The 55,131-nt window shown below is 35.4% G+C and overlaps 3 protein-coding genes and 1 long non-coding RNA gene across 15 annotated transcripts; 2 read left to right on the top strand and 2 right to left on the bottom strand.

The window, feature by feature from the left end:
- The first annotated feature begins 1,122 nt into the window (after positions 1-1,122).
- Positions 1,123-3,005, top strand: LOC113707461 (uncharacterized). Its single transcript, XR_003452216.2, has 2 exons — positions 1,123-1,379; positions 2,710-3,005. It is a non-coding gene; the product is annotated as an uncharacterized lncRNA (long non-coding RNA).
- An 11,556-nt stretch (positions 3,006-14,561) lies between these two features.
- LOC113707462 (uncharacterized) lies at positions 14,562-18,803 on the top strand. Its single transcript, XM_027229796.2, has 3 exons — positions 14,562-15,091; positions 15,446-18,097; positions 18,231-18,803. The coding sequence occupies exons 2-3, from the start codon at positions 15,550-15,552 to the stop codon at positions 18,497-18,499; spliced, it is 2,817 nt and encodes a 938-aa protein (XP_027085597.1). The 5' UTR covers positions 14,562-15,091; positions 15,446-15,549; the 3' UTR covers positions 18,500-18,803.
- A 1,559-nt stretch (positions 18,804-20,362) lies between these two features.
- LOC113707463 (protein SPA1-RELATED 2) lies at positions 20,363-30,842 on the bottom strand. 10 transcript variants are annotated; one of them, XM_072063680.1, is made up of 9 exons: positions 30,515-30,836; positions 27,243-28,753; positions 26,446-26,603; positions 25,184-26,006; positions 23,787-23,933; positions 22,789-23,106; positions 22,573-22,664; positions 21,099-21,315; positions 20,363-20,991 (listed from the first exon to the last, which is right to left on the bottom strand). In XM_072063680.1, the coding sequence occupies exons 2-8, from the start codon at positions 28,716-28,718 to the stop codon at positions 21,144-21,146; spliced, it is 3,186 nt and encodes a 1,061-aa protein (XP_071919781.1). In that variant the 5' UTR covers positions 28,719-28,753; positions 30,515-30,836; the 3' UTR covers positions 20,363-20,991; positions 21,099-21,143. The 10 variants fall into 10 exon arrangements, 9 of the variants coding, with proteins under 9 accessions (XP_071919781.1, XP_027085601.2, XP_027085605.2 ...); XM_027229800.2 differs by having other exon boundaries at positions 20,363-20,995; XM_027229804.2 differs by having other exon boundaries at positions 20,363-21,315; positions 27,243-28,558; positions 28,670-28,753; positions 30,515-30,835.
- A 2,051-nt stretch (positions 30,843-32,893) lies between these two features.
- Positions 32,894-45,006, bottom strand: LOC113707464 (uncharacterized). 3 transcript variants are annotated; one of them, XM_072063747.1, is made up of 6 exons: positions 44,713-45,006; positions 43,680-44,474; positions 43,318-43,473; positions 36,436-36,594; positions 34,187-35,024; positions 32,894-33,508 (listed from the first exon to the last, which is right to left on the bottom strand). In XM_072063747.1, the coding sequence occupies exons 2-6, from the start codon at positions 44,449-44,451 to the stop codon at positions 33,319-33,321; spliced, it is 2,115 nt and encodes a 704-aa protein (XP_071919848.1). In that variant the 5' UTR covers positions 44,452-44,474; positions 44,713-45,006; the 3' UTR covers positions 32,894-33,318. The 3 variants fall into 3 exon arrangements, with proteins under 3 accessions (XP_071919848.1, XP_071919847.1, XP_071919849.1); XM_072063746.1 differs by having other exon boundaries at positions 43,680-45,006; XM_072063748.1 differs by having other exon boundaries at positions 43,318-43,443; positions 43,680-45,005.
- Positions 45,007-55,131: the final 10,125 nt, after the last annotated feature.

Consider the following 55,131-nt stretch of genomic DNA (forward strand, 5'->3'; position numbering starts at 1 on the left):
AAAAAAAATCAAACTTGAATAAAATTTCAAACTTATTAAAATAATCAAACAAGCTTAAATATTAGAATATTCAACTTGATTAGACTAGTTTATATCCCTATCCACAAAACTAAACCTAGCTACATGGAAATTGAATTGTTTTAAAATTAGATGGGTGGTATTATGTGCAAAGACCATTGACAAAAAATTTGCTATTGTTTAGTCACTTAAGAAATAAAAAGGAGCATCTTTTTGTATGTCTTTTGATGTCCTTTCTCCTCCAAAAGATGATCTATCCTTTCTCCTACAAAAGGATATTCTATATATGCGCAACGGATTAGTCAAGGCAAAACTCTGGATATCATGACAGGCAACCAAATATATATATGCGCAAAATCACACGTGCCAATATATGTACATTCGGACGGTATGCAGTCTAACCCACCACTTTTAAGAAGGAAATGCAACCCCACCAGTTGAGTTTTGTCCAATTCCGTGCACTTGTTATCATTCTTAAAATAATATTTGATATAAATTTACACAATTTTAGTGTAATTGTAAAGTTTACATTATTTAATTATACTAGTTTTTGGGCCCTGCGCCAGCCTGTGTTGGGGGTGATGGATTTTGTTGTGTGATTGGGTGGATTTTGTTGATGGAAAGACCAAGACACCCCTCGAAATCAGCAGAATTACCATCGAAACCCGCTCATGGTGTTTGTGTGATTGGGAGGATTTTGTTGATGGAAAAACCAAGACACCCCACGAAATCAGCAGAACTACCATCGAAACCGACCCATGATTGTACTGTAGCAAATGGGCGTTCCCCCTTTTATATATTTAAGATAAGTAAACAATTTTCATGAATACATCATAGTTGTACAAATTTACACTAAAATATTATAAGAATTACATCAATCGAACTGAACAAGAGAGGCATCGGATTTGAGTAAGAAATAAAATAACGCGATGATTAGACTTTTTTTTTCCCCTTGTTTTCAAATTTAATAATTACTTCCAAACAGATTTTTATTATTATTTTTTTTTTGGTGGTGGTGGCCGTCTGAACAATTCTTGCATAACATTCTTGAGGAGGAAGAAATTTATATGTCGGGTAAAACTTAAAACAGTGTGCGCGGGGGCCGCTGTCTGGACTCTGGTTCTCTTTCAATTTCCCAGAGCCAGGAAAACGACCAAACAGCCCCTTCTCTAAAACCCTCCTGCTTTCTCTAGAACCCCCAAAATCAGAAGAAACAGGGGAAGATGGATTCAGCTCGGAAAGGCCAAGCAATATGCGGGCAGGAGGCACTGAATTTGCTCAACTGCGTCACCGAAACCCCTTACGATCAAGAGAAGTGCCTCCGTCTCCTTCAGTCGTTGCGCCAATGCGTCGTCGACAAGGTGCTCATTATCTGTTTGTCTGTTTATGTTTTACTATGATGTATGATTTGATACTCCTACTTGTTTTGCGGAGTACTGGATTTGGTTGTACATATTGTGCTTGTTAAATTGACAAATTAAGTTGCTGAAGCGGATTGGGAAATCAACTGGTTTGCGTTAATGATTACGATTATGATTAATTAAAATTGAAATAGATGAGGAAAGGTAATGATAAGGGTTGGAGATTAAAGGCTTGAAAGTTGCTTGTGTTTGATCATTTTCCTTTTTACCAATTATTGCTGCATCGAAATAATAAATGAAGGACCTTTGACGGTATCTTCATGTTGAAGTACCTTATCCGACCCAATTGCGTGAGACTATGGACGATTTCAATATCCATCAAAGTCCATTTATAGAATCATGCAACCATGATTCCCTTTGTTCAGGCAATGTTGGTTCAGTCATTGCGATGCCAAGGGAAATGTGTTCATGAGCTGATCAGAGCTGTAAAAATCTAAAAAGAGTGTTGATAACCCAATTTGGAATGGAAATAGAGTAGAACAATCATTAGAACTTCTAGTGAGGAATACAACGACTCGCTGACTTGTTGCCTCACTTTCTTTTCTTTCCTAATTTACAGTGAATGGTCCTTATTTAGCATTATGCTGTAGGAGTACATCGATTGTTTTGCTAGTAGAGGAGGAAATATCTTGATGACCAATTGTAAGGTGATGAGGAGAGACGCGTCTTGTTTGTTGTAGTGGATATAATTGACTACAGTCAGTAAAACAGTCCTTTGTGATTGTGTAAAAACTTCGAAGTTCTTGCATCAAATTGTCCTCAAGTTGTTGGTTATGTGTTAAAGCTCGTTCCAACTATTTCTTCTTCATGTAATAATAGCTGACAGTTTTGCCTCCTTGCTTTGCATGTAGCATAACAGATACTTGATACTTGAATTTGTAGCTTCTCCCATGTTAAGTAAAGCGGTTTTGTATTGAATTCAACGAATTTTAGCATTATCTTTCCTCCTGTCTTGCTTGCTTCTCTTAGTTATTGGCATGATACCTCTGAAGTAATCAATAACTCAGTTGGAATAGAGAATGTTGAGGAGATAGTATCTTTTTGGTATTTCTCTGATTCATTATGTCTTGCTAGGTTAGTGTGGTTTTCCCAAAATCTTTTCCGCTGTTGTATCTGAAAAAAAAAAAAAAAAAAAAGGTTTCCACTGATTTTGGGATGCTAATAAACACTACTGTTATCTAAGACTGAGAGTTTGCTCTATTTCATACATAATGTGCAGTATTGCTTGGATTTGTTATGGGCCATACTCATACCCTATTTTTCTTGCCAGAGAGTGAAGAAATTCTCATTGGCTGAAGAAAACCAAGGAAGTGTTGATGCGAGTAGCGAGAAGAAACATTAATCACTTGTGATTGCTAGACTTGTATTAAACTTGACCAGGTTGTTGCACCATTTTTTCAGCTAACAGTGATTGAGGCTAGACAATGAAAGATGATTGCACATTGCATAATCAAGAGGGCCAAGGTTTTCTGCTTAATGATGATCTTATCCTGTATTTCATACTGAAACATCAGAAACTCTTCCTTTCATGTCATTTTCAATTTAAAGAGCTCCTTTTGAAGGCCAGGTAGGACTTGTTCTTCTGCACCTTCGATTTACAAGTTGATGTTGTCTCTATGATCATTCAAAGCATTTGATAAGAACCTTTGGAACGCTCCAGAAAGTTGAAATTGCACAATCACAATTCTTCGTTTAAAAATAATTGTTATCCTTGAACACAGTAGGATACGTAGTATAGTTGACAATAGGGTTGGTGCTTCAAATTTACTGGAAATGAAGGTCTATTCTAGCCATCAAACTAATGGTGGTGTACTTGCCAGAAAGTCAAGTTACCAAACTGGCGATACCCAACAGATTCTTTGAACACTTAGGCCTTGCTTGGATTGAAGGTTTTCGTCGGAAAATATTATCGTTTTCCGTGATCACATTTCCCTATCACCTTTTTCCCTCACATATATCAAATCGCTACAGTAATTTTTTCATGAAAAATGACGGAAAATGCAATCCAAACACAACCTTACTCTGCAACAAATTTATGAATTCTGTGCAACGTTGCTCTGTTTGGATTATAAATTATTTGAGATATTTTTACTGCAGCACTTTTTGTGATGTGATGTATGTTAGATAAAAAGGTAATTGGAAAGATAAAAAGGTGTGTTGGAAATTGTAATAATGATGTAAGCAAATAAATTTTAACAAATAATTCCTCTATCCAAACAAACTTGTGTAGCTGGTGTAAAGAGGATCAGGTTACCTCAGAATATTGCTTATGCAGCTTAGTTTTGTTTCATCGGAATTCTCCGAGGCTAGCCTCCGAAGTAATGTCCCTGCCTCCTCTTTCATGATGGCAAGCATATAGCACAGAATTGCTCAGAGCGCGGTAGATCAGGTGACAATGGGGGAGCAAAGCTGCGGCCCCTGTTTAAGCTCATTGCATATGACACTAATCTAATCCATTTTGAGCCTCCACTGAGCTCTTGCAATCTCAGACTGCGATGACAAAGGATACACTACCCATACTTGCATAGGATTGCAGCAGAAAGCCTCAGTATACAACCTCTTCTCTTAGGTTGATTAAAAGATCTTGATAATTCACCTTTGACGAAGAAATACAGAAATATAGTTTGGAGATGAGCACATAGAATTGGATCCAGTCAAATAGGAAGCAAGTTGGGAAAGATGAACCAAAACCTGTTCTAGTAAATAGCAGTTTAATGCAACAATTACTCGAAAGAATCCCATAGTAAGATGCTTAATGTATGTCCCAGGACGACATTACATAAGCATTCGTGAAAGTCTTTCTAACAATTTACTTGTGCATTTCAATTCACTCTTAGCCTATAACTCTCTCCTGGGCAATAGTCGTATGGATTTATAATCAAATAACCTGGAAGTTGAGGGGAACTTCCAGGGTGTGGATGAGATATGTAAGCACCAGAGCCAACAACATCAAGACGTAAGCAATCCCCTGGTCAATAGTTGTCCCTGAAATATGAATACAAAATCAAAACTTTTAGGAAGCTTTCAGTGATATGCTTTACTAGCAGGCAAGCCTGAAAAAGTAACGATTTAGGTAGGAATAACTGTATCATGCTAGGAATTGTGTCTTAAACCACGGATTTACATCTTCTACGTAGCAAATATCCATGAAGTAAATAGGAACCAGAAAAAATAAAAATGCGAAAAGATCCTGTGTCGTCATTGTCATTAAAAGTCAGGGCAAGTAAATTGTATAGTTGATTTTGTTTCAGAGGATGACTTCTGCAATGTATCATATGCTCCTTTTTTTTTTTTTTTTTTTTTTTTGGAAATCAATTAACTAATTATTGTCTTGAAACTCGGTCGGTGCATAACTTGATTACTCAATAATCAAGTAAACTGCCCGGCGATTGCTTTTCATTGTATCACTTCAGTCAACCAAAACTCATAGTGATTTAAGTATTTTACAGTAAAAATTAGTCAAAAGGTCAGTTGAAAATATCAATTACAGTTTGTCAATCTCAAAACTCCAAAAGATGACATTATTGTCATGTTTAGCAAATAGCTGCTGCAACAAAACTATAGGCACTCTACGCACAAGAAGAAGAGAAGATCTCCCAGATCCCTCCTCCAAAGGAAACAAGGTAATGCCATTTTCACCATAAACCCATGGCCATCAAAGAATTTCCCGGCCAACCATGAACAGCAATCCCACATTTTTCTAAGATCCAGAACAAGAAAAAGAAAACAAAATAAAATCCGCACTATTGAACAAGCCAAACAAAATGGTACACAAATGACAGTAAAAGAAAATTTTACCGTCACTGGTGGGAGCAGGAGCCGGGGCTGGAGGGAAGCTATGATGAACATGACCCTCAGCAGCAGCAGGCATAAAGACGGTGAAAATAACAGCAATTAGGACGACAACGACGAGGCCATTGCACATTCTTTTATTGATCTCCATCTCTCTCTCTCTCTCTCTCTCTGGTTGATCTCTTACTCTTTGTACTAATCAATAAATAATTTTGCTCTCTGGCTCTCACTCTCTATTTCTGCTACAGCGGTCCGAAAGGAATGAAGCTGCTATAGTCTTCAATAATATGTTCCTACAAGGAAATTTGTACTGGTACTAGACTACGAGTCTTCGAATGGAAATGGTGACCACTTTTGCAGCTTTAATTCCCCTACTTGTACCCCCTTTTTTTTTGTGTCCCACTCTTCTTTTGGAACAGATCTAACAAGATTCTAAACAAGTACGTGAAAGGCTGCAATGATTTCTTTCTTCCTCATGCCAACTTGCCCATTTTTACTTTTGCCGTAAGACTAATCTTTTCAATTTTTTTAAAAATTTTTTACTTAAGGTTGCTGGTACTACTTAATTGAGGCTTAAGAGTTTTTCCTTAATCAAAATTAGATCAGAAAAGTGACTAAACGTACGAATAAACAAAAAAAAAAAAAAGTATGTAAAGTTGTATATATAAAATAGTAAGTTGTGTATATTAGATCAGAGGTTTCTCACAATTGCAGAGATCTCCCCTCAAGTTTATTAAATTATATCTACCTCCCTTACTTTTACTGTTATATAACAATATCCTAAACTACCCTTTTTGTACAAAAATAAAACAAAATTTATTTTGCCAATTGCTTTCTTCCATATTTTAACCAAACTCACTATATTAACAAACTAACCTAATAAATAGTCTAATTTGAAATTCTAAACCCAAGCAACCAAAGCATGCATTCAATCTTGAAGATTCGTTCCGAAGCATGCATTCAATCTATTATCATAGCATGCATTCGTTCTATTATCATAGTCATAAAATTGTTTCTCCCAAAGCATGCATTCAATCTTGAAGATTCGTTCCATTCTTCAAAAATATTCTCACTATATGGTTCCATGGAATAGTCAAATTCACAATCAACTGTCCTTATGGTTGCATAATCTCCAACACAGAACGCCATGATTTGATTCCATATAAGTGGTTTAACTCCTATTAAATGAGCCACATTATGGCCTTGAAGAAAATCCTCAGGCGAGATTTAGGCATGGATGAGATTAATCAAATTTAAGAGAAGGAAAGACATCATCATTATGACTATAGAGATCTTCAAGAAATTCATTTTGCCAAAAATCAAAATTCTATTTACAACTAATCACACCCCAAACTTCAAACCCAATGCCTACACCTTTTCAAAACAAAATAATCTAACCTACCATTAAATCTCCAAATATGTTATCATGTTAAATATAGAGAAGCAACTCTATCTCCATAGCAAAACCATAACCAACAATTGTCAAGCATAAAAAGAAATATAAATGTACTTATTAACATCTTAAAAAATTTTTTGGATAAATGATAAACAAATTATCAAATTTACTAATTTTAGCCCCTCTTCGTCTTTTGGCCAATGATTGCATTATTTGTTCCATTATTATTGTGTGACTCTTCATTTCCTTTTTAGATTGACTATGTAATTAAATTTTACTTCAACCATCAAATCTAATCGCTCAACTAAACTTATGATTTGACAATTCCAAAGAGAAAAAAGGAGAAATAGGAATATATAGTAGAGTTTAACGGATCACTTGTGGTGTGATTGACTGCAATTATAAGCAATAGTTAGTGATAATTTGAGAGTGAATTGTAGGAGAAAGGGGTTGATGGATGAGAACGAAGTGACGGTAAGTGAGAGCAAATGGACGTTGGTCGCAATTTGTAAACAAGATAAACGAAAAAGTTAGGTTTCTTTTCTTTTTTTAATCTCATTTCATTGTACTGTGAATTATTTATTAATTGAATGTCATTATAGTCATTTTATTGTGACAAGGGAGGTCAGTGTAATTTATAAAACCTGAGGGGAGCCGAGTGAAATTGTCAAAAACCTCAAGGAAGGTTTGTGAAATTATTCCTATTAAGTATCAGCAGGTACTCTAGATTCTCTGTTAAAAAAATCCATACTTAATAAGTCACCAATACCCTCGATTATCCATTACATGAATTTGTATATATAAAATAGTAAGTAGAATCATGAAACCCGATCTAGATTGTAAGATGTTTTACTTAAAATCGAAAGGTCAAAGTTTGAATCATCAAGGGAAAAAGTGAGGAACATATTGATCATTTTAAAAAATTAAAATATAAAATATTGCCCGTTAAAAAAAAATCCATACTTTATTAGTAGGTTTATATAAGTATTACATATCTTTTTGCAAAAATCTACTCCTGTAGTTGAGTTGTGCTACACAAATGGCCTTCATGTTGTCCTATTGCACATGATTGTAGATTAATTTTCAAATATTTCATTTTCTAAACCGCATAAAATAATGTTATTTGTCATCCAAGAAGATAATGTGAGGTTATAACGAAAATAAGAGAAAGGAAAAAAATTGGATGCTCCTTGATTTACTTTTTGTCAAAAATGGTTGATGTCGTCAAAGTTATAAGTACTAAGTTTATCTTAGCACGTGGTAATAAAAAGATAGGTGTGAAGTAAAAGAATGCCTAAGAATCTCTAATATCGCCTGCCAAATCAACAAAATTACTTGCTATTTTGGATTTCTTGTAGAGAAAGAAGTGGCTAGTATGGTCCTCCGGTTCAAGTCATGTTGTTAGACCCGGACCGAATCTACCAGTTCGAGCAGTTTAACCGTGAACTAGCCTTCATCTCGAGCTGATTTGTAACACAAAATCATTTTGATAAAAAATCAGTCAGAACCATTCAAAATTGGCTAAACCAGTGACCCGATTTCGACTGATTGACCCGATTCTCAAACTTTTCTTTCTTCTTTTCCCCAAACATAATTTGAGTTACCTAAAATGTAACACATTCATATATTAATAGGAATAAGAAAACACCACCAACTTAGTGTAAATACGTACCAAAATCAGTCACTTTTCTGAATGATCTCTAAATCAAGATGTTTTCATCCTTATGACCTTATCAATTTAGTATCAGTGATTTCAACTTGTATTAATTTATTTTAATTTAGTTTTTCAAGTAGTAGTCATAAATTTACATTTTTATATATAATTATTAGGTGTATATATGATTGCAAGTCTAATATTTTTGGAACATTTTCTATGATTAGCAGAATATAACCAAAAACTTAATTTCAATATTTCTGAAACTTATAAAAATATAAAGTAATTATGATATCATATTGATGTCAGTGAATTTTTAAGAATGATCCGACCAATCTGTCAAATTAACCTTTGATCCAATAGGTTAGCCGAGTCGTTATCCGGTCCGAATTTAATAACATTGGTTCAAGTCCCTCAGTTTTCGTAATAAAACAAATTTTAATTTTATTGGGTAAATGAAGTACTATTTAATTTTCGGTCGTGCAATGCAACCACTCCATTAACAGTATGTCCAAAATTTAGATACCTATTAGTATTTGGTTTCTCGAGAAATAATCCCCGTTATGATTTAAGAAATAAATGCATAATAGTCGTATCGGATTCGGATCTAATGACATGAATATATGCTTAGGCATTGTTTGTTGTAACGTGAATATGACCAGAACTCAAAATTCTCTGGCGTAAAAAGATACCAGACGAGACACCATATCCATATGTAGTAGTCATGGCGAAGAAGAACAGATGAATTGCTGGATAAACTCACCATGTGTATGGAAGGTCAGCTGCTGAACCTGGAACTATATAGGAGCTACATATATAGGATCGAGTTAACTAAACCTAGATGCAATCGACCTTAATCTATCTTTGTCATTGCATATCCTAAATTTCTCGCATAAATGACAAAGCCCTTCTCTTTAGATCTTTTAAACCTTATTTTCTCCTCCTCCTCTTTAGAACTCCTTCAGTCAAAAGCTCCTCTCTTCTAACTCTCTCTCTCTCTCTCTCTCATGGGAGAGAGACTAGACAAATATGATTTTTACTTATAGGAGTAAATTCTTTCATAGGATTTTCTAATGAGAGACTCTTCCTTTCTAGAATCTCCCTATGAGAGTTTCTTCTCTCTCTAGAGTGTTCTAGTGAGAGTTCTGAGCGTTTTTCTTCATGAAAGTTTTGTTTAGTTTTTATATCTTTGTATGAAATTTGAAATTTTATACATCTAGTTTTTCAAATCTACAATTTCTCTGTTCATTAGTATTAGATCTAAATTTCTCTTTTGGCTTGGCCCTGCTTTTAATTATGTCTGATTGTTGGAAGACATGCACAGGTCTATGGAATTGCAATGATTCATTTGATTGAAAAATGTGTTAAGAGTTTAGCTTTATTTTTGTCTTGTATTCAGTATTGATTTCAGGTCTGTATATATCTGTATCGCGTTTGATTTGATATATTTTTACCATTAGTGCAAATTTATTGAATAAAATGGTCTTTTATCAAAAAAAAAAAAAGTTCTAAACCATTATCATTATCTCAAAAGAACTGTAGCAAAAATGTCAAAGCATTAGCTCAAGCCATTATCACACACTAAAATGTTTAATGACTTCATCTTGCTATGATAAGTCCCTTTTACGTCACAAATCGGGTGTACGTGCGTGGATCAATATAACATACGAGACCGGGCACTTTTGTTCTAGTGATACAAGTAGTATTTTGATTCGAGCAACTTGATTACAATCTAACCGTGACGTCGCGTCATACGTGGGGAGAATGCAATAAAACCGAGGCGTTTTCCCACTTGTACAGTTCGTTTCAGAAGCAGGTTTTGAGTAGTCTCGATCCTGATTTTGATCAATGCAAGCGTGCTATTTTAATTATTGCTTCTCAGCAAGATTACCTGGATAAGAGGGCAGGCAGATGCATTTGTTGCAATAAATGAGAGAGCTACTAGACTGAGAGTTTTTTGAACACGAAACTACATGCAACAATAATTGCCGGAACTCATTAGCCTTTCCAATTGAGCAGAGAAAAGAAAATTCATTGGACCAGTGATGGTATATATGGCTACATGCCTGCTACCTTACTGTTTTCTTTTAAGAAAATTTATGTACTAGTTGCGTTCCAGGTTGATGCAATCACTGAATCTCTTTCCACGTGGAAGCAATCAAACCCAAGTGAAATCCTAACAATAAGAGTTGCAAAATTCTCAAACCCCTTGTGCTTTTCAGTTTCATATGTATTCACCTGGTTTTATTGTCTATCGAGCCTTGGGGTGTGTGACTTTATATATGGATGACAAGAGCAAATGAGTCGGTGATCGACGCACATAGAACATGCACCCAGAACTAACCACAAATTTAGATGAGCTTAATCTGCATGCCCTGTACTTAGATGTGGGCATATAACTCAGACGTTAATTTCTCTTTATCAGTAGGTAGATTACAGTAGTATTATTCTGGCAATTGGCGAGGCGAGATTCAGGGTTTGGAGTAGGTATGGCTGTACTTCTATACAATATCATGCAGTTTTTTGACTTATGATATATTTCGATGTACAAATATTGTGTATGTAAACAAAAAATTTCTTACATCTGGTACAAAAATACAACATGATTTTACATCAAAAAATTTGTAACAAATACAACACCTGGACTGAACAGATCGCGTTCCATCACAAGCGCAAGGATTCGAGCTAATTAGGAAGCAACAACGTTGTGAACAAATTTGTTTTGGTTGTAGTGGATCAAAGCAGATGCAATCACGCAACTTTAACTTGGCATTAGCATTAATCCGGAATTTCTTGTTCTATCAGGACATGGTAAATAATTAAGTTAGTATCAAGAATCTGGAAAGCTGCTTAATTTCAAAGCTACGCACCGTCAGACTACACATATTCGATTAACTTCCGAAATTCCAAACTTATTGCATTGAACAAGAGCTTATAGTTTAATTACAGAGGGGGACTCATGCATGGGAAGCTGATCATCAAACTCGTTTTAACAAGTACCATGATTAACACTGCTACATACCCCAATCTATTAGTAGTATATATTACCTAGTATAGGAACAAGTACTGCAAGAAACGTAGCAGACACATCGAACGTGCATGACGCAGAGGGATTGGAATTGTATATTAGCAGTGCGTCGTATTTAATTAATACTGATCAGGCCAGAGGAAAGCTCCCATAGCAAACTTCCTCTTCTGATTGAGGTCACCAGCGGCGGGAAGTCCGTAGGCTTTGAGCAGACAATCGAGTTGGGGTTCGGGCATCTTCTCGTAGTCAGTCTTCTTGAACCTGGGGTAGTGCAAAGGCATCTGAAATGCGCAACAGGAGTTGCTGCTGCTGCTTCTGGTCCCTAAAGATTGGTTTTTCTGGTGGTAGCCGTTTGGCATATTTAGACCAGAATTGTAATTGTTGCGTGTAGCAGAGGTAGGAAGGGAAGCTGCTCCATTCATGATTGCTGCTGCAACTATTTTTGGTTTTTGGTTTTTCGTCTCGGGAAACTATCCTTTGGTGAATGAAACGAGAGTTGGCCCATGCGTACACCTTTATATAGGAGTTTGGACGTGGGATAATGAACATTCGATAACTTTCCACTTTTTTTTTTTTTATTTATTTGGAATGCACTCTTTTTTTCCCCTTCTACCCTTCTCCCCAATGATTAGATCAGGAATACACTTATTAATTCACTTCATCTTTTAGCTAACAATTAGGACGTCCGATTTGCTGGTGCACTCTTTCGTTTTTCTTTTCTTTTATATTCTATAGCTAGTTTTTCCCCCACTTTTTCCGCTCTCCAATTTCTATATTACAAGTAGTAGGAACCTCAAACAAAATCCCAAACATAAGTAAACCAAAAAGCACACTGAACCAATTATAAGTAAAATTTTGCTTTAATAAGTAGCATGAAACTTGAACAAAGGGAGCCTAGGGCTCCATTTGGATTCCTCAATCTTGAAAAACTAACAAGTTTTTCATATATAATGTTACAGTAATATGCACACAAAAAAAAAACGCGAAAACAGCACATCTATACAATATATCAAAATCAATTCCAAATACACAAAAAAAATATATACCACCACCACCACTAACCACAAAAAATACACCACTACCCCCTGCCCCTTCTTTCTTCTCCTCCCTCTTTCCCTCCCCTTTAGCTAGGAGAGGGAAGATAATATGATTTCATCATTGCCCCTCTTTTATTAAATTATTTAATTAATCTAATATCAACCTAAATATTAAAGAAAACATTAGAATTTATTGTTTATCATGAGGGATTAAATCACATATGGCATCAAAAATAGTATACCATTCTACATATTTTACTTAATGTAAGATCCAAATTATTTTTTAATTACAAACTCATTATCAAACATTATCAATAATAAATAATAAAAATAATCTATAAACAAAATATTACAAAGAACAAACTTTAATGCCATAAAAATCTCGGCAACTAACCTTAATATATTGACAAGAATATTTGTAATGTTAAATTTTGTTTTGTGTAATATTTTGGCTGCAAATTTTTTTAATTATTTGTTGTTAATCAAGTTTGACAATGGGTTCATAATTGAAAAGAGTAACTTTGATCTTGTATTAACGCAAAATATAAACTAGTATACTATTTTTTGATGTTATATGTGATTTGATTCCTAATGATAAACAGCAAATTTTAGTATTTTTCTTTAATGCGTGGGTTGGTATTAAATCAATTAAATAATGTAGTATATGAAGGGCAATGATAGAATCATATTATTTTCTCTCTCCTGATATCACTTTTTAATTATTGATTGGGCCTAAATGCTCCGAGATAATTAACCTCAAGAGAGGTTAGTATAATTTTCGAAACTTGGAGGAAGGCAAGTGAAATAATGAGAAACCTTAGGGGAAGTTTCATAAATTATCCCACTAAAACAAGTCGTATTCGCGAAGTTACAAAGCGTATTAATTTCTCCACTAAGAAAAATACACTCCCCTGAACACGACAAAACCTGCAAACTAATGCTAATGTCGGGCTCACACATCAAAACTCAAAACTACCCGTTTATTACAGCAGCCTGTGAATTATATACTCTGAGAAAATGGTGGCCGTGCAGATGCAACCCAAGGGGTCGGGCATGCATTAACGTTCAAGAAAGGGAAGGTTGTGGAAGGCAGCGACTTCCTCATCCACTAAGATTCATGGAAGCCATAGCCGCACATTCCATTCCATGAATCTTACGACTTGAGACAACCATACTTTAATTCCCAATATTAAATGCACCTGTATTCATTAGACTACTTGATATGATAGCCCAAATGCTGTTGAATTTACGTAGCCTATTGCAGTTTCTTTTAGGTTGCTATTTACATGGTATTGCAGCGTTCTGTAATAGCGTGACACATAGGTTGCTCGGTCAGTTTGACATGCATTGTTAATTTGGGGTTATTAGATTCCACTTCCAATTATTTTTCTGAATTACTATTCATCCTAGCCCCGATTCATTTACGTGTCTTGTCATTTTGTCCTTGGATTTTTTTGTCTCAAAAGAGAAATTCTAACAAGGAAAGAGCGAGGAGGGATGGGATTTAAGAAGTGGAGAGGGAGATTGAATATTTGAATTCAGAAACTATAATTTCTTCTGGTGTTTCGACTTTAATCATTAGATCGATACTTATTCGGTTTATTATTGAAATTTGTTATAACATTGACATATACATTTGTACTTATTATTGATTTTTTTTCTATTGTGTTTTTAGGTATTTTTTTATTTAATTGAGAGAGAATGAAGCTTGTAATGTCTGAGTTAAAAAAGAAAAAAGAAAAGACTTCTCTCTTTTATGTTTGCACAATGCCGGTCAACCGTGGTTAATCAGTAGAAAACGGTTATCAAGTTGTGGGGCCCCCACAACTTGGTCCAATACTTTTAAATTTGGAAGAGTTATGTTATTATTTGCAAAAAATTTAAAAAAAATTGCATCATTTTATAAGCACCTTTTTATTTATCTATCAAACTACCTTTTTATCCCATATAAAAATGCTACAATATTATTTTAAAAAGTTCTTCCAAATTTTTTATTCAAATATGCTCATTGGGAGATTATTTCGACAACTAATCCGAAATAATACTGATCACCTAATTTATATAACATAAAAAAAAAGATAGTTATAAATATAAAAAAGTGATTAAATTATTGAAAGATATATTTACGAGACGAGTAAAATGATATTTCCTTTTAAGAGTGGAAATGGAGGAGGAGTGGAATAAAACTTTTCCCTGGAAATATTAAAATCTAAAGCTAAAGTGGCGCGAAATTCACGGAATTGGTCTTGAGCGGGAGTCCACAAGAAACGGAAATTTCAACGGCCATGGTGGAGCAGTCATGTTGCACTGGTCAATCAACGGAAAAATGAACGAAAAAGATAAGCCAAAAAAAAAAAAAAAAGTAAGAAATTTGTCAAAGCTGAGAAATTCTCTGGTACTCTGTTTGGACCAACGAAAAGCAGTTACGTGATGAATTGATGATGACATAAACCTTTTGATACTTCGGTTTCCATTGTCATCAGCTTTATTTTGGATGTTTTGGTATTGCACGCACCCACCTCAGTTTTTCTATTTTCTCGTTTATCGTTTGATTCTGTAGGTTTTTGCAGCATAAGCTGTCAATTTTGACCGACTCAAAAAGAGGAAAAAAAATTGCTAAATGGGTTAGCTAATTTCCAATAACTTTCATAGCTTTGTTCTCTTACAAAATGGCGGGTTCCTTGTAGGAGACCCGCCTGTGATGAGTGACCAGTACCTGTAGGGATTGACGATTTCTTCTGTCAGGTAACTATTTTCTTATGTTGCATGTTCTACCCTTTCTTTATCTCATGAATTTTGCTTGACATTGACGTGGATGATATGATGAATACGTTCAAAAAACTTTGAAATGAATGCGTCAAGGGAATAAGTTTTGGCTTAATCACTTGCTATTGAAATGGAATCACTCCATGACTCGAAAATTTTTCTTGATAACTCACTCAGGGATGCTTCTTGTGTTTGATGCATGATGAGATCAGGAATTGCTAAACCATGCACCTGTCTATTGTTGATTTTCTCCTTGGCATGATTGCGTAATATTGTGGTCTAAACTAGGATGCCTATCTTCCATTTTCTTTTTCTTTTTTTTTTGGGTGCTAGGCCTTGAAGCATTCTGTTCTTCTTGAACATTGGTTGCATCTTCAAGGCTTGACTGCATATTTTGGTGTTTCCTGGGGCTCTATAAGTTGTGCGCCACGGCTTAAATGGAACAGTTCCGCCAGATTGGGGAGGTTGTGGGAGGTTTGAAAGCTCTAATGGTTTTGAAACATGATATTCCAATCAACCAGAGACAATGCTGTTTGCTTTTCGATATGTTTGTGTTGGCTTTTGAAACTATTTCGGATGAAATCAGGCAAAACTTAAGGCTAGATGAGAGGAATGTCAAGTGGAAAGCTCTCGAGTTTCCTCTGAAAGAGCTTCATAGGGTATTCAAGGAAGGTGAACAGTACATAAGATTGTGCCTGGATGTCAGGGATTGGTGGGGGAAGGCAATCAGTCTCCATCTCAACAGGGACTGTGTTGAGTTTCACATTCACAACTTGCTTAGCTGCTTTCCCGTTGTCGTTGAGGCTGTTGAAGCTGTTGCAGAATTCTCGGGTGCAGACCTGGAAGATATGCAAAAAAGGAGAGTTGCACTAATGAGAAAATATGAAGCAGATTGCAGTGATCCAAAATTCTTCCAGTGGATGCATGGTAAGCAGTATTTGGTGCCTCGAGAGATATGCAGCCGCCTACAATCTGCTGGGAAAGAAGATAGATGGTTTCTCCTCGAAGCAATAAGAGAAAAGAAAAGTGCAGTTCCATCTACGTTGGCAAAGCATGAGCACAGGCTTGGAGACCTGTTGCTGAAAAAATTAAGTGGATCGGAGCCACCAAAACTGAAGCTCCTGCCAACTTCAGTTCTAGTGGGAGCACATGACTTCTACGTGAAGCGGAGGTTAGGATTAGGTGAGGGACACATGAAAGAAATCCAGTGGCTGGGGGAAAGTTTTGCTTTGAGGACCTTCTTTGGAGAGATAGAACCATTACACGAAGAGATTTCTCTAGTTCTTTCACTCTCCCATCCCAACATTTTGCAGCACCTCTGCGCTTTCTATGACGAGGAGAGGAAAGAGGGCTTTTTAGTGATGGAGCTTATGCACAAGAATCTTAAAAATTACATAAAAGAGAATTGTGGGCAAAGAAAGCGAATTCCTTTCTCTGTTCCAGTTGCGGTTGATATCATGCTTCAGATTGCTAGAGGACTGGAGTATTTGCACTCAAGAAAGATTTATCATGGGGAACTGAACCCATCTAACATCCTTCTAAGAGCTAGACATTCATCCACTGAGAGTTACTTTCAAGCAAAACTCACTGGATTTGGATTGGCCTCTATCAAGAGTTTTGCTCGATCTCAACATTCGAGTGTTGACCCTGTTATATGGTATGCCCCAGAAGTTCTCGCTGAACAAGAGCAGCCAGGAAAAAAGGGCAACGCCAAGTATTCTGAAAAAGCTGATGTCTACAGTTTTGGGATGCTCTTTTTTGAACTTTTGACAGGGAAAGTTCCATTTGAAGACAGCCACCTCCAAGGGGACAAGATGGTTCGAAATATTAGAGCAGGAGAGAGGCCACTTTTCCCATATCCAGCGCCCAAATACCTGGCAAACTTAACCAGAAAATGTTGGCATCCAAATCCATTTATCCGTCCGAGCTTTTCTTCCATATGTAGGATTCTACGCTACATTAAAAAGGACCTCATAATTAATCCTGAACATGGTCAACCTGAATCACCACCTCCACTTGTGGACTACTGCGACATAGAAGCAGCGTACTCAAAGAAATTCCCGGGGGAGGAGAGCCCTGATTTGAGCCCGGTAACCGATATTCCCTTCCAGTTGAATGCTTATAGACTTGTTCAGAAAGAAAAGAGTTGCGGAAGCTCTAAAGACAAGAACTGCGATTTGGGAAGCGAAGAACTACCTCAAAGGCCAGCATCAATATATGGTGATGAGCATGTGGCCGCAATAGATGATCTATTTTTGGTACCAAGTGATCGAAGGTCAGTTTGTTCAGAAATAATTGAAAGCAAGAACATTCGGGCGGCATATGATGAAAGGTCGGTTATCTCTGAGATTCCACACAAACTATTCTTCTCTGATCAGAGATCAATTGGTTCTGAGAGTCCGGGGAGGAAATCTCTATTAGCAGCTCCAACTGAGCAAAGGCCAAATGTTGCTGATACTCCACAAAGGAAAGTCTCAGTGGCAGTAGCAGTCGATCAAATCTCCTCTCTTTCTCGAACTCCAGAAAGAAAAGTTCCTCCAACAGCAACAATCAATCACAAGACAAAGCATTCTGAGAACCTGGGGAAGGATATGGGGTCAATAGCAGATCAGACGACCGCTGATTCTAAGTCTCAAGATGGAAATTCCAAGTCAAAAACTGCAGCTAAGCTGCATGAACAAAGTAATGGACGTTCCAATGTACCAGAAAAAGAAATCAAATCGAAAACAGCTGCTGACCCTGTTCCAGTTACTTTTGGAGCTTTATCAAGGAAAGTTTCGTCAAGGAAAATAGCTCATCAAAGAAAACTTTCTGAGATTCCAGAAAAGTCTGTCTCAGCTTCCTTATTAAATCCGAAGTCAAATTCTTCCAGTAAGAAAAGTGAACCAACCAGACCTGCCGCCAAGCCCTCTCCTCCCAAGAAATCGGACAAGAAGCATTCCATGAACAAGAAAATGAAAGATGTAAACTCGGAAAAAAATCCAGGTAAATTTTTATTCTTCCAGAATAGGTAACTGTAAACCTGTTATTGAGTTTCGCCGTCAAATGTCCACGTACATTAACATAACAACTGCAGACACGAAAAACCTTTCACCCATTCTGTTATGATGTTATGTAGGAAATTCAAAAGATAACTTACCAAGGTCTTCGTCTGCAAGAATATCACAAACGATTGCATCATCATCAGCAGCAGCAGCAGCATCACCAACAAGAGGAACAAGGTTTTCATCAACATTTGCGTTGAAAGGGTATATGTCACCACAAGCATCACCACTGCATCCATGTGCTCGTTGCTGCCGGACAAGCAGAGAGGCCATCTTGTCTTCACCAGCAATGAGCCCATGCAGAGCTAGACTAACGCATGTATCGGAGACGGAGATTGCATAATCATCAGTTAAACTTTGCTTGAACAGCTCATTTTCAACTGGAGATTTTTATGCAAAAAGCCAGCTCGAATAGTAGTACATGCTTAAAACAAGCAATTTTGCATTCTCAAAAGCCTCCTCAATGTCTTTAGTTTTTTCTTTTCATTTTTTGACACAAAACCAAGAAACCTATTTCCAATGGAGATCAACTGGCATAGAGTTTAGACTATAGCCGACTAATTAGCGGAACTTTAAGGGCCCCTGCTTTCAGGGTTTATGTTACCACTGAGTTGAGACCTCATTGACAATGTATTAGCTATTCCATTGGTTTTACTGTAATTCAATTTCGAAATTCTGAGGCATCAAATGCTGAGTCTACTATAACCATCCAGCTTACCTCCCGTGGGTAGGTTCTACAAGTCCCTGTTATCGCCAACGCCACAGATAATTTTATTCAGCCAGATAAAGTTCTGGGATAACGCAGTTTTCCTGCCAAAAGTTTGGCTTCTGTGTCCCTAATGTTTTGATCAACTCTTAAAATTTTTAATTTTATGCAATTCAAGACAGCTAACGAGACATTGTAGGCATAACTAACAATTAAAATCAAATGACCTCAGTCGAAATCTTTTGCTTTGCATTTTTTTTTCCTTGAGATTCGGAGTTTCAACCAATAGAATCCCTTAAATGTCAAATAATCATACTTATGGTTTCAAAAAAGAAATACAATCTGAGTTTAATTAAATATATAACCTTTGTGTTCTTAAATCCCTATAGAAATTTTTTAAAAGCACTTCATATGGTATGATACTGTCCTTTAGTAGTCTAAAGAGCAAATCTTTGTTAAATTAGTGACAACTGAATAAATATACACAGATAATTTATAAATAATAATTAGCTGAAAAGGGGGAGAATACTAATCTTAGTACATTGCTCTGTTGTAACTACTAGTACACAAATTTTTGCAATACTTGTGTGTGTAGGTTTCAAATGATTATAGCTAGAAATTGAGATTAAAATAACTAGTGAAGGTAACTATCAATACGAAATGCTTTAGCTTTTTTTTTTTAAAAAAAAAAATTTCCTTTTGTTTCTCTCAGTCTTTCCTTCATATTCAAACCTAATAGTCCAATAATGATGTATTTAAGTATGTATCTTAATGTCTGAAAAATTGATAATTTTATTGAATAATTTAAATAATTCTGCAAAATACCTATTTCATTTGAAACTTAATAATTGATAATTCATTGAAGGGCAAAAAGAAAAAAGAAAGAACAAACTATTAGATTATTAACTTAACTCACATATATTACTCATGTTTTTATAAAGATATTGAGTTTAGTAATAAATATGAGTGAGATAGCACTTGTGATCAATTGATTTTCCATAATGCTAGGTAAGAAATGCATTTATTATACCAAATCCAAAACCAGCAATATATGCAAAAGAGAAAAAAGATATGAGAAACTAATGGCATATTACTGAAATAAAGAAAAAAAAAAAAGGAAGGAATAAAAAGATGTTTAATTAGAATTCTTAATAAACTTCCAAAACAATTTAGGTGTAATTAGTAATATATTTTGACCCAAAATCATTATTTGAATTTTTGGCGACCATAATTGTTCAAATTCCAAAACTGTGGGACAAAAAATATAAAATCAAAGCTATTGACTTATGGCAAATTGCTTTTGACGGTTAGGATTATCAAATTTCTAGCAATTGTCCAAAATTTGGTTCAAATAAAAAACTATGGGGACTAAATTTGTTTTGATGGCATTAAGGACCAGTTTGGCGCAAGGTCTAAACTTTGGGAACCATAACTTCATTTCTCAACCACCCTGCGTAAAAAGCTCCAAACAGTACCAGTTCCAACTAACGATCACCCAAGTGCACTAATCAGCCAGTGTATCCAATAGACCCATTCATCTAATATGAAACAGGTTTCTGTATGTACATGAAAAAATTAATTTGATATACACAGTGCCAACACTCGAGTATCAGCAGTGCTAAAAGGAAAAGCTTTTAGAGAGAATATATTTCTTCAAACCTAGAAGATCAATGGAAACTAACATATTGCCTTGCTAACGTAAACATCTTGGCAATTATTCTATAGTATCACAGATAAGTCTGTTGAGCAATCTCTGGAGGACTGCAATAACCGTCATCTTCTAGCTGTGGCAAAAATTGATTCATTCCCTTGGTTGGCACTTTCACACTTTCAGGCAAACACATTTGTCACAGCTGCAGTTGTTACTTTTTCCTGACATTCCCCAGTAAAAAGCCATCTTGCTTCTTGTCATGCGGCTGAAATGCAAACCAAAATTCTTGGTTTCCTCTGGCATGGAGATGATCTTCAATCGAGTAGCCTCTAGTTGCCTAGTCAAACTTCCATCCTTGGCTGTTCTATGCACTGGTTTAGATTAAGACCGGATTTTCAAGGCCAAAAGTTTGAACCAGAGATCACAGTGAAACAAAACTCCCCCCTCCAAGACCAAAACCCCGAAATGTGTTCTTTGACTGCCTTCACGATGCAGACCTCCAGCATTAAAAGAAAGGAAATCACCAATAAAGGATTGTCAAGAAAGAGAATAAAGCTGGGACACCTTAACAACTGCAATATTCACCTTTTTTATATGCATGACCTTTCTTCTATACCAATTCTAACAACTTTATACAGCCGCTGGAGTTTGCTGCAATGACCATGTTTGATTTTCGTCTCCAACAGACACTTGAAACGAACTGTTCATTATCATCATCAGTCTCTTTGCCAGAAATGGGATCAATGGAGCCAAATTTGAGGGAAGTGATTGGCATAGGCAGAGATCGGTAATAAGCAAAGACCTGTCAACAAAGAAGATAAGCACCATAAAGCACATGATATTTAATGCATTTAGATTAGACTTCCAATGCAAACATCAGACATCTTACCAACTACAAATAGGAGGAAAAGGATCAAATGGAAAAAAAAAAAAAAACTCAACAATTCACTCAGTCTTTGTTCAGTTCTCAGTCATGACCATGTCCAGGTGAAAATAATTGAGTAAATTATTTTAATGAGAAGGCACGTCCAATTAGAATTATGAACTCTTATGCGCAAAAAGTAACCGTTCAACTTACATGCACGGGAAAATTGGATTACATGTCATGCAATTAATACGTACACAAGGTCCAGAAAAAAAAAATCATATAAGGCAAACCAAGGAACCAACAGTTCAGAAGGCTCTTTAGCTTTCCACACCTCTTTAATTTCTCTTCCTTTCCTGAATTTAATAGGTAAAGACGTCGAGATATTTAAATTCTCGCTTTTACCAGATCTACAGTAATCACCATCCTGTGTGTGCACTTCGACATCAGTGCCTCACCAATATCCAGCACCACACAATCTGCTGGAAAAGTAATAAGAGTACTTTTGTTCATTTAAAGAACTTCAACACTTTAGAAACACATTGAGAACATCTTCTTGACAGATACAGAAAACAGGTAGAAGCAAAATCTGAAAACCTAGAATACGTTTCTAAAACAAAACTTTGTTAATATACAAACAAGATAGATATTGGCCTTAATGTTCTGTATGGCATACAGGAAACTCAAAAAGAGTACAATGCATGGTGCATTGGTTCACATTTTTCTCAAACAAATTCCAATTTGATTCACGCTCTCAATGAGAATCTAAAACTACTACTAATTTATAGATAGGGTTCAGGTATTACAAGTCTTAAATAAATACATGCGAAAGATAATTTTAACACAAAGCCTAAACTCAAAGCACACTAGCACATAATCCTTTATTAGATTTTGCACATTTAGTTTACGTATCTTCAAAATCATAGTCTTCTAGAGTGAATCTGATCTAAGGACTTTTGCTCCAGGGTATCTATCAAAGCACACTGTTTCTAATAATCCTGAACTTGCCATCAAAGTATCATGTCCAACTTGATTGCAAAATTCCAAAAGTCTATGATATTCTTTATTGTTCTCAATAGGCTTTAGCGAAAGCACTTACTTGTCAACGTTCATCCTCAAAATTAAGTATGATCAATTAGACAAACTAGAAAGGGTCATAAGTTCCTTGTAATTCAGTCTACATTACATCAACACCTAAGTTGGTGCAAATCGCAGCTTGTTCTCACCTCATTTGTCTCGGAACCACATGTGATGTATCCATCAGCAACAGATAAACCCACAAAGTTCTGAAGGAGCAAGAGAAGAAAATTATAGTAGGTAAGGACAATAATCATTGTAATTATGTCTGACCAAGTAAAGAAAATCACTATCAGAGTTAAAAGAATTGAGGTTGTGAAGTGGAGTAGCAACCTTCTCATTAGTATGTCCTCGTAGGGTTAATACACAAGCATCCCTTGACAAACCGTTAGAATTGGTTTTATTCAAATCCCAAATCTTCAATGTATTGTCCGTGGATGCAGAAACTAGTGTTTCATTGTCCAGAAATTTGGCATAGCTAACAGCTTTCTCATGACCAGCCAATATACACCAAGGTGTCGAAATATTTCGAAGATCATAACAATATGTCTTGTAATCAGCAGTGCTAAAAGCCAGCAAGTATGTTGACTGAGCTGAAAACTGAACAGAGCAGACATTGGCATTATTCCTGATTGTGCACAAACTGTTTCTCTGCATCAAAAGGAAGAAAAACAAAGTCAATACATCCAACTGAAACACAGCTGGAACCAAATGTGAAATTGGACTATTGTTGGTAGTTACAAAAGGCATAAGACTACCTTTTCATAGAAACACCTCTGAGCATATTCATGGTAAAAGGAAAAACTTGATATAGCCATGCTTCTCTATATCCTCCACTTAACAACAAGGACAGCTAAGCATATCTTTTCATTCTTATGTTTCATTATTTAACAGTCACAAGCTGTTTAGTCTTCCAACATCCACACTAATGTCACCACATGAGGTTGCAGTTCATGGTTAAAGTATGCATTTTCTCATATCCGATGCAGCTTTTATTGAGCTCCTTAAATAAACAAATTACTCTCCTAAGATGGCAATTCAAAATTGAGATTGTAAACTCAATTATATGATATTATTTTTTGAAGCACGTTTCTTATATTCATCAGGCAATGAATGTCTAGTTTCTATGTTTAATTAACTTACATCATCTGTAAGTTGGAGCTCTCTCTCCCCTGCCCCCCCCCTCTTTCTTTTTTTCATTTTTTACTTGGCAGGAAGAACTTGAGTACCCCCCCCCCCCCCAAAAAAAAAAAAAAAAGAAAGAAGATAGTTGTATTTTGTTACTCAAGGTATTAGAAAACATCTAGTACAAGATTTGGAAGAAAGCATGCCTCATTAATGCTCCAAAGTTTCACCAAATGATCATCACTTCCGCTGGCAAATTTTGTCGGATCCAGCCGAGAAAAGTCAACAGACCAAGCCCTTTCGTCATGCTCAACAAATTCAGAAAATCCCTGACCAGTTGCTGCATCCCATAACTGGAACCATCCAGGTATATCATGTCATTAGCAGTTTGCTGAAAATCAGTAAATATCAACAGCAACAATTACAGGTCACTATAGCAGGAGATAAAGACTTTAAGAAAGGAAAATGAGCATCAAAATTTTAAAATTTATCAATTATCAAAAACAATCCAAGCCAAAGTTTTCATGACAAAGCCAAACAGTCAAACCTAGAGAAAGACCTGTAAATCATGCTCACATAAAACAAAAAGTGAAAAACAATAGCCTAGGCTGAAAGCATACTAGTTGTAGAATTTTGCCGGATCCATGACTCTATTAGCCCTCTAAGTAAACAATCAGAAAACATGAGAAATGCAGGAACATCAAGGGAAAAAAAAACCGTTAAAACAATGAGTACACAGAAGACCCCAATTCCTTATTTCAAGACATATATAATATCTTGAAAATCCCTTCAAAGAGCAAAGCAAGAGAGACACATGGAGAAGGGAAAAAGACCCACATGGCTGATGTGTGCTTCACCAACGAATATGTCTATCCAGCATATTTGCCAAAATAAGCTCTCCACCCTCGGTCAAGGAAGCTAAATTTGCATTATATTAATTTGGCTAGATTTGAGGCAGTGGTAAGCTTGGTTTTAAGGGTGGGGAAAAAAAGCCCTGCATATAAATGTACCGTGAAGAAGCTCATGTAGTGTTAATAAGAAAATCAAGTTGCCTGTCTGGTTCTCATGATGATGATGGAGAATTGAAATAGCGATTTTGAAAACTACAGCCTAACATTACTTGGTACACACCAATTGTAGAAAGGGAAAAAAAGCGTGACCAAATAGCCTACACTAAACAAAAAAAAAAAAAGAAAAAGAAAAAGCATCATGATTTCATTATGAGCTTCAGAATGAAATGTAGAGTTCTCTCTCAAAGGGGAAAGATCAGATGACAGAGATTTGAAATTTAACGATTCTAAAGAAAAAACGTCATCCATATATCTATATTTTTTAAGAACTAAAACTAGAGGTTATGTCATGGCAGTTAAAATTTTAATTCTGCACGAAGTTCTATATCCGAAAAATTAGCCAAAATAAAAACTTCAAACCCCTGCAGAATCAATGGCAATTTTGTGCAGTTACCGAGTGGAATGACTTTGATGTATTGTTTTGTTACCATTCCACCACCCCAAAAAAAAAGGGTTACTGTTATCTAGCAGAAATATATGACAGAAATAAATTTACTCTGTACCACTTGAAGAACAAACCGTGTAATACACACCTTGACTGCCCCATCATAGTCAGTAGAGGCAAGATAGTTCTTTATATAGCTATTCCAGCAAATGCAGCTGAGCTTCGATTTGTTTGACATCTCAACTACTGGATAATGAATGTCAACGGAATCGTCAAAAAGTGCATGGAAATCAAATATCTTAATTTTCTTTGAGACTCCACCAGCAGCCAGATAGTCCTCATCCCGGTCAAAACTCAAGGAGCATATTACATTTGCTGAATTAGCCATATCTCCATTCCTCAAAACCCCTCGCACTTTAAAATTACTATAGCAAGCATACTTGCACAAATCGGTAAAGAATCCCCCAAGGCAATCAGTGGTTTTACATATCCCTCTGTCCTTCCCTAACGACCAGTTCTCTCGAATTCTTAACAATCCTTTGTCACCACGTGTAGTCATATCCTTTCGAGGAAGCTGAATATTAGATCTCATTGAAAAATAAGCACTTTCAAGCTGCCTGATATTCTTTGTCATCTTCTCATCACATAAAAGAGGCAACCTAGGACGAAAATCTGAACTTACATGCCCCCTCCTGAGCAATCTGTTTCTCTTTGCAGCAAGGGACTCCTCAGCTAAGGAGGTACAAGCTGGTAATTCTCTAGTTTGCCTTTTCTCAACCTCTTGAACATCTGCTTCTATGAACCTAATTTCCTCTACTAAGTTTGAAGCATCTCTTTGTTTTTTCTCTTTAAGTGACAAGAGAAAATGCAACAGCAATTCAGATTCAGCATCCTCTTCCTCAATAGATGATACCAATTCATCTCCAGCTAATTCCTGAATGCTGCATATAACTTCAAATTGCAGAATTTCCCTGCCAACCGAAGCAGCAAATGAGTGTAGTGTAATGCATTTAGCTTCACTGACTCATACTACTGCATACATATGATGCAAGCAGATTTGCTTGTAAGGAAAATTTACCAGGTAATGATACAAATTGATGACCCACAGACATGAAGAAATAAGTTAAGCCAAGCAGGAAGGGCTTGACTTGATTACAGTAATCTGAAAGTCTGTCCAGTAACCACCAGTTAGGTTATTAGTATTTATATATAGAAGAGGCCCTAGACGGAATGAAAAAGAACATATGCTGAAAAGTAGAGAGGCTTAGGATCGATGCATGTTTGATAAGCTGGACGCCTTTAGGCTTCAATAAGGAAACTTGCTTGAGTACCATATTTCAGTTTTCCATGTACAAGATAAGGAAAAGGAAAAACCAGGGAATACAGGTGCACTGAAAACACTGAATATACCTGGCAGTTGGACGTGATGATGATTCAGGATGAAGCAGCCAAAGGCAAAATCCAGCTTCCTTGGGATTCTCTGACAGGAACTCTGGAGGAAGAATCCTGTGACGTAGATCCAGCATTGCTGCTTCATGAGATCTTCTAGAGTCAAAAGAACTGAGTAGCTGCAAATCATCCATTTTAGTTTTACAACTCTACCCTTAATGAAGAAGAGCTACAAGTAAAAAGAAGACAACTATTTTTCTGGCCAAGTTGCAAAATGAAGTGGAGCAATACAACTGGCCCTGGGCCTTCACAGAAAAGTAACTATAGTTCCTCCACTCTCATTAGATTCATAAGCTTCATAAGCTGAGAAAAAGGCTTCCTGTAAATGTCCAATTCAGTACTATTAGTCAAGCTAACAACCAACTTTTGTTTCTCACGCTATCATGGTTCAAATTTTCACACAACTATAAACCACGAAGAAGACCTGGGAAGTTCATCTCCATTAACACCTACTTTCAAAAGTTTGTGAGTAACTGCCTAAAACCAATAAGCACACGGGGAAGACCAAATTATAAAACCTCTATCTAGAAATAATTGAGATCGGCAGAACTGCAAGTTTAAACTGGGCAATTTGCAATTTCAAGTTAAATATAAGGAAGCCAAAGCAATTGAAACACAAGGATGGTGATCTTATGGATTATAGCGTAAATGAGGTCAAATTTTAAATTGATCCCACGGACAACAAAAACAATGTGATAGACATCCTGTTTGGACAAGTATAACATCTAAACCACAGGCGGTAGGGATTGTTCTCTCACCTCAAATAGAAGAACTCCCAAAGAGTAAATGTTCGATGAAAATGCCAAGCGCCTCTCATTGTGCTGCTCAGGACTGGAATACCATTTCTCTTCCGACATAAAATTTACTGAAGTTAAGATTGGTGGTGACATATCAGGTGCTTGTGGAACACTGGATCTGCTCTGAGACTTAAAGTCCACCTTGATATTTTGATTTTCACTAGACTGACTCCCAGAATTAGGCCCCAGGAAACTATCCACTCTGCTAATATCAACAGATGCAGTTTTGAAGTCAAAACTGGATGAAGAGTGAGGCAACCTTCCAGAATGTAGCATGTTATCACCAAACTTATGCTTCTTTGCAAAATGATGGTCAAAGGGTAGCAAGTTCTTTTCGAGTGGCCTCTTGCCAATTTGATCATGCTCAGACCGGGGAACATCATGATCCAAGACATTGTCTGAAAGATGAACAGATGATCCCAGATAAATAACTCTGTTTGATGGCAACAACTTGAAGTAAGATGGGCGCAACTCTTTCAAAGCAATTCCTTGAGAGTGCGAAAAATCCACCAGTTTGACAATTTGTCTAAATATGCGCAAGTTCTCCATTTTATTTGCCTTATTCTGACCAGCTCTAAGCCACTCTCTCAAAAGGACTCCATCAGGGTTAGGAAAGGTAGAAATACCAGACCAAACTTCAGGAAAGACATTGCTGATAGGCATAACAACATCTCGAGTCGAACTCAATGGGGTATTTGAACTCAGAATCCCAGTACTGGTAGACCTTGAATAACTCTGGTTCCCTGACTCATCACCAAATCCTCTGTCTAAAGGACCTTTGTATATTATTCCCTTGCCCTTCAATGTATTCTTTATAAAATATTCAGAATACCCAGACTTGGATACAATTTTTGTTCGGGTAACTCCTGAGGAGAATGCATTACTTAACATACTTTTATTGTCATTACCTGGAAAATTATCCAAGAGTTCTTGATAATTTTCACCAGAAGGCTTCTGATTTTGATCCAAAAACCCTGAAAAGAATAAATGCCCAGTATCCTCCCAGACACTTTCTGCTTCCCAATTCCTGTCTCTATTTGCAGCATCTCCATTTGAGCCTGCACTTCCTGATCCAGTCGCCTTCTGATGCAAATGCTTCTTCCAGCTCTGCACTCGATCTCTATTGTCTGAGGTACCCACTATAGCAAGATTTTCACCACTATAATTTGTGAACGTCAATTCTTCAACCATAATTCCAGAATTATTCATACAGTGAGGACTCACACTTGCTTGTTCTGAAGAACCCATTCTATCCAAATTTTTCCCATCCAAAATATCTGTAAACAAATGAGACGAGCCCTCATTCTGATCACTCTCATGTGATTCTAAAAGACTGGAGTTACTGGGCTTTAGGGAGTATTCACGTTGTTTATGTATAACGTGCATACCATCAGCAGCAGCAACTCCTGTTGCATCATCATCAACCGCCTCATCCATCCCGTTCAAAGTGTATATTCACTTATGCATCCAATCTGCATGTAACATGCTCATTTGGTCAAGACAACTATTAAAATCGCAAAAAACTTTCTTCACTTTGACCAGACTATGTCAGACAACTTAGAGCATATTTGAGCAACTTTCAGTCTAGCCAATAATGTCCGAGAACTTGGACAGTGATTTAAGTCCACAGATAAATAATCCACCCAAATCCATGAGGTCACATCCAATATGCTCAATTGTACTAAATGAAAGAGGTGGATACAATATGCTCAATTTGTATAAGGAAAGAGAAATGGAGCTAAGTTGAGTGAAGTTCGTGCTCCTTCAATCATAGAACGAATGTCTTTTTTTATGCTTTTTGGATCAAAGCATTGGTCTTCCATATCAATGTCTTATCTAATCTTTTTGAAAATTTTTTAAAAGGTTACAAACTTTCACATGAGTGCAATTCTTACAACTTTGAAAAGATGATGAAATTCATCAATAATCTAATGACCTATTTCAATTTGCAATGAAGAACATACTCCATATTATTGGATTGAACTGCAAATGACATTTAGCATTATCATAATTCCGGTGAGCCTATTAGGGTTATATTCCTACAGATGGGGCCATGTATATCACTATTTAAAAAAAGATAATAGGTAAACATACAAAAAGAAAACTACCATCATAGATCATTCACCACTTGCACTTTTCTAGTTCATAATACAATTGTTACTTGGTCATTTTCATATCTGCATATTGTCAACCAAACACAGGAATATTGACTCTGATAAACTATATTCTATGACAACATTTTACATCAAACCAAAGTGGCCTGACAGGTCAATAAAATCACAAAGATAACCAATCAAATCAAAATGTCAACCATTTAAGATGCTTCAAGAAAAAGATTCCTCCAACACCTAGACTTTTCCCGTTCACTCCCACTTCTTTTTCTTTTAATCTGTGCCTCTACTCCAATTAATTGACAAATATACAAACAACACAATAACACATTGCCAAAGTCATAATCTGCTCCTTGCACCGAGCAATTCCTTAACTGGCATATGTATAAAAAAACAACAAAAATAGTTTCCTTAAACTGCCAATCAATAATTTGATTCCCCTTACATAAAATTAAACTTGCCAAAAAAACAATAAAGCACAGCCAAACAACATCATCTCAGCATCAAAAGAAAATATTACATTGATAAAAGGAAAACCATACAGCCAAAACCTTTACCAGCTTACTCAGTCTATAATGATTAGCTGAAAACAGATAGTATCATACTTCAGAATTAGGTATAACTCAAAAAATAAAAAATAAAAAACCATCCCTTAGAGCCAAAAGAGGAGCTGTCCCAGTATTTGGACCTGTGAATAAATACTAAAATACTGCAAAATATTCAACACATCCAGCAGAAATACAAAAACTATCTAAAGCTCAGAACTTTTACTTTCCTATAAACAACGATTCAGTAAATTGAAGAACATAAACAACATTTCTTCCTATCCTTTTTTCAGAAAGCAAAAACCACAAAAGATAATAAGGTTCAAGTAAAAAGCTGCAATTTTTAAATTTATTAGCATTCAGATGAAGAATTAGTTGGGGTCTGGGCTGAACCATATTTCCAAATTCAAACCTTCACTCTTCATTCTTCTACATATTCCCCAAAAAACCCAGAAAAACCCAAAACTCGGTAACAGTTATATTGAAGAAAAAAAACGTTACAGCAAATATTGCATTTTTAACTCAAGATTTTCCAAGACAAGAAGGGATTAAAGTTGAAGGGCAGTTAAAGGATTACCTAAATTGGGTTTTAAAGGACGGCATGAAGCAGTAAAATCCTCAGGGTACCGGCCAAAGTTGAAGAACGGAGAGGATTATTGTGAGCCATGGAAAAGAAAATAAATAATAAGAGCCCTAAAGTTTTGAGGGAGTTTAGCTTAAAAATGGTGTGGAGAGGGATAAATTATCATGGGACTTACCTGAAATGGCAACAAATATCTTGGGTACGCTATTGGCCATAGGGGAATAATTTATATCCGCGGTCATTAGAAGTTTAGAACCACTTGTTAAATATTTAAAAATCATGGGATCTCCAATTTCCGATTATTGTATTACTGGTAATACCTTTGGAAAATAGGCATAGTTGCCTAGTTTGCTCATTCTACACGAGAGTAAAATACTTTTTTATCAAAAAAGAAAATTACTTTTTTCTTCTATTCTTCGCCACAATAATTAGTTCTTTTTTGTCTTTTTCTTTCTAAAACCCTATACGTTACAGGTTGCTTTTTAGATAGTTTTTAAGACATAGGATAAAACATCATGATTAAAAAAAAAAAAAGGGAGAAATCTCATTACGAAAGAACTGAAATTATCACAGTACTAATTTTTTATCTTGTGTTTTAACTTTTAAGAGCACATAATATAAGAATTATTATTAAAAAAATAGATTTCATTGTTGAGAGAGTTAACTCAAGTTTGACTCATAATGTTGCGAAATCGTAAATCTAATCTCTTGGAAAAATTATAGAAGAAATATGTGAAGAAAATTTTAAAAAAAAAAAGTTTCTTGGATCTTATAAATATGCGATTTGTTAAATTAACTTTTCTGATTATGATCGTCTTAGCTTTTTTTTTTTTGTTTTTTTGATAATGTCCGTCTTAACTTTTTAGATTATATGAACGAGTCGAATTGAATTCTTGTAAGTATACCAATGTATACAATATAATACACGGCTATTGATCATGAAAAAGGTTAGAATACGAATTTTTTAAGCCAAGTGAAATTTAAGCATAATATCGAGTCAATCCGACTCGATCCAACTACACCTGTAGATAAAGGATGAGAGGTGCGTGGGATATATATGAAGTGGCAAACAGTCCTCCACGTCTGTCAAACAGGTGATGTCCTGCGAAGAATAATTTGAAATGTCAGCAGTCAGATTCAGACGAATGAGGTCCTCGACTCGCGTGGACAAACATGGGACTACAAACTCTTATTTCGATCACCTATTGGTTTATTTCCATGACACGTCATTCCAGCTCAAGTATTCTGCTGACACGTCCTCCATCAACTGGCTTGCCCATCTAAAATTCCAGGCCAATGCTCCCTTAGATAATGATGACAACGACTTGGACCTCATATACTCACCCACATTCCAAGGGGTACCACTAAGCTACTCTCCTTCTTTTGGTCGATACAAGAATTCCTATTCTACCCCTATTTCTACGCCATCATCAAATCAGACAAGTGGCTAATGCATCTTCTAGTGAAATATTAATGGGTTTGTTTGGATAGTGTATTATTTGAAATATTATTTGGAATAATTACTGTAATACTTTTTGTGATGTGATGTATGTGAGATAAAAAGGTGATTGGAAATATAAAAAGGTAGGTTGGAAAATGTGTTTATGATGCAAGCGAAATATTATTTGGGATAATTGGGGTATCCAAACACTCTCAATATATAATTAAAAATTTGATCTCTCGACCTACATTTAATGGAAAATGTAGTGGCCATCTCGACTAGCATGAGTTAGTTTATTGTTAGTCTACTCATAACATAGCAATATTTAAGGCCCAACAAAACATATTATGGAGTTCCTATTAGTATCGTCGCCTCTCAAACAGTTATTGGAAGTAGATGAAAACCTTGAAAACAGTTATTCAAACGTACAAGAAACATAGGATGGAACAACAACTTCAGTGACAGTTATTGCTGCTCAATGCGGCAGATGATTCAATGTGCTTTGGGAATATAAAATTGATAAATTAACGCTAAATTTAGCATCCATTTGTCTGTATCTATTCTTCTTTGGAATAAAAAGGCAATCTTGGAAGTAGATGAAACCAGCCTTTGGATCGGTTCCTTTTGAGAAAATAAATTACTTAAATGCGAAATTTGGTGTCTATTGTTCTGTCGGTCCAAGATGTTGTTTGTTATTGGAGGGACTGGATGCTTCTGAGTCCAAAAACCTCAGAACTCAGGAAGGCCCATTGGAGCCCATATTAATCTTGTCCTACCACGCGACAATGAAATAGATGCTTCTTCACATGAAGGAACTAGAATGTGGTTGGTTTCAGATTTCCTCAGGCCCTAAGCTTACAAGACAGCATTTGAAGCCATGACGCAGAGCAGATATTACTGTGAATTTTGCTGACAAAAAAGAAGAGAGAGAGTTTCCAGACAATCTGTGTAAATTTTGATGCTGCATTGCATGGCCTATATAACTCAACAATTTCTAGCTGCAGTTTGATCGTGTGCAACTATAAATACCACTTGACTAAATGTTGTATTCCAGAGAATACACATACTGTATTTTAAGGGAAATATTCTAAAAACTATTACCTATTATAGGCTATTTCTATGACCAAACCAAGCAAAACTATTCAGAAGGCTGTTTGCATTCAGGGAGTTGCACTATACAAATTGAAGAATGCAAAGCCTCCAATCCATGCAAGTTTGTATGACAAAGAACTTCACCAGGTCCATCATATTAGGCTGTAAGAAAAAAAAGACTATCAATGCTGAGGCACCCCAGCCTGTCATGTGTATAAGTTAGCCTGTATGCATCATCTATCTCAGTAACTTCTTAAAAATGAGCTTAGAACTTCGGATGGAAGAAAGGATCCTGCCCATTTTGATATAACTCAAACAGCTTCTCATAGTACTGAATCGCAAGATCTTTACACTTTGAAAGCACTTTTGGATCTTTTTGTTGAGCGTCTGAGACAGTTCTCTTTAACTTGAACTCTGGATCCCCATCAATTAAAAACTCAGCTAATTGAGTTACACTGAAAAAAAAAAAAATCACGAGCACATCCTTCAGTCAAGGCAATCAAAGAACTTGAAAAACCAAGGTCTATTAAATGAACGAGTGTTTAAGCCCTCAAATAGGAGAGTGCATAGAATTTTCAATGCCTTTCACCATGACAATACTTAAAAGGACATCCGAAATGGAACAAATGTAGATAGTTCTCAGCAAGTAGCTGCATACCCTAACACTTTTCTGCTACAGTGTATCATCTGATATTAAAAGAAACTTGATCCTATTTACATACAAAATGAAGCACGCAGTCCAAAACAGGCTGAGCAAAATACCACGCTGGTTCAAGATTAAATCCAGTTGAAATTAAAAGGTGGGCTTGGTCTTATTTTCTTCAATTTTCGTAAAGCTGCCGAAAAAAGAGATTCATGACAAATGCCAAAATTAGTATTAAAGGCTATAATTTGTTCCAAACATTTCAAAAGCAACAGCTTTCTTGATAATAATTTCTTTAGAGTCTCCTCCCCAAATAACCTTTCCCAGTATCTAAATAAGCAAAAAGCACAGCAACAGCACACAAGAAAACCTTGAATAACTGTTTGTTTCACAGTCATGACTAGTTTTAAACATCATTGCATTTCATTGTCAGAGATTCAAATGAACCATATTGGAAAGTATGGATTGTCTGCATTCACATTCGTCATACCTCATTGCATCACAATAGGAAAAACCTGGATCTGCAAGAACTGATGATTTCATGGGGGATTTCTCTGCAGAATTTTTCTTCCGATAGAGAGCACAAACTGCATTCATGCAGAGTTCATCATCCTTCTCAAGATCTGAAAGCATGTCTGCTGCAAAATTCCATGTCTTCAGCCTGTATCCTTTAGCAATTGCAACCATTTTATCCACATAAGCTTCCAGACAAGATTCGCTCTCTGAATCACTAGAAGTACAATCACTCGAGTAATCATTATCATCAAAGAGTGATTTTTTCAGACCAATTTGGACACTGCCACCTTTCCTTACTTCTCCTAAGCGATTTTGAACAGAAAGCAAAAGAGGTTCAAGACCAGCGGATTTGTCAAGCTTCACTGAGCTGTCACTACCAAGGGAACCATTTTCATCACGAAGCAACTGCCCATTTTCTTCTTTCTTCCTCTTAGCCACCATAAAGTTAGTGTCACTAGTCTCAATCATGCTTCTTTTTCTTTTTGGCATCTGATAAATATCACAATCTTCCATGGAACCAGTTCCATCCTCTTCCTCTGTTTTCATAAAGCATGCACCTTTCCCAATATTAATGAAAGGCACCTTCTTTCCAGTTGAGTTGAAGTCTGAAGCACAAGTAGTAAAGAAATGTGTAGACCCAGCAGGAAGATTTTCTTCATCACTATCACTAATTTCAATAACAATGGGAGATCCAGGCGCCTCACTAACTGGAATGCATGAAGCAGCTGCCTGATTGGAGCTATCAGTTTCAATCACCAATTGTTTTGGACCACCCATTTGATTATCACAACCATTATCTGTATTGGTTAAAGCTGCAACAGAAAACATACAGAGTTTAACAGGATACAAAAGTTTCAACGAGAAACATTACATGTAAGAATGCAAACTCAAATATGGCCAAAGGTTTTGAAAAGGCCAGAGTGTCACTTTTCTGCAGGCATCTGTTCATAGTCCTTAGATATTGCTGAAGAAAGCAGAGTTTTATGTTTCACTGGCCACATTTCAAATGCTTGGTGCTTTTGCTAGCATTCCTTGACATGAGATAGCTTAGATTTTTTTTTCCCTCAGTATATTTGGATTGTTGGAACTATAACTTCATGTGGCATGTCATGTAAACTGATCCCGGGAAGTAAGTGTAACATGAATGCAGCTAATAAGTAAACAACACAATGACATGAATATAAAGAGGTTAAAAATGTAGCAAATTAACATCTTTCCAAATAGATCAACAGAATAAACATCTTCACAAGATAAAAAAGGGAAGAAGGATATGCAATATTATGTTTGTTTGTGTATAATTAAAAGTATGGAGGTTGCTAACAACAAACACTGTTATAAATTTCAAAATAATTAAAAATATGGTGGTTGCTTCGATTTAGCAAGTATTCTAAAGTTCAAAATAACAAAGGACTTACAACACACAAAAACTGTTATGATGTTCTCCATAATTAAAAATATGGAGGTGGCTTCCATTTAGCCAGTATAATAACGTATGACTGACCCAAAAAGTTACAAATATCATGAACAATGCAGCAACAAGCTGCTACTGCTTGGTAAAATTCATATGTTATGTCTGAAAGTAGTTCAAAAAGACCCTTACACCAAGTGATTCGACATGCCGCCCTTTTTTTGTTTTTAACTTAGTATTCAACTTGAAGTCCTTGGGAAACAAGGCACCAATTCTACCATGATTAAGTCAATATCAGTTACAAAGCTAGAAGTGGCACACCATCCAAAACCCTCAAAGGGTACCATTTACCACTGTTAAAGCTTGTTTCAGAAGGTGCTAGTTTTCAGATCATATCTTCTTCAGTGCTTATTGACCTATCTTCTGTGACACCAATATAATGAAATTATTCAACTGACCTGGTTAGATGCACGTAAAACTTCAGTGCAGCCCGAACATTAGAAATCTACTTGAATCAAGGGAGATTATAAGTTTCAATATGGTATTGAATTATGTGCAAGATTCTGAAGAAGGGGTTACTTCACATAGCATCAAGTGGTTTTACATGCATTTGAGTGATATGCCTTACATGCACTCCTATCATAACAAAGAAAATCAACACTGGTGCTTAGATACTGTGAATACAAGCTCTTAAGCTCACAAAAATCAATCTTAAGATCCAGGTTTGTAACTAAATTCCGTAAGAGAAATACTTCAAGCAAGTTGCTAGACCGTGACTACAAATATAGCTAAAAGAACCAAATAAATTAGAATACCTGCTGCCAACAAAGTTTTATTTTCTTTTTCTGGGTGAATACTATCTGTTCCAACTTCAGGAGCATCACAAGCAGCTTGTACATCAGTAGAACACAGAACCACATCATGTCCATTCATTGTCCTCGCATTACTTTCCAACAACTCCTTGCCATTGAGATCTGTATCCAAATATGAGGTTATACCAGACTCAAACAGGTAAAGAAAAATAAGTGACACTCCTACAGTTTTACTAGTAAAGTAATTTTCATTCTTGGAACATTTAATTGTTAATTAACCTTATGAAATGCAAACATATAAGGGGGACCAATGATCTCAAAGAGTTCTTGAAACGTGTCATACATATCCATGAATAAAATTTCTTTTGAAGGTCTCACTTCACAAGCATTAGTGCACATGAGGAGGAGCAGTAGTTTATTAACAGCATGCTACAGGATCCCAGAGGAATCCGTCACCTTTTTGACAGACACTGGTAAAGGACCACTCAACTTAAAAAATATGACGTAAGAATGAGAATGGATGATATGCTGAATGCAGAAGATGGTAAAAGAAAATAAAAGTGAATTGAAGAAGAACTTCCGTTATCTCTTTTTAGATCTTGCGGTATAAAGATCAAGATTCTTTCGCCTTTAGAACTTTCACTAAGAAACTATTAAGTGCTTCTAGAATTTGACTTACAAAATTAAAATGGTCAAAGATGTTAACAATTGTAGCAGGATGGAGGAAAAGTAATAGGTTTCAAATTGTAGAAATAGTAACAAAACTTAATACCACAAAAATGAGAAAAGGTATCTAGTTATCTGGTTGCATATGAGAGAAGATGACATTAGCTCTGCTAAGCATACAATCTGTACAAACAAGTCCTTTGAAACAAAACCTTTGTATTTTCTGAAATTTCTAAGAGTGCCAAAGATGTTGCTAGGTTTACATTTTATCAGTTACATCTTACGCTATGGTTGATCCTGAGCTTAAGCTACCAATGAAAGAGCAATTACAAAGTAATAAGACAAAAACCAGCACCAACAGCAGAGAGTTTAATACAGAGACACATACGCTCAGAGGAGATTTGAGTATGCAGGATAAAAAGTGAAACTCATTTAGCATGTGATGCATCATGTATGTAGCAAAATATGAAAGCCACATGTTTGACCTTGATGGACAATGCACAAGTATGAGCACAACATTAAATCGTCACTATCATACTTAGAAGATACACAAAATTTGGACGTGGGAACAGTTGAAATTTGATCTTTTGTTTGTTCCTAGCAACAGAAAATGTTTGACAACAGTAAAATATCATAATTGTCAATCATTATTTGAATTAGCTAACCATAAACACCTCCACTATTCATCAACTGTGAATCCAGGGTAACCTAAAACCACATCATGTTCTTTGAAAAGAATTGCATGGTTTACTTTTTCATGGGGAATTGCAAACATGTAAATACTAGCATCCACTTAAGACACACTAAAGACTCAATATTGTCACCAAAACAATAGACACTAGTCTCCATGGATGTATGTGAGATTTCAGCATTATACAACTCTGTTATGAAACATTTTCCAAAATTAACGAAATTTTGACCAACATACTGCACCACAATGATGTACATGGCAATATATACAAACCACAGACACATAAGGCATAGACAACATTTTCACATCAATTTATGTCATCAATGATGACATCTAAAAGGAAAAAGAAATGTAAACTAGGTCAAAGGATAAATAACTTAGAAGTTACTGGATAGTTGCTTCTTTTAGATGAAATAGAAAACCAACATTCATCAAAGAGGAAACATATCACGGTGACGTCCTCAAGGACACCAAAGTAACTAACTATATTTGCACTTCCATCATTTGCATATCAGTCAACAATATCGGTAAAACACCACCCTCAAAGCCGTGAAAAGAGTGAGAGAAACGCATTCAAGACTTCCACATTTGCAACCAACTAAAAACCAGCTTGGATACACTAAATAGTAATCCCTTGTAAACAAAACCATGATAAAGAATTGGAGTCTTTCTTTTTCTTTTTTTTCCCTCCTGTCAACAATGTGGTTTGAAAAGAGCTTCAATGACAAATTCAACTTCACAAAAGAATAATAAAAACAAAAATTAATAGCCCAGACTACTCCAGAGTATACAAAAAGACCATAAAGTGACAGGATCATGTGACATTTTATCCAAAGTGTAAAGGCTACTAGATGAGGTTTAGATTCTGATCTGATTAAGAAGTTAACAAATATAAAAAAATAATTTTCCTGAATTAAATCTGAAAAGTCACTAAAAGGATTTAGATTATTCTAGATGATCAATAAGTTCCATAACCAGCCAGCTTGCTCGATTTTTCTTGTAATGCTAAAATCTTAAAGTCAGATCCTCAATCATAGCATCAAAGCTTTAGGTTCTGAATGAAATGATATAACATTTGCAACTTTGACTGCTACAAATTTGTATCCTTGTGAATGTACAAAGATTAAAAAACATTTCTTTTTGATCTTTATAAATCAAAAACCTAATAGGGTCCTTAGATCACTTGGTATGTTACTATAAAATTTGGGATAGCATTTTATCACAATTACTGTCTCAAACAGATCACGATCTAACGGTGCTAAAGGTGGAAAAAAAATTACATGTCCTACATTAGTTCCATTTAGCATATACTTCCCAAACTGTGATTTACAAATAGGGACATTTTACTTCTAGAGCATCAGTGCAGAACACCAGAAGCTCCATGGTGTTTGGAATGCACTACACTGATTTCACAAACCACATTTCTAAATTTCTTTCCTGGCCTCTGTACCAGATGGACTAAATCAACTTCCCAAATTGGCAAAGGTGGTTTTGACTAATTTAGAAGTTTATTTTCTCAAGTCACATGCTATATTTTTTTCACCTCCATTTGAGGAAGGCATTCTACATTAATATATATAGTGATATTCTCGATAAATCCCATGCCACAGCATGAATAGGCAAACTAGGGATATTTCCTGTAAAGCAACTGCTAATGAAGCAATATTTGTAGATCTGATATTCTGATACCTACTGATTTCACACCTTCAAACGTCTCAAGCTGAGAAATCTCTCCAAGCTTCTAACACCATGATTTACATTATACTGTACCAATTATATCCTCATTCGTACTATGTTGTACATTGGACACCAATGTAATCTTCAATGAACAAATTGCTGCAATTGCACCAGACCTACCAACTTCTTGAGGAGATCCTCTGGTTGTTAATTATGTTGTCATAACGTGATATACATATAAAAATAGTACCACAATCTTCAATTGGAGGAATCTGCTCTTTGGTTAGCTCAATGGAAGTCCTAGTTCCCTCTGTTGCTTGCAATAGAAGGTGAAAATGGCTAAGAAATTGTCCTAAAGGTGGCAATTGGATAATGTTTGATTTTTCATAGATGAGCATGCTCTTAGCGTTGATTGGTGCAATACACAAATGAAGACCCTCACATAGATCAGGCATAGTCAGTGTCATTAACGATTAAGCAATAAAAAGCACTTTCAGAGTTGTTCTCTTAGCAAATATCCGGTTAGTCTTTGGTGTCAACTATAGTCCAAGAAATAGTATTTCCCTATTTCTAGCAAGAAGAAGCAGGGATTAAGGAAGAGAACAGACTACTAGACATTCCTATAAACAGCTCAAAGGAAAAAGGAACAAGATGAAACAAGTACAAGAAGCAATCAAGGAAAAGATATTGGTAATCTTAATGGCGCTAAACAAGAAGCTGTGAGTTCTCCATGTTCATCTCTTAATTTGACTGCAAAAAATGCTTTTAGAGGTCTTTGCTCTTTATCTTCCTAAGCTAAGTTATATGGGCGTCAAACAAATCAATCCAAGCCTAAGATTTCAAAAAATATTCTTTAGACTAATGGCCAATCCTGTCTAGGAAAGTTAAGAAGACCTTCTTGTTTACTCCAAGGATGGAAGGGAGCATATAACCAAAATAGTTCCTTGGGTACAATTGAAAAGAAAAAAGAACATTAAAAATTCTTGATAAACTCAAGTCCTACCAAAACCAGGGTGTTCTAATGCCATCCTTAAGATATCATCTACTCAACCTATAATACCAGAGGGGTCCATAAATTTTGGAGGCCCAAGGTACTATAGCTACCTCATTTACAGCAGTTATCAAATAGAAAGTTGATGGCATTAAAGTGAAGCTTGTGATTATACTAAAACAAAGGCATTAACCAAAATCTGCCTTCTATAACAGAAAAGAAGAGTAAGTTAAGAGGAGGATCAACCAAGAATTTGTATCACGCATGAGTCTTGATATTGATTTTACGTAATCAATGGAGAAAGGGATGTCTAAGGTGATCAAATAGAGTTTAAAAGAAAGCAAAGGCAGAGAGGGTAAAAAAATAAATGATCTATCACACAAAAGAATATCAAAGAAGTGTGAAAAGATGCTAGGAAGAATAAAGGAAACTTGGTAAAGAGAAAAAGAAGAAGAAGAAGAAGCATTTCGGAGAGAGCAGAGGTTTTAGTAGTTTGCTGAACATGAGAGACCTTCTCATGCCACTATTAACACGTTAGACACTCACAGGAACCCCTCTAACGAGTATTGACAACCTGGAGGTGGACCAAGGAGCTAATCCATTCAGAACTCAATTGATCTGATTCCCAGACATATTGCACCTCTGGTCAATGCCGCCATTCTGTCCTAAGACAACACAAAGAAGATTCAGAACTTCTTGCTAGTTGATGGGATTTGATATCAGGAAGGGGCTTGCACATTGTACACCAACATCAAGTTACTGTAACCCTCAAGGAAGAGACAAAGGTCCAATATTCTTTTACTCCTTTCAGAAAGTCTCTGTGTTACACCAGTATGTGATTATGTACTAAATAAAATATTAATGGGGCATTAAGTTAAATGGCACAAAGCTAAATGCTACTGCAAGATAAACTAAAACTTAGAAAGCATCCCCTCGAATGGGCCATTAATTGGTTTCAAAAGGTTTCTGTAGGTGTTCCTTGCTTCTCCTCAAAGATTTAGCACATGAAGGTGAAACTAATTGCCCCATCATAGATGGATATAACTAGCAAAAGCTAAAAGCAACATATTCTTAACCAAAAAGTCACGACAACTCACGATCATCATCACAGCACAATATCCTTTTAATCCAAGATATAAATTAAAAAAGAAAATGCAAAAACACAAACTAACAATATAAAGAACTATCCTTCTGAAATTTAATGCCAACAAAAAGAATTTTGATGTACTAAGGCATTAAGAGTCCATCAATGCCAAATTCAGATGCAACCCCCCTATGCGGCTTTATCTTCCTCCATCTGGACAAACAAAACAGCAGGCTACAAGATTTTCCCTCTAACAACTTCATATAGTGACTTCCCATCACTGGTATTCCACGGCACAACATGACTACCCTTCAGCTATCAGCCAATAATCTTTTCTACACTAGAAAATAATCCAGAAAACTCAAAAATATAAGTGATGAAAGGCACTTTCAGAAGAAGGAAATAAAAAAAAAAATGAGAAATAAGGAACCTTATAGCAAAGTATCAATTACACTTAACACAAATACATGTACCTGATATTCATAAACTTCAAAGTATCCGAGGGAGAGAAAAATAATATAAGCTTCTGGTATTTAGTATTTGTTCAACTTCAGAATATCCCCTGTTCGGGAAACAAGATTTCATAGTTGCTGTACCAAGGCACTATTAAATCCTTATCTTATTCTGAGTAACTTTAGAGCTGTAAGATTTATTGGTATTGAACCCATAGGTGGTTGTATCATGTGTGGATTAATGCCACTTTACATCCCCTTAGGTGGTGTACAACGGTAGACGGGGAAGAAGGCAGGCACAGGGGATGGAGATGAAGAGAGAGGGGCTTTGGTAATCCATCCAACCCTAGGAATGGGTATCAGAGGGGGTTCATACAAAAATGCCTGTTTAAGTTTTGAGAAGGCTATGTGTATGTATATTCATACTCATGCATGCACAGCATAAGTCAGTGGCTAAACATTCAAGAGGTCCAGTAACAATGAGATAAGTGAAGCAACACCAATCACAATCAATGGGATGACAGTAACACTATCTCTAAACAGGCTAAGACTGCATCTATCTCAAGGAACCTCTGTATGAATTCTGTTTGGCACTAGCTATCTGAATGATAGATGACCCCCAAAAGCAAGTTCAACCGATTGGATTATAGGTCTGCCACCGATAAAAAAGAATAGAGTCCCGCCTAAACGGCAATGGCTATTAAGGTTCTCCACACACCCCCATCTCCCCCCCCCCCCAAAAAAACAAAAAGAAAAAATAAAAAATAAAACCATTAACAGGCTACAACTATGACAATGGTCGTATGAAGTAGCTGCCTTGGTTAGGTATTAAGGTTCTCCACACACCCCCAACCCTCTCCCCCAAAAAGAAAAAATAAAAAATAAAACCATTAACTGGCTATAACTATGACAGGGATCGTATGAAGTAGCTGCCTTGGTTAGGTATCAATCAACACGGACCAATAAGCAAATGTTATTCGTCAAACCAAGCTGTCCAGTCCTTGACAACTGCTTTAAATTTATGACCCCAGAGTCCCTCCAGAAATGCAGCTAACACTCTTTAAGAAAATCCACCATTCACAGACAAAGGACAGCTTTCGTGCATTTCAATGTGGCACCTACTTTTTGCCAATAGAATACTGCTGATTGACTGGTCAACACTCAAAAGCTGGAAAAGTTCAAGCTTAAACATGGTTTAGTTGTGCAAATAACTTTCTGTGGCCATATTCTTAAACTTGGAATGATCATACGAAATTACATGCTTTGGTTTTTTAATTAAATCACACTAAAGACATTGTTGACAGAGATGTATATGACAAGATACCTGTGTCTGGAGATCCATTACTCTCCTCCTTTTTGTCAGAAGCAACATTTTCAACTTCAGCACAATCAAAAGTTAATTGTGCACCAGAAGAAGCCTCAGCATTGTCATGGTCACTTGCTGCAGTCTCTGCAGTTTGCGCAGGCCCGAAGTAAAAACCTATATCATTCATTAACCAAGCTAGTGCAAAAATACACCACCTGTAAACATATGATGTCCAGAGTGTACTTTATTCGGTCATCTTAAAATCTCGTTTTTTCACACAGCTAAGATTATAAATTCATCTCGATTATCCCAGACCGCCCAAAACATTGATAAGAACAATATGCAATTTAAATGCTTTAAGAGCACGCATTCAGTTTTACCTTCCTTCGGCAAGTCAGGGAATTGAGTACCACTTATGATGCGAGCAAACTGTAGCTGACTATTCAGGAAAGAGTCCATAGTCTGGTGATTCTCAAAATTAACGCCTAATTCCTTGTGCAAATTCTCGAGATGAAATTCTCCATTTTCACTGCCCACGTGATTGACAGCTCCATTCTGCAAATTTCCGTTCTGCAAATTTCTGTTCTGCAAATCTCCGTTCTTCAAATTTCCGTTCCGCAAATTCTCTATATTCATGCCCCTGTTATGACCGTCATAAACAGGAAGGCCCACCCCATTTGCTGAAACCTGGACTTGCGTCCTTTCTTGAGCAAGAAGAGCACCGCTCCTTATGATCGCGACAGGAACTCTCAATATCCGAGCAACAGCCTCCTCCAACTTGGATACTCTACTAGTCAAGCCCATCAGCTGAGCATCACGCAGCGTAACCATGTCCTCAGCTAGGCTTTTCTCAATTTCTAGGCTAACCAGCTGCTGCCTCAACTCCTGACATTTAATCCTGCGTTTCTTCAGTTTCTCCTCAAGCTCCAAATTCTGAGCCTCCAGCGATTGACACTTTTTCTTCATCTCCTCATAGTCCCTCTTCAGATTTCTCAACTCCATCTCCATCTTCTCCTCTCGACCTACCAGCAACCTCTCCACCTCATGAAAATCCTCTTGGCGAAAAGACGACCGCACAAACGCCATCAGCTCAGGCACTGATGACTCCTCGGTGATTTCAGGAAACACCGACTTCGAGTCTGGAGAACTCATTCTTTTTATTTCTGTTTTATTTTCTTTTTAAAAAAGAAAACAAAACCCATGATCAGACAAACAAAAAAAAAATTTTTTAAAAAAACGACATCAAGATAACAGCTTTTTCTGATTTTCTTCAACTACAAAGTGGAAAGATCAAACTTTTATCCCCAAGACCAACTAAATAGCGGTTTAATCGACGTCAACTAGAAAACCCTCCTCGCGAAACTAAAGAGAGATTTAAGTACAAAGATGTATCAAAGAAAAAAAGAAACCCACATGAGGAGAAAAATGAAGGAGCCGAACAAGCCAGGTTTCTGAGGCAGGTAAAACGACAACGTCGAAAGGAAAGATGAAGAACTTTTTTGCAAAATGGGTAAAATATGCTCTCTCTCTCTTTTTTTTTCCTGCTTGTAAGAGCCTGAAAGAAACTGGAGCGTTTGAGTTTGGGAGGAAAAGCAGAGCAGAGTGGAGAGTGAATATGAGACAAGTGCAGAAAGAAGAGTGTTTCTTTTTTGGGTAGCAGAGGAGACGGGGAGGGAGATAATGCGACGACACCACGTGGATAGCTGGGTCCGACTGGTGGGAAATGTAACAGCTGTTGAGCGGAATTCTGATGCACTTTGGGAGGGAAATTTGTCAGATTGGAATTAATCTGATTCGCTAATGATACAGATGGATTCATAATTTTCTCTTTTTTGTTTGAAAGGAGTTGAATTATTAATTCTCATGAGTGAAAATCGTTTAAGACATCTCTCATATTTTAAATAATGACTTTTTTATTCATTACTTTTAAAATTATAATTTTACTTTTCTTACAAATTCACATCAATTAAATTTATGCTTATCTAGATTTTCAATTTTTTTTGTCGGAATTTAGCATGTGCCTTATACGTGATCATTTTATAATGGCAAAATTATCAAATCAAAAATTACATAATCCGATCCATAGTCCCTCACATTTTAAAAAATAAATTTTTTCATCCCTCATATTTTATAAAATGAATTTTTTTATCCCTCATATTTCACAAAATGAATTTTTTCATTTATAATTGATCATGTGTATTAATAAGTTTTTTTTAAACCCGTATACATATCTATTTAATTTTATATGAACAATGCGCATAATATATAATATATTTCTATTTGATTTCACCTAAACAAACTAATTGTAATGGTAGGTAAAATCAAATAGAGACATATTATTCGTACTATTCAGGCGAAATCAAATAAATATATACATGAATTTTTAAAAAAACTATTGGTACACATGATTAATAAGGGATGAAAAATTTATTTTGTGAAATGTGAGGGACTATAGATCTGATTATGTAAAATTTAATTCGACAAATTTACCCCTCAAATTGTGGATTCCGACCAAAAACTAGTCGAAAACTTATGTAGAAACAAAATTTGACCAATGTAAATTTGTAAGAGATGTAAAATTACACTTTTCAAAGTAAAGGACCAAAAAACCGTTTTACAAAATTTAAGAGATTTTTTAACAACTTTCCCTCCTCATTATTAAGAAAATGTACTAAATATAGGTCAAATAAATTGAACATCTTTTTTTAACGAGAGGTCTTGAAACTTTTTACTTACCATTCTCACATTATTACCCATCTCAACCCTCCCTCTCATACCTTAGTTAAGAAACGCACACACACCGGACATAAACTGAACCCACAACCCAACCCAAAAGGCATATGCTGACTTATGGATTGAGCCGAGGAGCTTATATCCAACACACACACACCTCTCTCTATCGATGTGGGAGGGAGAACACCGGGGGGCTAAGGGATAGGGATGGCTTAGAGCCTTAAGGCTCAACCCTCCCTCAATAAATGGAACATTAATAATGGGATGAGGATGAGGATTGATAAATAGACCTTCTATTTATAATTATTCTCACCTTATTATCCAACTAAATTTTTCTTTAATAAATAGAACATGACAATAACCATGGAACGAGGATGAAGATTGACAAATAAAAGAAGAATTGATAGGTATTCTCGTAGCCAAATCAAATCCGAACAAATAAATTATGTGAGACAATTAAGGTAAGTATATCGCCATCTTCAAATTTCAATTCATCTCATAAATTTTCAAGCAAGGGATTTGTATGACTATTATTCATGTGGCACAATCTTCTTTTGTTAAATGTGCATGAGCTTTCTAATTTTTTTCATTTCCCAACCCAAATAAGGAATACAATAATTGGTGTAATTATTTTGTGATGTTGACCTAATAACAACAAAATGAAATTATTAAGAGATGTGTATTTAGAGAATATTCACCTTTGTACTGTTTGGTTTATTTCACTTTTTCTCCCTAATAATTGAAAAATAAACTAAATTGATCTTTAAAGTTGATAGAGACTATGTTCTTTTTCTTTTTTTTTAATTAGACTGATCAAGAATCATTAGTAAAAATTCACCAGTTAGTAGCATTTTGATCCATGCATTAGCACTGATAAAATAGTACCAGTATTTTATATTAGTCTCAGTTGTCAATTTATATAAGTATGAATAATTCAAGAATAGATAAAATAATACTCTTACCTACTCATGAATATTTGTGCTAGAAAATAAATTATATAAGTACCATATTAATTTTTAAAACTTCTATACATGCATTTATTCTAATATAATATAATTCATAAATATATGCAAGGTATATGAAAAAATTAATAGATATTCTTTGAATTAACTATTAGATTTTTATATGATTAAAAACCTAAAACTACGGCTCTATACTCAAGCTACATACTAAATATGCAAAAAAAATATTTTCTCCATGAATGAAATATTAACTTTCTAGCAATGTTAATGAAGTAACGAATAAAATAAAAATAAATAAAATTACTACATATGGATAAAATAAACTAATGCGAATTTATAAATAAAGATATTAGTTTATTAGGAGAGAGAGAGAAACTGATTAGAGAGAGCACTAGTATACAAATATGGGTAAAATCATATAAAAATGGCCTATCAATTCTCATCAATTAGGCACGACACCTAAGAGAAAGAAAATAGGTAACCAAATTAAGAACTTTCACATGCACACACAATATATATATATATATATATATATATATATATATATATATATATATAAAATTGATGGAGCAACATGTGATGCTAATTCTTAGTATTGAAGAAATATAATCTATCTAACTCCACTTCTCGCACTATTCCTCGTAGCAATTTCAATCTAAACATTTCCATTAGAATACTGGCTAGGAAATTGCATAATTCCATAAGTTTATTTTTCCTTATAGCTGAAAACATAGAGCGTCTCCATGTAGATTACATAAATTTTTTTGGGTAAATAATTAAGCAATTTTCCACAATGTTAGTACAAAATGGAAAGTTAAAAAGAACCATATGAATTTTGACTAAACTTGAGATAATGTTGGTTTCATGTGAGTTCCAAATATAGCGAGTAGAATGCAATTACCCTTTTAAGCTAAAGAAGTTAATTTGGCTGTCAGCTTCACTTATTTCTTGGAATTCGTTGACGAATAAAAAAGGCGCAGAAGGAGAGAATTTTCTTTGCCCGTTTTGTGTACTTCCAAGAATTTTCTTTGCCACATTTCAGTGACTTGTCTCCAAAAAATTCAGGCGAATGTGCTATACACCCGTCTGATCCGGTAATGATTCAGTCTCCTCTGATTTATTTCTGGACCTCTTTAGGCCCGTCCCCTTCCCCTTAGTATAAGATATATTAGGTTTATCCCCTTAGTATAAGATATATTAGGTTTATCGTCTCGGGCAAAAAAAAAAAAAAAAGGAAGGGATAACCCGAACCTTAAGCAACGCATATATAATAGTGAATTCGATCTAATGCATAAATACAAGTGCAAAACCTTTCTAATGCATTCTTCCTGTAGATACCAAATTTTTGTCAATTTTTAATATTTTCTCAAGATTTTTCTATTTAATGAATTATTTATTTTCTAGCATTTTAATGTGCATTTTTCTCATTTTTGCAGGTTTGCTTTAAAAAAAAAAAAAGAAAAACAAACCAAAAAAAAAAAAAAAAAAACAAACAACAAAAATAAAATAAAAGTAAAAAAAATAAAAAAAATCATCATAATCATTTTCTCTACCAAAACCCCTATTAACCCATTCCACACTCAATTGCCAGGCACCTTTCTTTTCATTGGCAGAAGCTATCATTTGAAAAAAAATCCTACACACAAGCCCCATTTTTTTTTTTTTTTTCCTACAAATCCCTCTCGATTCTCTGCTCTCTGGACGGACCATCAGGTCAGACAGAAGAAGAAAAAAAGACTCCAACTCTCACTCTGACTTTGGGCTCTCTCCCTCTCGGTTCCTTTTTCTTTTTTTTTGTTTCTCTCAACACACTCACACACAACTTAAAACAACAAAAGGAAGCAGCGATCGGTTAGGCTATTTGGAGCTTGGCAAATTTCATCACAAACTTTGGCCAAGGGACCAAACTCCTCATTGAGGTATTATTATTATTTTTTTTCCAGCTTTTCATTTTATTAACTAATTAGATTAAATTCATGTTTTGCTATCTATTTGTCTCTTTCTTTTATTGATGTTGTTGTTATGTGGTGTTGTTGAAGTTTTGGGGTAAGCCATGTATGAAATTAAAGGAAAAAGATGATTTCTTGTGAATGCATGTTAATTGTTTGAAAAAATGCCAAAAAGAATTTTAGGGACTGTTTTGATTTAATGCATCCTTTTGTTGTTGTTTACTTGTCAAACTAAGATTATAGTTGTATTGTAGAAGTTATCAGGAGGGTTTTGGCATAATTTTTATGATTTTTGGTGAAGATTTGAGAGTTTTAAAAAATAAAAACTGAACTGATTTCTTGGCATTTTGACCACTTTTGGGTCATCTTTTGTAAAAACTAACTTCAAAAATGGAGTCTGCGCGAAAAATGGAGTGGGGAGGTGTATTTTGAGAAATTTTGACGACCGGAGAAGTCGCCGGCGACCGCCGCCGGAGGTGGTGGCCGCGGTGGCGCTACCGGCGGCCACCATGGCCGCCAACTGGAGTGAGCTTCGGATGGCCAGAGGAGAAGAAGAAACGAATGGGGAAGAAAGAAAAGAAAGAAAAGAGAAGAAAGAAAAGGAAAGGAAATTGGGCTGATGTTTATTTTTCTGATGGGCCAAGAGTTAGTTTTGGTTGGGTTTTGTAAATGGGTTTTTGTTTTGTTTCTTAATTTCGGTTGGGCTAGAAGGTCAGAGCCCATGCCTTTATTTTGGTTGGGTCTGAGTGATAGAAGACGGGCTGGCATTGTGTTTTCGCTTGGACTTTCGGCTGGGCTTAGGTAATGTTTGGCCCAAAGAAATAAAAATGATGGCCCAGTGGCCTGTTTTCTTAAGAAGATCTGATAACGAATTTGCACTTTAGCCCCTGATCTTTGGAGTAGTTTCACTTCGGCCCAGAACATTTTGATTTCTTTCACTTTGGTCCTTATAGTAATTGCATTTTGGTCCCTGAATTTTATCTTTTATTTAATTTTGACCTCTGAACTTTAGAAAAATATAATTTTTATCCCCAAAAGTTTTTCAATTTTTGCAATTCAGTTCCTAATGAATTTTGACTCTTTTTTATTGTGATTGCTTCTTTTCTTTAATAGCTAATTATGTTACTTTTGAATATATTTAACTTGCAATTTTTAGATGTTCTTAAATTTCTTTGCGTTTGACGTGTTAATGTGAATTTAGTGTTTTAACATTATTATTATTTTCAATTAAAGTGGTGCCATGATTCTTTTGTTCATTGTGAGTATAAATAGGACAATTTGACTCCATTTAGTCACCACTTCAAACGGGAGGTACCCCTATTTTTATTGTTTCAATGTCAATTATGTGCTCTCATGTGCTCCTATGTGCTCCTATGTGTTTATCTATTTTTATATGTTTTATTTATTGCATTTAAATGTTCATTTAAATTTTCTTATATTATATTCGTTTAGTTAATTTTTTATAATGATTCAAGAGGCATTTAATTACCTCAAAAATGTAATAGATAGGATAATTAGATTTGTTTTATTATATTTTTCCCTTCTAAATTGTAGTTGGGCGCTCCCCGATGTAATAGATAGGTTGCGTGTTTATGTGGCTTATGTGTTATGTGTTTTATCCGCTTTCCTTAGGATTTTCGCATCTAGATATTATGTTTACGTGTTATGTGCTACGTGCTCTTATGTGTTTATTTGTTTTAATTTATGCTTTAGTTGTTTCACTATGAATTGTTAATGCATGACGTCACCACACTAGTCCAACGCTAGTTGTGGCTTCTCCCTCTATTTACTTGCTAGTCCAACGCTAGTAAGGAATTTTAGAAATGGGCTAGTCCAACGCTAGACCCTTTAGGTTGTCTTGCGCTAGATTCATCTTTGTGTGCTATTCACTACATTTTCATGCATATTTTCATTTTTAAGATCTTTTCTCATTTGCATGATATTCCCTATTATATTATCCCTTATCCTCTATATGTGTTAATCATATCATTTAAAATTGCATTTCATTTAGGACATTGTATAATAAGTTAGCTCATTTGCTTGTGCATATTAGGAGAATTATTTTTCAAACATGGGAAATGGGTGATTATAACCTTTTAGTTTAAATACCCCATTAATCCCTGTATAAGAAAATTATGTCACGAGTTTTTGCCTCCCATACCCTTTATGTTGCATTCCCTTTTTCTTCGATCACTTATATCTATGTATATAATTTAATTTACTTTCTTTACTTTTCTTTTTTTTCATCATTTGCATACTCGTGATCCTTTCAAGGAAATATTTTGGCTTTCGCAATTAATGCGATTGTTTCAATTAAACCCTTGAATGGATATTTTGACCCTTTCGATATTTTATAAATTTAAATTTGCATCCATGTAGGGAACATCCAAATAAGATAAAATTAAGGGTTAGATTAGGAAATTTTTGACCAAACCTCGCAACTAGCTTAGATTAGGTTGAAAGGGTGCCTTAGGTTTGATTTAATCGAACCTTTGCCTTCCCTTTCTTCAATCGTGACTCCCGAACCCATTTTCTCTTGTTTTTTCGAAGACCTGGAGTTGTCAAAAGGGTTTTTATTTTATTTTATTCTTATCAAAAAGTATTTTTGGGGTGACTTGGTACACCCAAATTCAATACCAAGTGGCGACTCCTCTTTTTTCTGAAAAACCCTTTTAGACTAAATTTTGGACCCAAATTGTCGCATTTTTTAAAAGTCCCATTTTAGGTCCTTTTTCATTTATTATTAATAAATCACATCTTTTTATAAACACTTTCTTTTCCATCGCGAAAAAATGGGGCGCGACAACTTGGCGACTCCACTGGGGACGTTAGAGAGTCCAAGCACTTGGTTTAGTCGTCCTTTCTCTCTTTAACCCTTATATTTATCATATTTGCATGTTTTAGGTTGCATTTTTCTTTTTTAGGATGTTTTGCATTTCACACTCGTAATCGTTCCTCGTCTTACGTCTATGTGATGAATGGTTTATTTATTTATTTATTCGTATCGCGCTTTGCATTTGGGTGAGGGGATATATCACCTTAAAGCCTCCATGCTTGTTTTAATAATCCCTCCCTTCAAAAGGAAGCACCTCATACGTGCATGCATTACTTTTCACCCTATTTTTATTTTTTCCGTGGGCGCCATCCCACATCTCCTTGTAGGATTAGAATCGATTTCCTTAGGTATGCGGATGGTGTGCGCTGCGCCCATAGCGGTACCTAAGGGATCACTCAAGCCACCGATCAAGGGCCTTGGGATTGATGACCCTTCGCCTTTTGGTCTGAAGGCTTGGGAACCTGAAACTTTATCGAGTCTAGATGCATTAGTGAGCCCAAGCTCATGCATCCATATTAGAAATACCCTAGGATAGAGTCAATCCTTATCCAATTAGGAACATTAGACACGAGGGGAGGGATTTCACCCCTCTTTCTTTACTTTCTATTGTTGTATTATTTATTGTTCCAACGTGTTATGTGTTATTTGTTGAACTAACCTTCCCTTGTTTTCTCTTTTCTGCATAAACAAACTTTAGAAATAAGAGTTCTGGCATGATACTCGTTTAGGACAAGACAGCCTTTCATATCAAGCACGTTTAAATTTTAATTAATTGCATACGCATATATATTGCACATCATTTTAGGCTTACCCCGGCATTTAAATGGGGCACTTTTAGATCATATGTCAATTATTTCATTGCATATTTAACCGTTTTAATAAATTGGCATCATACATCAACTTTAGAGGGAATGCCGCATAGGGGATCCCACGTTAAGAATAAGCCACCTTTTGTCTCGGATATATAATCCAATGAGATTTGCACGTTTATATTTTTTGTACCATCCAAAGGGGTAGTGCACAAGGTAAGGTAGGATCCGATCATTTTTTCATAACATGATTTTTGGAATATGAGCACCTAACAATCATCTTTTGGCCATTTTAACATATTTGATAAAATCCCCTTGCGCAAAGGGTATTAATTTGGAGAAGTTCACAAATAATTTCACATTGTTGAGACGATAAATATAATCGAGGCCAAATCTTGATTTTAGAAGGCTCATAGACTGATGCATCGCAATGAATTTTTTGAAACTATCAATAGGTAGCCAATTCAATAAACTCTCATTTCCATTCAATTCATTTAATCAAATTATCCATCAAATTCATCCAATCTATTTGGTCAATTCATTCATTTTTAGGACAATTCGGTCAATTTTGAATAAATCGTCATTTTCATTTATTTGACCAATTTATCCCTTTTTAGGGTGATTCAATCAATTTTGAATAAATTAAATTTCATTCAATTCATTTGATCAGTTTGCCTATTTTTAAGGTGATCTAGTCAATTTTGAAATAAATCATTAATTTCATTCAATTCATTTGACCAATTTACCCCTTTTTAGGGTGGTCCAGCCAATTTTTGAATAGATCCTCAATTTCATTCAATCAATTTGATCTGTTCATTCACTTTTAGGATAATTCAGTCAATTTTGAATAAATCGTCAATTTCATCCAATCAATTTTACCAGTTTATTCATTTTTTAGGACAATCCAACCAATTTTTGAATAAATCCTCAATTTCATTCAATCCATTTGATCCGTTCATTTACTTTTAGGATAATTCAGCCAATTTTGAATAAATCATCAATTCCACCCAATTCGTTATTCTTTTTAGGACAATTCAATCAATTTTTTAATAAATCATCAATTTCATTCGATCCATTTGACCAGTTTTATTCACTTTTAGGATAATCCAATCAATTTTTGAACTAACCATCAATTTCATTCGATTCATTTAACCCATTTATTCTCTTTTAAAGTTTCGATCTATGGTTCACCGAAGAAACTAGTCAAGACATTTCAATCCTTTCAAAAAATAAGTTTTTCACACTAAATTGATTTTTAATATCACTTTATATGTCAATCAAAATAATCAATCCATTCGAATTTTGTCCTCATTTTGTTAGTTATCTATTATTTTCGAAAAAAAAGATCCATTTAGTCCAATTTTTTTTCAAATGCTCTTCAATTGAATCTCAATAAGTCGATCGGATCCATCAGGTATTGTATGGTGCCTACCCCAGAGGATTGCATTTTTCATGTTAGGCCAACCCTTGGCATAAAAGGGCTCTCCCATAGGACATGCATACCAATTTTACAGTTTTGATTACTAACTCTGGGTATTTTTCTTTTAATTTTTCCCCCTCCCCTGCATTTATAAAAGTTGTTTTAATAAGGTAAAAATATTTTTCCTATATCTGATAATATTTTTTGATCTGATAAATTTTGAAAATTACAAGTGTTACTTGATTTTGGACAGATCCTACAATGAAAAAAAAATGATGAATGAAAAATTTCATCTGTAAATGCCAATCTAAAGTATCTCAAAAATCTCTTGATTCATTGTTTCTAATACATTTTGTCTCAAAAGATAGAAAGAGAAAGTGTGTATATATTTGAAAATATATTCTTTGGAGATTTTTACTTTCTCATATATATTATATTTGAGCAAAAAAAAAAAAAAGAATTTTTGAACAATAAAGTTTTTATTTAGACAATTATTATTTTGTATATATATTCATTCTTTATTTGCTTATTGGGAGATTTCATGATGAATCCTAAGAAATAAGATTAAATTGAGATTTTTCGACCTCTTGTTCTAAAATTCATGAGTGTATGTCCAATCCCCAAAATTCTTTGCATACACTAGATTTGTGGTCTAAACTATTCAATGGGGATAGTCGGAAATAAAAGGGTCATTCAAATTTGATAGCTTGTCATAAAAGATCAACCCTAACACTTTTCATTTTCATTTTTTGTCCACTTCTATTGAACCTCCAAGATCAGTCGCATTGGTTGACTAGCTTCAAAGTGAGATAATTTTTTTCATGAAAATGTCTGGTGTGTCTAATCAGATTCAATCCACATCTGAGTGAAAGCAAAAATGTACATTACTGCTTATTTTGTTTTGAAAATTTGGAATGATACTTTAGGCTTTCGTTTCTCTATCTATACAGATGCTATCATTTGTTTTCCCATTTGAGCCTTTAAAAATAGAATTTCGTTTCAAATAAAATCCTAAATGATCATGACCTTCCATGGAAAATTTTTCGAATGTCAAATGGAAATGGATTTTTCCAACGGGTTATTCTTTACTTTGGTTGTCATGAGAAATAAGAATGATGCTTTG

Source organism: Coffea arabica, chromosome 8c (assembly GCF_036785885.1).
Source record: "Coffea arabica cultivar ET-39 chromosome 8c, Coffea Arabica ET-39 HiFi, whole genome shotgun sequence".
Classification (NCBI taxonomy): Eukaryota; Viridiplantae; Streptophyta; class Magnoliopsida; order Gentianales; family Rubiaceae; genus Coffea; species Coffea arabica.

Coding starts and splice junctions, on each gene's coding strand:
- LOC113707462 (XM_027229796.2), top strand. CDS start 15,550: ATGGAACAGTTCCGCCAGATTGGGGAGGTTGTGGGAGGTTTGAAAGCT. Junction 18,098..18,230: donor AAACTCGGAAAAAAATCCAG/GTAAATTTTTAT, acceptor GATGTTATGTAG/GAAATTCAAAAGATAACTTA.
- LOC113707464 (XM_072063747.1), bottom strand. CDS start 44,451: ATGAGTTCTCCAGACTCGAAGTCGGTGTTTCCTGAAATCACCGAGGAG. Junction 43,474..43,679: donor CCCTGACTTGCCGAAGGAAG/GTAAAACTGAAT, acceptor TGAATGATATAG/GTTTTTACTTCGGGCCTGCG. Junction 35,025..36,435: donor TAAAACTTTGTTGGCAGCAG/GTATTCTAATTT, acceptor TTTCTGTTGCAG/CTTTAACCAATACAGATAAT.
- LOC113707463 (XM_072063680.1), bottom strand. CDS start 28,718: ATGGATGAGGCGGTTGATGATGATGCAACAGGAGTTGCTGCTGCTGAT. Junction 23,934..25,183: donor ACTATGATGGGGCAGTCAAG/GTGTGTATTACA, acceptor GGATGGTTCCAG/TTATGGGATGCAGCAACTGG. Junction 23,107..23,786: donor AACTTTGGAGCATTAATGAG/GCATGCTTTCTT, acceptor CTTTTGATGCAG/AGAAACAGTTTGTGCACAAT.